Source organism: Primulina tabacum, chromosome 11, assembly GCF_025594145.1.
Source record: "Primulina tabacum isolate GXHZ01 chromosome 11, ASM2559414v2, whole genome shotgun sequence".
NCBI lineage: Eukaryota > Viridiplantae > Streptophyta > Magnoliopsida > Lamiales > Gesneriaceae > Primulina > Primulina tabacum.
The window spans coordinates 29,252,867-29,324,955 of record NC_134560.1 but is presented as its reverse complement, the minus strand read 5'-3'; the positions used below and the strand labels follow the sequence as shown (position 1 = coordinate 29,324,955).

General features: G+C 37.6%; 1 protein-coding gene across 1 annotated transcript; it reads left to right on the top strand.

The window, feature by feature from the left end:
- Positions 1 to 41,703: 41,703 nt before the first annotated feature.
- On the top strand, positions 41,704 to 44,325 carry LOC142518259 (putative polyol transporter 4). Its single transcript, XM_075621006.1, has 2 exons — positions 41,704 to 42,088; positions 42,796 to 44,325. The coding sequence occupies exons 1-2, from the start codon at positions 41,884 to 41,886 to the stop codon at positions 44,157 to 44,159; spliced, it is 1,569 nt and encodes a 522-aa protein (XP_075477121.1). The 5' UTR covers positions 41,704 to 41,883; the 3' UTR covers positions 44,160 to 44,325.
- The last annotated feature ends 27,764 nt before the right edge of the window (positions 44,326 to 72,089 follow it).

Sequence of the window (72,089 nt, the reverse complement as noted above, 5' to 3'; positions counted from 1 at the left end):
GGCTCGAGCAAGAGTCCACACGAAGCAACACACTCACGCACGCAGGAAGCTAGGGAACGTGCAGGCTGTGTTCCTCTAGTTCAGGAGCTTCGCTGGTGGGTTCCAGGGTAAGGGCTGGTGTGGGTCGAGTCTGGGTGTGGTCCAGAGGTGGTCAGTGTCGGCTAGGCTCGGGGGTGGCTCGGCTGGAGGTGACCTAAGCTAACTAGGAGTCTTGGGCGTGAGTGACAATTCCATGCGTGGCTACTGGTTTCTCAAACAGGTGGGTTGCTGCGTGGCTTAGAGGCTGGGGCTAGGGCGACTCGGGTCTGGGACTGGTCTAGGGTTAGTAAGGGTCAAGGTGGTCAAGTGGTTAGGGGCTGGAAGTGTCCTAGTTGGGCTAGGAGTCCTAAATATCCTAGGAGACTCACACACAAAACAAGTAGAATTTGGGTCAAGTTAAAGGTGAGTTTGAGCAAGCTAGGGGCTGGTTCTTTGGATTGGGCTTGGTCAGTAGGCTCCCTAAGTGGGTTGGCTAGCATTTGGCTCAAGGTGGCTCGAGTAAATCGGAAGATGGTTCGGGTGGTTCATTAATGTGTCAATTTCGAAAATATAAGGGGGAAATTTCTATCCATGGGTCCACGGGGGTGACTCATGACTTGGAAGGGCAGAATAAATAATAAAAATTTTATATTTAAAATTTGGGATCAAAATAACGAGTTTTGGATTTATTCGGGATTTAATTGCCGCACGAAATGCTAATTTAACGAATTAACTGAAAAGCCTAGTTTTAGGCATTATAAAATTATGAAAAATTATATTTAAGCTTAAATAATTATTAAAAGTCTAAGTTTTTAATTTGGGAATTTTATATTAAGGTTTGGTTTAAATTCGATATTAAAACCCATTAATATGTTTTATTTAAAGATTTGTTTAAAACTCATCGAATTAAGCTAAATAAAAATATAAAAAAATTCAGGTAAGCTTAAATAATTATTTGGGACATGTTAGAGTAATTGAAATTAAGAAAAAGCCAAAAACGTGGAATTTTACGTCTAGAGGTAAAACGATCATTTTACACCTAGAAATTAGTAAACGTCATGGCAGTGCCCTGAATGCTGTTTTATATGCTAATATGATTATTTCAAATGTTTATGAATTTTTATGAAATTGATTTTAAATTTTTATGATTTATTATGTCAAATAGTTATTTTAAATGTTTACGATTTATTATGTCAAAATGTTATTTTAAAAAGTTATGATTTAATATGTTAAAACGTTTATTTTAAATATTTATGATTTAAATGTATATTTTAAAAGTTTATGATGTTAAAATATTTATTCTAAATGTTTGAGGAATTTTTATATGTTAAAATGTTTCTTTTAAAATGTTTATGGGTTTTATGATTAAACGAAAACATTAAAATATATGTTGCATGCTTGGTTTAAAAGAAAAACGTTATATGCATGTCTAATTTTATAAAGTGATGAGAATATGAAACATTGAAGGAAGTGAAGTGATTGTGACTCATACGATGATATGTTAGAGATATCGTGAGGGTTATGATCCCAGTGGGAGCCCGACGATCGTATTTTTATTGATACGAATATGATGATATGATAATATGAATGAGGATGTCGTGAGAGGAGAAGGCCCCAGAGAGAGCTCATTTACGGGAGAAGGCCCAGAGAGAACCCATTTATGGGAAAAGGCCCCCGAGGCAGCCCGCATGTAGGAAAAGGCTCTCGAGGGAGCCCCGACGATCGCATTTCCATATGAGGATATGTTAAAACGTAAGGCCAGGGCCCAGTTGACCGGTAAGAGTGTTACTGGTGTCCCCCGCCTCCCAGTACTGTGGCTACATGTAGATGGATTCATCGCCCAGCACATAGACGTAGACGTAGATGAACACGAAAGTCACAATTAACGATCTGAATTCAACGAAAGGAAAAAAGAATATGTATATGTTGATGATGATATAAATATGTTGAGGATGATATGAATATGAATATGATGATATGAATACGTGGATATGAATATGTTTATATTTATGTGAAAATGTTGATGTTTAAAGTTGATGCATCATTATGAAAATGTTTTATTTAAAGTTTAGTCATCATGAAAATGTTTACGAAAAAGTTATGTTTAAAGTTTATGCATATTCATTAAATCAATATTTTAAGTACAAGTATTTTTACGGTGCATGTGATATGTATATGTATTATTTGTTATCCATGTTTAGAACGTGTCGAGTCTTTAGACTCACTAGGTTTGTATGATGCAGAATTTGATAATTTATGGGAGGCGGTGACGATTGAGGGGATCGAGTGCAGCAGTACACACCCGAGGGCCTGTATGTTTCCGCACTAGCTTATTAGATTAATGATTTAAAGATTTATGTTAATGCTTTTTATTAGGGATATTTTTATGCACTTGAGATTTCATATGTTAAATTATTATGATGGTTGATTATGTTAAATTGTTTTATTTAGTAATTTAGAATTTATGGTTTAAGATTAGAAAAAAAAAATCGAGGTCGTTTCACTTGTATAGGGTTGTACCGTCGCTAGCTTCTACAGCTCAGTCTTCAAAACCTCAAGTCTGTAAGCTTTTATGATTTAAATGTTTTAAATGATTTACTGTTATCATCTGCATGTTTACATGATTTACGCTTTATGATGATCTACTGTATATGTTTAACTGCTTTTATGATTTAAAGGTTTACTGTTTAAAAAAAAAAACTAGATTAATTGCATAATGGGTTACATTTATAAATTGGACTGTATTCAGATATGCCTCCCAGACGTGTTCTCAGGGCAAATAGGCGGGATGAGATTCCTGGAGGAGGCAGAGGACCTCCACCACCACTGCCAGGGGACCCAGCTACCCGAGTTTTGGAGGGTATGGCTAGGCTATTGGAGTAGGTTCAGCAGGCTCCTAGGCCTCATGTGTATGTTTTTGAGCAGTTCCGTCGGCTCAACCCCAAAGAGTTGGGGGCCACTACTGATCCGTTCTTAGCAGAGGGGTGGATTCGATCGCTAGAGCTGCACTTTCAGTATCTGCAGATGAGGGATGGCGACCGGGCCAGGTGCGCCATCTATATGTTGAGAGACGATGCGTCCCTGTGGTGAGAGGGCGCCGCTCATGCTGTGAACTTGGCTACCCTTACCTGGGCCATGTTCAAGGAGTTGTTCTATGGGAAATACTTTCCAGCTTACATCAGGGGCCGCCTGACGAGGGAGTTCATGAGTCTCTGGCAGGGGGACGTATCTGTGGCGGAGTTTATCCGCAAGTTTGATAGTGGCTTCCATTTCGTGCCCATGATAGCGGGAGATGCCGGTCAGAAGCTGCGACACTTCATGGATGGATTGAGACCCACTCTTCGCCGGGACGTCATCCTGATGAGGCCGGCAGGTTATGATGAGGCCACCGCCTGTGCTTTTCAGGCGGAGCAGGCACCGTGGGACATAAACTTTGAGATGCAGCGGAAGCGGCAGCAAACACAGTCTAGCTTTCAGCCGCAGAAGAAACAGTTCTCAGGACCGCCGAGACAGCAGGGGCAGCAGAAGCCCCAGGGACAGTTCAAGAGGCCCCAACAGCATAGACCTCCTTAGACGCCAGGGGCGCCTAAGCAAGAGGACGGGAAGCCATGCCCACAATGCAGCAAGATCCATGTCGGCATGTGCTTATGGGGGACTTTCAGATTTTTCGTTTGTGGACAGGAGGGCCACAAAGCAGCGAACTGCACAAAGAAAACAGGCCCCACTATTGGCCGGGCCTATGTGATGCATGCCGAGGAGGCTAAAGCAGAACCAGACTCGAAACTGATTATCGATAACCCTTTGTTTAAGATTTTAATAAATTGTACAATTGTATGGATTTGATACTTGCTTGAGAATTTATTTTTTGAGACATCGGTAGTACGATAAGATCTGCATGAACAACATTCTATTGCAAAAGAAGCTCCAAATTCTTCAATATCCTCGAAGTACACATCTGATCACCGAAAGGAATCGAAACTCTAAAACCCAAATCCATGGCCTTGGGTAAAATTCCCAGTCGCTTGACAAAAGTCTCGGATATAAATGAATGTGTAGCTTCTGAATCTAGCAATGCATAGGTGGCTACACCTGAAATAAATATCCTTCCTGCGACAATCAAAACTGTTCAAGGATAATAAATTCAAGGAATTCCATCAATAAAATCCATAATTCTCGAAAATTCTCCAATTAACCCTTAAAATTTCTCGAAATTGCACATTTTACCCAACCAAAATTTCGAAAATTAGCACTTCAGTCTCCAAAAATTTTGGTTTTCTCACCAAAAAGGCCCTAAAATTTTTGAAAATTTCAGGTTTTGCCTTTTAATTAGCGAAATCATACAATGGTCCCTGAAATTCCAGAATTTACAAAATAGTCCCTGAAGTTTTCGGCTATTTTCATTTAAGTCCTTAACTTTCGGTTATTGCAATTTAACCCTCGCAATTCTTAAATTAAATCAATTCAACCTTTAAATCCATCTAATTAGAGAATACAACCTATTTATTCTAAGTTCTTGGCTCCAAAAGTAGTTCTACTAACCAACTTAACATTTCATGCAATCAAGACAATTAAACAAATGTTAAGAAATTATGTTACCAGTGATCAATCCCGAGCCTGGCTCTGCTTCCGCCTCCTCTGCATGCATAACATAGGCCCTACCAGTAGTAGCCCCCTTGTTCCTTGGGCAATCGACGGTCTTGTGGCCTTCATCTTTGCAGATAAAGCATTTGAATGTCCCCCACATACACTTGCCGTAATGAAAACGGTTGCATTGGTTGCAGGGATGCCTCTCCTCCTGTCTCGGGGCACCTGAATTCTAAGGGGCTTTTGCTGCCTTGGTTTTTTGAACTGACCTTGGGGCCTCTACTACCCCTGATTCCTGGGAGGTCCTTAAAAGTGATTATTACTGGGCTAAGAACTCGTGTAAGGTCCAGGAAATTACATTTACGTAACCTGAATGCATGCAATCTAGGGTTTTATTTAAATCATGTGTTTATTTATTTTTATGCATTTAGTGCATAACTATTTCATGGTTAGGATTTATTTCACGATATTTTAAAAGCTCACACATTAGGGTTTCTAGTCGCATTTCGCGCTCGAACGAGGAACGGAGACCGGGGATATTCAGGAAAAATATTTTTTATTGAATAATTATTTTTAATTATTTAATATGTGGTGTTTTTAAGGATGATATTTGAAAAGGGGCCTTGGTTGGGTATTTTTACCCGTCGGGTTATATTTTTAGCAGGTACTCAAATTTTAGCGAGTCGGGGGACTTTTTGAGGGCTCGAGCAATATTTTCAAAAACGTACCTAAACGAAATATTTTTCGAGAATGTTTTTGGGTTTGGTGGGTTTTTTTTTATGCTAAATGGGTTCGAAACCCTTTTAAATTTTTCTATGGCACATTAGTGCATAATTAATTAATTTAAAACCCACTAAACTAACCCTATACCTAATCCTCATTAGCAGCCGCCCACCCTCTCTCATTAGCAGCATTTCCCACGTAAATTTCAGCAGAAAACTTCGGCCATTGAGATTTTCTTCAAGAAAAACTTCTCCCCGGCTCCCCGTTTCACATCCCATGCGCGTATCTTCAAGCTTTTGGTCTTGCGCTAAGGCACGCTTTGTATCACTCCTTTACTCATCATTCACGATATATGTTGATGAATATGTATGTGCATGTATAATCCATAGATTTATTGTATATCATTGTTTTTGCAACGGTTTGGCACGTAATATGCACTCTCATGTTTCCCACTCACGTTTTTGTGATCCTTGTGCAAGGGGACTGCCGAATTTGTTGTTAAGGGGCTTCATATGTCCATATTTTTTGTGTCAAAGGGCTGGAGGTTGGTGAAGATCGAGATCTAGAATAGGCCGATGGAAACTCTTGGTCGCGAGTCAAGTACGGCTAGATCGATAGGTTTTGGGGTGTGCCGACAGTGCAAGGGTTGTTCCTAGCTCTAGGATCAGATCCTATTGGCTCTGAACCGTGGCCTAGGGTGGCTCGAACATGGCTAGAATCAGAGAAGAGGCCGCTTGAAAGATTGGGTCTAGTGTTGGTCTCGATTATACATTGGGAGTGGCTAGCGGTCCTGTGCATTGTGTGGTGTGCATGGGGCTGAAATTCATGGTTAGTTGAGTCCAGTAGGGTCCTAAGGTGGGCTAGGAGGGGCCGGTCCAAGGCTGGTTTGAGTCGGTAGGGCCTAGGGTCGATAATTTGCGAGATTGGTCCATTGGGGTTCAAAAATGTAGGGTGCAGAAAAATTCCAGCAACCATCGGGCGTGTTTTGGGGGTCATAAAAGGGCTGAAATAGGTGGTTTAGAGGCTGGTCACGTAGATTTAAGTCATGGTTAGAGTTGGGAAAATTTTGATTGAGTTTCAGGTTGATTCAGGTTAAAACCGGGATCCCGGTCCAAGTTTTAAAACGAATCACTTAAGTTTCGAAACAGACTCGAGTTTACGTCTAAGGAATGCTTATAAATATGTTTTGAGATGTTGTAAGGAATCTGGTAAGCTTGGGGTTGAAATTTAGAGGTCAGGGTAAAACGGTCATTTTGCGTTTCCAGGTGAAAATGATCATTTTGCGCCCAGTGTGAGTTTTTAGTCCTGGCAGTACCCTGAGCACAATATTTATCATGTTCTTAAATGTTTATGCATCATGTATATGATTTTTATGTAATTATGAAAAATACGGTGGATGCTTGGTTTTAAGAAAAATTTATGTATATGCATGTTTTTATTAAGTAATAAATATGATGACATGTTTTGAAGGATGAGAGTTGGTTGTGAGTAACACGATTATATGAGATATTATGAGCTAAGGCCAAGGCTCAGTGGACGGGTAATACTGTCGCTGATGTCCCCGCTGCCGGGTACTGCGTTTACATTAGATGGATCCATCGAATAGAGTTGATACGAAAGTCACAACTAATGAATTGAATTCAATAAAAGAAAATGTATATGTATATGATGATATGTTGAGACATGTTTTGACACGTTATGATTTTATACGACACGTTTACGTTTATACTTTTAAGTTCATGAAATGTATGTTGATTACAGTATTTTTCACTGTTGCCTGCTATGTATATGTATTTGATATCACGTTACAGATGTGTTGAGTCTTTAGAGTCACTAGGTGTGTGTAATGCAGGTGATCATTTAGATGAGGAGGCTGGATGTGCCGAACTCTGAGTAGGCAGAACTAGATGTGCGCGCACGACCCGAGGACCACACTTTTCCGCACATCACGATCTTATGAGTTTCGAGTAGACAAGCTCAGTTTTATACGTTTTTATGATATGCTGTTGATTTTCAAAATTTTACTTGTTTTATTTTAGTTATGCATGGTTGTGGGCCGAGTTTGCAATATTTTTAAACTGAAATATTTTACCTGTCGAGTGCTTATGAATATTTTTAAATGGTATATTTTTCAGTAGGGTTGCACGCATGCAAAATATTTAAATGTTTATTCTCGAAAAATGAGCTTGTAAAAAAAATTAGCAACATTTTAAATTAATAGACATAACAACTCGGCTGAGTCCGCTGCCTCTTCCTATGCATCTCTAAATCAATGTCCCTCAAGGCCTGCTCTACTTGGAAGGCACAAGCAATGGTTGTATCATAACTAGCCGGCCTCATCAACATAACATCCCGGCAAATGGTAGGTCTGAGGCCATCAATGAAGTGCCTCAACTTCTTTGCTGAATCTCTCACAATAAGGGACACAAAGTGACAGCCCCGATCAAACTTCCTGATAAATTCAACAACAGTCAAGTCCCCCTATCGAAGACTCATGAACTCTCGAGTTAGACGCCCCTTGACGTCTGCAGGAAAGTACTCATTGTAGAACATATCCTTGAACTGGTTCCAGGTGAGAGGAGCCAGATTCACCCCATGTGCTGCTCTCTCCCATCATAGAGATGAATCATCTATTAGCATATATGTGGCACATCTTACCCTGTCCACATCTCTCATGTCCAGGTATTGGAAGTGCATCTCCGGCGATCGGATCCAACCCTCTGCCACAAACTGGTCGATGGTGCCACTAATTTATTTGGAATTGAGTCCTCTTGAATTTCTCTTACACATCTACCTGAGGTCTAGGACCTTGCTGATCCTGCTCCATCAGTCGTGCTATTTCCTCCAGAACTCGGGTAGCAGGATCTCCTGGCGGCGGTGGCGGAAAAGCTCAGTCACCCCAGGGGTTCCATCCTTCCTGTCTGTAATGGGAGCTCTTCTGGGAGGTATAATATCTGAATACAGTCTAAATTCTAAACGTAACCAACATGCAATTCAATCTAGCTTTTAAATCATTTAACGTCAACACATAAAATCATAACAATATGTACTGAAAAAAGCAAATCATGTAAACATGCAGGTGATAACATTAAATCTTTCAAAACATTTAATGCATGTAATCTTACAGACTTGAGGCTTGATGGCTGAGCTCCTGAAGCTGGCGGTGGCACAACCCTATACAAGAAACATTGCTCTGATACCAACTGAAACGTCTAATGTTTAAATGCTACTGAATTTTTTTTATTTTTTAAAGCAATGACCGAAAATACATATACATAAAATAAGTTCGCCTTTTTCTTTCCCTCTGGGTTGTGGTGAAAACCTGGCCGATAATATTCCATATCCATTTGCATTTTAAAAGGTCATCCAACCACTGAATAAAAATAACTGTAGTTATTTAGATCTTAAAATGTAATCAATCTCCTAGTATACTGTTTTAAAAAAGAAACTCGAACATAATACAAAAGGTCTGACAAACCAACTGAAAAGGGATCGATTAAGGTGCTCGAATGCGCAACTGAGGTTTCAAAATTTGTTTTTCAAGGGCAAAACCGAGCACCCTAATCCTATAATGTGTAGCAAACACGAAAATACCAAAATGTCATACATAGGGTGTTTAGAATTTTTACCTATCAATCACAAGGATTGATGTTATGGCTCCAACCAAGTTGTAAACAACTTGGCTCTTGAAAGGATGACAAATCTACAAGCACTCCTTGCTCTTGGACTCCTTTCTTCAAATATTAAGCCCCCCACTTGCAAGCTAGAATCCTTCTTATTTTGCACTAGAAAAATAAGAAGATTTTTCAATGAGAAGTGTAGGATCTCCTCAACAATTGAAGAACAAAAATTGAAGGAGAAGAACACCCTAAATTTCGGCCATGAGGTGCAAGAGGAGAGAAGGAGAGAGTTTTTCTTGGTGCTTGAAAAGTGATTCAATGCATGAGCATGCCATGCATTGTTTTATGAAAAAGTTGTCTCCAACCTTTCACCTCACTTGCATGCCTTTTGACTTGGGCTTGTCACAATTACAAGGCACATGGACTTTTATTTAAATGTCTCAAACATATTTGAGTCCATTTAAACTTTACTTGATTTTACTAAAGCCCACTAGTTTAATAATTATTTCTAATTGGGCTCTACAAGGCCCAATGTTATTTAATTAATTCAACACTTGAATTAATTTAATTATTTGGACTCTACTAGGTCCACTAGTGTTTAATTAATTCAACACTTGAATTAATTTAATTTAGTCCATAATAATGTTTATGAAAATCACAATTTTCAAATACATTATTTGTTTGGCCAACTTTTAATTTAGGAACACTTCCTCAAATTAAAAGTTACATTCTCCTTATAAAAGTCATACTTCTATTTTATTTACGCTTATAAACTCCTTTACAAGTCGTTCAACACATTGAACTATTTTACTTCTCAACGGGATCTAGAAAGCTAGCACTTGTGTGGCCCTCAATGGTTCATTGATACAACTAGCCGTGGGTTCACATCTCCATGTGATTTGGACTAAACATGTCCTTATACGAGCATACCCCAATTGCTGTATTCTTAATTATCAACTCCTTGATAACAAGAATGTCAGAACTCAAGTCTGATAGTACCCAACCAATCATGTTAAACGCCTAGCAGCATCGCTTACATGTTTCCCTAGGTATTAGATGATAGTGCCTGTAAGAACCATTCAATTATGGTTAGCGTACAGTACGGCCCCTTCAACTCATATATCTCGACCGATTCGACAATCATTGGTATATCGAGAGTTGTCAATGAATCGATACTATGTGTCATTTCGTAGTTGCATCGATGGTGTAATCTATGAAACCCCTTTCATAATTACCACCATACTGTGATCAGAGATTTCGTACTACATATACATGAGATCACATAGGATATCCATACCCTAAGGTAAGCGGTGAATCCTCGACTACAATGCATCGACTCCTATATGTTTCGACAAAACACCCAACCTTGCCACCTGATGACCCCATGAGAGTCGGTAAACAAGTCAAAGTGCAATGCTAGCATATAGAGTCTCAATATTGTCCCGAGTCATAAGGACTAATGGTGTACAACCATAAACTAGGACGTTTCTACTCGATAAGTGAGAACCACTTGGAAAGTCCTTTATGGAGGGTTGTTCAGTGCACTCTACCAGGAGCACCTATCTGCATGCTCGGACATCACAATGTCCCCTACCAATGAAACATGGTACTCACATCGCAGATACTAGTCTCAAACTCGAGCGGCCTATATCCTTCTTAGCGGCGGCTGAATCGACTAGGAACTGTTTAGAATATACAGTATTACAAATATGAGTTTCATGATACTCATCATATGAGCATCTCATATTCTTTCTACTATTTGTATATTCAAAGAATTTATCTATGCAACTAGCATGGGTATAGAGATAAAGATATACCAAAACAATAATTTCAAATATTATTAAAAAAAAGACTGTTTATACATAGAGTTTCATTGTGAACACTCGACCAACACTTGACTTGACGTGCACCTACTCTAACAATCTCCCACTTGCACTAGAGCCAACTACCCATATGCTTCAAACCCATAGATTCGCGATGCTTCTCGAATAATAGTCCAGGTAAAGGCTTAGTTAGTGGATCATCAATATTATCTGCGGAGCCGACTTTTTCAATCGACACTTCTCCTCTTTCCACAATCTCTTGGAGGATGTGGTACTTTCTCAATACATGTTTGGACTTCTGATGAGAACTTGGCTCCTTTGCTTGAGCAATGGCTCCCATGTTATCACAAAACACCGGGACAGGAGCAACTCCATAAGGAATGACGCCCAACTCTTGGACGAAATTCCTTATCCAAACAGCCTCCTTTGCTGCAGCTGATGCAGCAATGTATTCTGCCTCAGTTGTGGAATCTGCTGTACTGTCTTGCTTGGAACTCTTCCGAGAGACAACAGCACCATTGAGCATGAATATGAACCCAAAGGTTGAATTCAAGTCATCGATATCGCTTTGGAAGCTAGAGTCGATATAGCCTTCCAATTTCAGTTCTCCACCCCCATAGACCAAGAACAACTTATTGGTCCTTCTCAAATACTTGAAGATGTCTTTCATTGCTTTCCAATGTGGAAGACCAGGGTTCGATTGATATCTACTCACTACACTTAGTTTGAAAGCCACGTCACGACGTGTAGATATCATCTCATACATGATGCTACCAATTGCAGATGCATACGGAATGCGTGTCATCGTCGCTATCTCTGCACCAGTCTTGGGAGACATATACTTGGATAGGGACACGCCATGACACAATGGTAGATGTCCTCTCTTGGACTCATCCATCGAGAACCTCTTAACGATGATATCAATGTATGTGGACTGGGTGAGACCAATCAATCTTCTTGATCTATCTCTATAGATCTGTATTCCAATACAAAAGATGTTTCACCCAAATCCTGCATCGAGAACTTACTCGCTAACCATATTTTAGTTGATTGCAACATTCCTACATCATTCCCAATGAGTAGAATGTCATCAACATAAAGCACCAGGAGTGTCACAACACTCCCACTGACCTTCTTATACACACAGGGTTCCTCATGATTCTTAGTAAAACCAAACTCTTAGATTGTACTATTGAATCTAAGGTTCCAACTCCTAGATGCCTGCTTTAGACTATAAATAGATCTTTGAAGTTTGCATACCATATGCTCACTTCCGACAGATGTAAACCCTTCAGGTTGAGACATGTAAATCTCTTCCTTAATATCCCCATTAAGAAAGGCTGTCTTGACATCCATCTGCCATATGTCATAGCCATACCATGCAGCTATGGCTAGCAATATTCTTATGGACTTGAACATTGCAACTGGAGAAAAGGTTTCCTCAAAGTCAACTTCTTGTCTTTGAGTATATCCTTTTGCTATCAATCGCGCCTTGAAGGTCAATACCTTCCCATCCGTCCCAAGTTTCCTCTTGTAAATCCATTTACACCCTATGGGAACAATTCCCTCTGGTGGATCCACGAGATTCCACACTTGGTTCGAATGCATGGAATTCATCTCAGATTCCATTGCTTCAAGCCACTTGGATGAATCGGCATCAGATAATGCTTCCTTGAAGGTCCTTGGATCACATCCATGGTTAGGCTCATCATGGCCCTCTTCAAGAAGCAGACCATACCTCATAGGTGGTCTCGAGACTCTCTCGGATCTTCTAGGAGCTTGTATCTCCTCTCTTGGCTCTTCGGGTGTGGGTTCTTCAATTGTGGGTGTCTCTCGAACCTCTTTCGAGTTCTATCATCTCCCCTTTTCTATCCAATAGAAATTCCTTTTCTAAAAAGGTTGCATTCCTAGAAACAAAAACTTTTGTTTCTTGGGGATGATATCCAACTGAATTCCTTGGATATCCCACGAAGTAGCATAAAATGGATCGACTATCCAATTTATCTCCCACTGCCTGCTTCATATAAGTAGGGCACCCCCATATTCTAAGATAAGAAGTTTTGGGAGGCTTACCCATCCATATCTCATATGGTGTCTTATCAACTGCCTTTGAATGGACATTGTTCAACAACAGTGCCACTGTCTCAAGCGCATATCCCCAAAAGGATGGCGGCAACTCCGTGAACCCCATCATAGACCGAACCATGTCCATCAAAGTCCGGTTACGACGCTCCGAAACACCATTCAACTGTGGTGTAGCGGGTGGAGTCCACTGTGAGAGAATCCCATTCTCCCTAAGATACTCTTGGAACTCGGCACTCAAGTACTCACCACCTCGATCCGATCGAAGTGACTTGATGCTTCGTCCCAACTGTTTCTCTACCTCACTTCTGAATTCTTTGAACCTTTCAAAGGCTTCAGACTTGTATTTCATCAAATACACATACACATACCTCGAAAAGTCATCGGTAAAGGTGATGAAGTAGGCATGTCCATGCTTAGTGGTGATGCTAAGCGGACCGCACACATCGGTATGGATCAAATCCAATAACCCTTTGGCTCGCTCCACATGGCCCTTAAAGAGAATTTTGGTCATCTTTCCTTTTAGACAGGATTCACAAGTCGTGAGAGCATTAATATCAGACATATCAAACATGCCTACTCCCACTAGCTTGTTCATCTTTCTTAGGGAAATATGTCCTAATCGAGCATGCCACAATTGTGCCGAATTTAGAGTATCTTGTTTTTGCTTGTTTGTTGTTGTTATAGCTTGGACGTTGTTTAGTAGAATATTTTTCAATTTTAAGGAGTAGAGATCGTTTTCAAGTTCTCCAGTACCAATTAAACATTCATTCTTGTAAATGTTCCAAACACATTTGCTAAACAAACAAGAATATCCATCTTTATCTAGCATAGAAATGGAAACAATGTTTTTCACCGATTCAGGTACAAACAAAACATCTCTTAAAATTAACTTAAAATCATTGTTCAAAAGCAAGTAAACATCTCATATGGCCTTGGCAGCAACTCTTGCTCCATTGCCCATCCTCAAGAGGTCTCACCTTCCCTAAGCCTCCTACTTCTTCCCATGACCTGCAAATCATTACAGAGATGTGAGCCATAGCCGGTATCTAATACCCAAGAAGTAGAGTTAATTGAAATGCTTGCTTCAATATAGAACATACCATTTCCAGAACTCTTCTGGGCAAGATATTCCCTGCAGTTACGCCTCCAATGTCCAGGCTTCTTGCAGTGATGACATACATCAGCATTCTTGTCAGCCTTAACTTGTGTGGCTGCCACAGCGGGACTCGGAGTCTGCCTTTCCAAGGGCACGTTCTTCTTGGGACGTTGGAAAGAACGCTTCTTTTCCTTCCCATGTGGACCAGTCTTCGCACCAGATGAAGAACCCACATAAAGAACCGGCTTCTCTTTCTTGATGGTGGACTCAAAGGTCACAAGCATTTTCACCAGCTCCTCAAGGGTCGGCTCCATTTTGTTCATATTGAAATTCACCACAAAAGGATCAAACGAGCTAGGCAGTGACAAGAGCAATATGTCGGTGGTCAACTCCGAAGGCAAAATCAGATCCATGCCAACGAGCTTGTCCACGAGCCCAATCAACTTCAGGCCATGCTCATGGACCGAGGCCCCATCTCGCATGCGCAAAGTGATCAGCTCTTTGAAGGTAGCATGCCTAACAGGTCGAGTCTGCTCACCAAAGAGCTCCTTGAGATGCAAATGAATGTCAGCAGAATTCTTTGCATCCTCAAAACGCCTCTGCAGCTCATCATTCATAGAAGCCTGCATATAACACCTGGCTTTCAAGTCATGGTCACACGATTCCTTGTAAGTCTGCAATTCCTCAGGAGTGCAGTTAGTCGGAGTCTCAACAGGGGGCGACTCAGTCAGTGTATATGCTATCCTTTCCGAATTCAAGACGATTTTCAGGTTTCTTAGCCAGTTGAGGTAATTAGGTCCAGTTAATACGTGTTTGTCGAGTAATGCAGATAGCGGATTGCGAATCGAAGACATTAAAAATTGTACTGAAAAGTAAAACAGATAAATGTTAATGAATATTTTAAAATATTTAGTAAGATATAAAGTATGGACTTTTACTTTATAAATGTTTACTCCCACTGTTTTGACATCTTTCACTACCCTCTAGTGAAAACGGGAAACTCCTTTCCTCAGTAGGTACGTAAGGTCCAATTAGCAAATTATGATCCCGAATAATATCAGCCAATCATAATTCCTAAAAGGTAGTTTCCAATTGCATCACCATGCAACCCTTTACGTAAACTTTTGTCTCACGTTTGATTAGGACCCAATAATATGACGTCGTTCATCTTTACGTGTCAGACCTTACCCATCGATGTTGAACCTTAATGGACGGTCGCCATGAGTTCCCTCAATAATATGAGCCGAAATCATGGGAGTTCCACGTACTTCACATCACCATGTCAATGGATGTCACAGCTTTCCGGTGTCCAGGGCCCCCCCAATAATATGAGCCGAGCCCCGAACACGGGTAGCGTTCATCATGCACCCATTGTCGATGGAAGACATGTAAATTATAAACAACTTTACAATTCCCCTTTTCGGGCTTGATATAAATTTTGAATCTTATTCAAAATGAGGCTTTTTAATTTTGAAAGGTCTCATCATTAATTTTATTTAAAATCTCGCCATGTTTGATCGTATGTTTGCCGAATTCATGCAAATTTGTTATTATCATAATAATAACGCACATACTCATTATTTCTAACATATCATGCATATATTATAAACCGTAAACAAAACAATGATGATCAATCGCCCCAAAACTAATGGCCCGTGTGAGCTAAACACGGGCCTAGGTCCAATCCTAGGGAAATGCATGGGATGCAAATGCAACTATTACATAAGCTTCCAATATTTACATGTCTTCGATTTTCATAATCATCAAGGCCACCCTCTTCCAATCTTGATCTTCCAATATACTAATATTTACAAATAAATATCCATGGCAAATAGGAATACATCTCATGGGGTGGGAACGGGCCATAAACCAAGCCCACTTTAAATTTGATAATTATTACAATCATTCAACACAAAATATCCTAGCATACACCTAGCAAATTGGGCTTTGGCTTTTGACCATCCTTCATGCATAATATCACATAGCATACACCATCAATTAATTATCACAATAATTAATTGATCCAATATTATATGTCTTGATCCAATCATTAACCGCCACGATTATAAACTAAATTAACAATGTATACAAACTCCTTTGTCTACTGATAAGTGCAAGAATTGCACTTAATTTTACTGTTAATCCATTTGATCTATGCTGGTTTCGAGCATATTTTTTGCTTGGTTTTTGTTGTTTCTGTGTAGTGCAGGGAATATACGATTTTGGGATGTTGGAGAGCAATCAGGGATGTTTTTGAGCGTAAAACAGCGAAAGAATCAGAGCCGCAGCGCCACAACAAGCGCTGCAGCGCCACAATTTGCGAAAGACTAGCACTGCAGCGCTACAAAAGCAGAGCCGCGGCGCCTCAATTGCCGAAGAACAAGCGCCTAGGCGCTAAGGAATAAGCGTCGCGGCGCTAACGCTCACGAACGTCGGGCGCCTAGGCGCCACTTACTCAGCGCCGCGGCGCTAATGGCGGCAAAACAAGACTAAATGGGCTTCGACTTACGGCCCGGAAGAGGGATATAAAAAGAGAAACGAGGGTTCAGAGAAGGGGGACGCCGTTTTTGGACAAAAATACAGGGAGAAACTCGAAGCGAAGGCGAGACGAAGGCAAGACACGCGAAGATCAACTACAAAGACGAAGAGCGACGAATATGGGGACAGAGACGACACTTCGGATTTGTTATCTGTCTTTCCTGTTTATCATTTCTCGTATTTCAATGTCTAAAACTTTGAACATGCGTTGTTTTTATTTTAATTTCGTCATGAACTAACTTTCTAGTCTAGAGAATGACGTAGTGGAAACGATAATTTGACTCGGTTATTTATATGATTGAATTCTTTTCTATTTAATTGTGTTTCTTTGTATTGAGTTGACTGCAATTTACTGGCCATAAATTGTATGTTGTCTGATTAGTTCTACAACTTGGGAGAGGGACTAGGATTATAGATCATTAGAGACACATCGTTGAATGTTTATATCGTTCGGAAGACGTATAACTTTAGCGAGGCTTAGGTAAGAACATTGTTTGCATTTACCAATTAAACGTAGATTTTATTAGGAATAATTGAATCGAAGTTTAATTGGTACAATTTATTCGGCACTTGGGAAAGGGTGAATAGAATACGTAAGTGTTTTTGGCCATTAAATAATAAGAATTCAGGAATTTAAATACAACCAGGAAGAACTATTGTAGAAAATTAGTGAAATCATTTCTCTAGATACTTTTTCTCCTTGATATTTTCTTCTATCTGGTATTAGATTAATTATTTGTTTTCAATCTATTTGTTTAAGTAAATCAACCATTCTATCGAATTGTCTAGATAAAGTTTGGACTATTTTAATTACAAGCACTGATATACATTTATATATACACTCCCCGTGGGATCGATATCTGTACTCTAACCAGTACTAAAACTTGACACCGTACACTTGCGGTAGTGAAAACACGCAACAAGTTTTTGGCGCCGTTGCCGGGGAGTGTAAAATTTGAATTTATATCAGTATTGTTACCAATTAGTCTAGATTTTAATTTAGAGCTTTTATTTTTATTTGAGTTTATATTGATTGAGTTTTTCATTTTTTTATGTTTGACAGTGCATGCTAAGATCGCAAAGCCCTGACTTGCTTATTTTTGATCCGGAGATCGAAAGAACTGCGAGAAGATTAAGAAAAGCAAGAAGAGAAGAGATCCAAGCAATGGCTGAACACAGAGAAAATGACAGCCACATCCCTCCAGAGGCTATACCCATCAGAGATCACTTTAGACCAGTGATCAACAATCATTACTCTGGTATTGCTTGGGGGACCATAAATGCCAACAATTTTGAGCTGAAGCCTGCCCTGATCAATATGTTAAACAAAACCAGTTCGCTGGAACTGCTACTTCAGATCCTCACGTTCACCTGAGAACTTTCTTGGAAATCATAGATACGGTAAAAATTAATAATGTTCCTGACGACATTATTAGATTGCGTTTGTTTCCTTTTTCTCTCAGGGATCAAGCAAGAGTATGGCTCCAATCACTACCGTTAGGAAGCATCACGACATGGCAGGAGCTGGCGACGAAGTTCCTTTCTAAATATTTTCCACCTGCGAAGTCTGCACATTAAAGATTGAGATCAGCACTTTTAGACAGACAGACTTCGAGCAGTTGTATGAAGCTTGGGAAAGGTATAAAGAGTTGTTGCGAAGGTGCCCAAATCATGGTTTCGAAGACTGGGTGCAGATTGAGTTGTTTTATAATGGATTGAATGGTCAGACACGGACAACAGTAGATGCAGCGGCAGGTGGCACGATCTTTGCCAAGTCCCCTGCTCAAGCCTATGACTTGCTTGAGCAGATGACTATTAATAGCTACCAATGGCCGTCTGAGAGGTCAGGAGTAAAAAGGACTGCTGGAGTTTATGCTGTGGATCCTATCACATCACTCACTGCGCAAGTATCAGCATTAACTACACAGTTAGCAACCATGAATAAGGTGAGTACATCAAACACTGAGGGACAATCGTTTGTTGTTGAAGAATTGCAAGTTCCTGAAGAGGTGCAGTACGTCACCAACAAGAACTTTGGAGGCTATGGAGGATATAGAGGTAACCCTCCCCCTAATACATATCATCCTGGGTTAAGAAATCATGAAAATTTTTCTTATGCAAACAATAAGAATGTGTTGAATCCTCCACCGGGGTTCAACACATCAAATGGGGAAGGAAAGCCATCATTTGAGGATTTAGTGGGGACATTTGTTGTTGAATCTGGTAAGAGGATGTCTAGAACTGAGTCTAGACTTGACAACCTTGAGACACATATGGCGAGTATTGGTGCTACTTTGAAAATCATTGAGTCGCAAGTGGGCCAGATAACGAAGCAACTCACGTCTCAACCTTCAGGCGCAGTCCAAAAGACTGCAGACCCAAATCTGAGAGAAGTGAATGCCATTTTTATACAGCACAAAGAGTTTAATGTGGTAGGCAGAGAAGAGAAGGAGGTTGAACCCACACCTGTTCGGGATGAAAAGCTAATTCCAACCAAAAGAGCCCGAGGTAAGAAATCTGAGAGGTATGATTTAAATCAATTCATTGATCTTTCTTTACTTCCCTACCCCTAGAGATTTTTACAATTACAAGTTGAATTTCAAAAGAAAAAAGGTCTTGAAGATCTCAAGAACCCACACATTAATAATGAGTTTGCAGATCAGGTGGAAGGTGAATCTACTGAAAGAACACGGAGAAATCTTTCTCAGAAGTTACTAGATCCCTGTGAATTTATTATGCCATGTGAAATATGGAGTCAATTGGTGGAAAAAGCTATCTGTGACTCAGGAGCAAGCATAAATATAATGCCAAGTTCTCTCTACGAGAAACTTGGGTTGAGCAGAATGAGATCCATAGGCATGAGCTTACAGATGGCAGATAAATCTATCAGGACACCGTTGGGTATTGTAGAAGATGTTGAACTTCGGATCGACAAATTGAAGGTTCTAGCGGAGTTCGTGGTACTCGACATGGGGAATAATCAGAACGTTCACGTTATTCTAGGACGACCATTATTGGCTGCTGTTGAAGCTATCATTGACGTGAAACGAGGAAAGATGACCATGGAAGTTGAAGGTCAGCTGGTGGAAATAAAAGGCATCCAAGAAATCATACGACCCACCATGAACAGACTAGTGACAGTCGGGCTGACGACGTTAAACCAAGCGCTAGTTGGAAGGCAACCCAACCAGTATCACTTATTGCTTTCGTTTTCTCTATTTTATTTTATTTAATTTCAGTAGTATTATTGTTTTTACGCTTTCTTATTTTATTTTATTTAATTTGACATGTGAAGATTAGACATTGATATTTGTTCTCTTTTGCAAGTAAAAAGTTTAGCTGGGCATGAAAAGGAGATTAATTGGACAAAAATCCGAAAAAGTCAGCGCCGCAGCGGTAAGGCATCCAAAGAGCAAGCGCCTAGGCGCTAGGATAACAGCGTCGCGGCACCAGACTTTCGAATTTATTAGCGCCTAGGCGCTATACAGACAGCGCTGCAGCGCTAAAGGGCCGTGGGTCTAGCGCTGCGGCGCCACTTATTCAGCGCCGCGGCGCTAGTTCGCGAATTATAAAAAAAAAAAAATGGCGAGATTTCATTCTTCAGAAACCTAAGAATTTAGCGCCGCGGCCCTTATTCCTCTCCACCACCGAAGAATCGACTTCCACCTTAAACCTCCCACAAATTCAACCTTTTAACACTACAATACACCACCCATATCATCCTCACTCCAAATCCACCTAAAGTTGCTCACTCCTAACACCAGTTGGCTCAAGATTTCAACGAAAGTTCTTGGACAAAAAAATCAACCCAAGACGAAGTAGAACAAAATTTCAGCCCTTTACAACAAGGTACTTGCTATTGGTATCATAATGCTCGATTTTCATGTTTGGGATTAGTGGAATTGAGTTCTTGGGTTGGTACACGTAAGGTGTTCGATCAATTGTCTCAGTGAGTTTGTTGTTAGGAATTGTTTGATTCGGAGAATTGCTTGTTGGACGGAATCGTTAATTGATTGTTTGTGTTGATATTGGGGGTATTGAATTGTTGACTACTGTTGTAAAGTGAGTTGATATTGAATTGAAATATGGCACCAAAGAAAAAGAGCAAGCGTGGTGAATCTGGCGAGGGCGAGTCGTCGTCCACTGTCACTTTTGATAGACGACGATTTTGGGATGCAAAGGCCGCCGAGAATTATATGAAGTTGTTAGAGAAAAGCATGCAGAGAGAGAGGGGTATGGAGCAGTGCCACCAAGATATTATTACGTTGGTTCGAGCTAGAGAATTGAATTGGGGTGAATTTGTTAAGCCCCCGGCTGATGCTGTGATGTCCCTTGTGAGGGAGTTTTATGCAAATCTGAAGGTAAAGCATGAGCAGTTTCACGTGAGGATTCGAGGGCGGATGGTTGCCTTCGACAGCACGACTATCAATTCACTGTATGGGAAGCCAGATTATGGGACAGACGGGTACACATTGTTTATGAGAGACCCGTATCCCTATGACACTGTCATCAACACACTTTGTGTACCGGGTACAGTTTGGAAACTCAACAATCAACGAGCCCCGGTCACATTCCCAGTGACGTCACTGAGAAGGGAGGCCTACAACTGGTATCATTTCGTGGCCTCGAGGTTGATGCCATCTGGGCACGTGTCAGATGTGATGAAGAAGAAGGCGGCATTGGTCTTTTGCATCCTCACCGGCAGGACTGTGGACGCAGGCCGAGTTATTATGACATCTATTCTACAGGCTGCTAGGGGTACATCCACTGTCAGCATGCCCCACTCATCGACTATCACCGTTCTCTGCCGTGTAGCGGGTGTTACTTGGGATGACAGTGAGACGTTACTACATACAAAAGGCGATATATCACTATCTGGAGCCCTCCCGAGGGATAGGAGAAGCCAAAGGGTTATTCATGATTCAGCAGAGGCCTCAGGCATTGGTGCACCGACACAACCCGCCCCACAGCCGTCACATGCACAGACCAGTGACCCCCGTATGGATGAAGTTGACCGAAAGCTAGATACATTGTTGAGGATGACGCGCGAGCACCAGGCGTACGTTTATGATTATCATCGCGTGTTTTCGCAGCATTACCCTCCTACCAATCCATCTGGTGAGCCATACCCACCACATCCTACATTCGGACATGAACCTGATGATGAGGAGGAGGAGCCTGAGCAATCAGGCGAGGACAGCGAGTCCTGACGCTCATTGTGTGAGGTATGTGGTCTCCTGTTTTTCATGCTTTATTACTGTACATTGGGGACAATGCACGTATTTAAGTTTGGGGGGGTCGTCTGTCATTACTTGTCATTGTCATTACTTGTCATTCTCTGCCCGGTCACTCTATTTTACTCTGACTTGTCATTTACTGCCGTTACTCTGCACCCTTACTCTGCTTTACTCTGTGTTATTTGTGGATTTCAGTTCTCAGTTCTTATTTTTAGATCTTGATCAGTTATTCCCTGCATTTTTTTTAAAAAAAAAAAATCGTTTATTTATTTTCATTGCATGTTAGAATTGTTAGGACTAGTCATGGATAAGCTATTGTGAGGTCGATGAGGAAAAGAAAATCGTGAGTTTGAAGCATGAATGTATTCGTGATTACTTGGGAGTCACATTTTATTGCACTGTCATGTTTGTTGATATTGTTGGTGCTCAGAGACTATTTGCGTGCCTGTGATGCCAATTAAACAAGAGAAGTCTGATGTTTCGTAACCCTTGCATGACATTAACTGACACTTTTGCGAACACAGAAATGATCTAGGCATTCTTTTGCAATATCTTTGCGCCTATCTTCTTTGCTCATTATCAATTGTTAGCCCATTGAGCCTCGAGTAGATTGAGATGCTTGACTGTTCTTTGTGTGCCTATCCCATATATCATTTTTATTGAAAATTGCATGTGACTGGTTTGTATGAGTTGACTAATGGATTGACGTAATCTAGAACTTGTTTGGACATTTTTCGAGGCGAAATACGGATAATATGTGACATAGGAATGATTTAGGCGATCTTTGGAATCGTTCAAGCCTTCGAGCCTACCTAACGAACATGAAATATCCCTAGTGTCCCATTTTGAGCTTACTAAAAATCAAGTGGTGTGTGTCAATGACACACAATTAGCCCCCACTTGTATTTATTCTACATCACAAAACAACTCCCTAATGAAGCTTATACACTTATTGTCCTACCTAAATTTTGAGAGAAATAAGTTCATTGGGGTTGGAATGATTCAAACACTCCTTGAAAAGAAAAAGAAAAAAATGAATGTACAGAAAGGAGTTCAAAAAGAAGAAAAACAATGAAAAGAATGAACCAAAAGTGGTGAGAAAGAAAGCATTTGGGAAATGAAGGATATGAATGAAAAAGAAAACAATAAGTGGGTGGTGTGAGTGAAAAGAAAATGAAAATGAGTGAAATTGATGAAGTTCAAATATTTCTCTCAAATTTTGATTTCCATGCCTTTATTGTAGCCATGAGCCGTAGCCTAACGTTACAAGCCTACAAGACCTATTAACCTTGTCACATGTATCCAATATACTAGTGGAGAAAAGTTGTTCAAGTGAAGCTTATGGATACCTGATAAATATGGTTAACGAGTATAAACTTTAATCATTTGCATGCAAGCATCTCATTGTGTGACTTCAGCTTTGGTATACTTGTGATGAATATCTTTTGAGCCAAAAAATCACCAATAAAGCCCTTTGTGATCTGTGTAAGCAAATGTGTATTTTAATGAAGTGTAAGTTGCACCGAACTGAGGATTTTTTTTAGTTTATGAGGCGATTTGGCATTGTGAATCTATTTGCGCATTCGATGAGGTAAATAAACATTGACATACCACACACGCACGTGACTCTCGAGTAAATACGAATCACATGAAAATAAATGAATCTGAGACCACTGTCACTTTTTGCATATCTATGACTATAGTTGTTAGCGTTTATTTCTTGCTTGAGTCTGCATTCCTATTTTTACTTTTATTTTGCTCGGGACTAGCAAAAGTTCAAGTTTGGGAGGTTTGATAAGTGCAAGAATTTCACTTAATTTTACTGTTAATCCATTTGATCTATGCTGGTTTCGAGCATATTTTTTGCTTGGTTTTTGTTGTTTTTGTGTAGTGCAGGGAATATACAATTTTGGGATGTTGGAGAGCAATCAGGGATGTTTTTGAGCGTAAAACAGCGAAAGAATCAGAGCCGCAGCGCCACAACAAGCGCTGCAGCGCCACAATTTGCGAAAGACTAGCGCTGCAGCGCTACAAAAGCAGAGCCGCGGCGCCTCAATTGCCGAAGAACAAGCGCCTAGGTGCTAAGGAATAAGCGCCGCGGCGCTAACGCTCACGAACGTTGGGCGCCTAGGCGCCACTTACTCAGCGCCGCGGCGCTAATGGCGGCAAAACAAGACTAAATGGGCTTCGAATTACGGCCCGGAAGAGGGATATAAAAAGAGAAACGAGGGTTCAGAGAAGGGGGACGCCGTTTTTGGACAAAAATACAGGGAGAAACTCGAAGCGAAGGCGAGACGAAGGCAAGACACGCGAAGATCAACTACAAAGACGAAGAGCGACGAATCTGGGGACAGAGACGACACTTCGGATTTGTTATCTATCTTTCCTGTTTATCATTTCTCGTATTTCAATGTCTAAAACTTTGAACATGCGTTGTTTTTATTTTAATTTCGTCATGAACTAACTTTCTAGTCTAGAGAATGACGTAGCTTTGTGGAAACGATAATTTGACTCGGTTATTTATATGATTGAATTCCTTTCTATTTAATTGTGTTTCTTTGTATTGAGTTGACTGCAATTTACTGGCCATAAATTGTATGCTGTCTGATTAGTTCTACAACTCGGGAGAGGGACTAGGATTATAGATCATTAGAGACACATCGTTGAATGTTTATATCGTTCGGACGGCGTATAACTTTAGCGAGGCTTAGGTAAGAACATTATTTGCATTTACCAATTAAACGTAGATTTTATTAGGAATAATTGAATCGAAGTTTAATTGGTACAATTTATTCGGCACTTGGGAAAGGGTGAATAGAATACGTAAGTGTTTTTGGCCATTAAATAATAAGAATTCAGGAATTTAAATACAACCAGGAAGAATTATTGTAGAAACTTAGTGAAATCATTTCTCTAGATACTTTTTCTCCTTGATTTTTTCTTCTATCTGGTATTAGATTAATTATTTGTTTTCAATCTATTTGTTTAAGTAAATCAACCATTCTATCGAATTGTCTAGATAAAGTTTGGACTATTTTAATTACAAGCACTGATATACATTTATATATACACTCCTCGTGGGATCGATATCTGTACTCTAACCAGAACTAAAACTTGACACCGTACACTTGCGGTAGTGAAAACACGCAACATCTACTTTCTAATTAATTTATTTATAACCGAATTTCTTGTAAATCACAATTTACTATAAATAATTAAAGTCCAACTTCAATTATTTATTTCATGAGAAAATATGTACAACTTTCGTAAATTTAAACTTAAGGGCCCAAAAAATCATTTTTCACCAAAAAACATTTTGGCCCATTTAAATTCACAAATTGTATTAGTCATCTAATGGCCCAACAACTTCAAGGCTCATGACACTTTGATATCCAAAACACTTTTGGAAACCCTAGTCGTCATCGCCGTCGCCAAAGTTCCGCGCCGGATTCCGGCCAACTTAATTTTTTTTTTTTATTAAAAACAAGGGGCTGTTCGAGGGGCTGCCCTTGCTGCCCAAAATGGGCAGTCCCACGGGCAGCCCGAAATTGCTGCCAAAAACGCCCCACGACGGCCTCGATTTTTGTTGCAAAAAATCATCTCATGCGGTTAGAAAATATAATATCATGTATATGCTACACAAAATAGTATCCATAGCTCTTAATACCACTTGAAAGGGGATCGATTAAGGTGCTCGAATGCGCAACAGAAGTTTCAAAATTTGTTTTTCAAGGCCAAAAACCTAGCACCCTAATCCTATAATGTGTAGCAAATACGAAAACACCAAAATGTCATACATAGGGTGTTTAGAATTTTTACCTATCAATCACAAGGATTGATGTTATGGCTCCAACCAAATTGTAAACAACTTGGCTCTTAAAAGGTTGACAAATCTACAAGCACTCCTTGCTCTTGGACTCCTTTCTTCAAATACTAAGCCCACCACTTGCTAGCTAGAACCCCTCTTATTTTGCACTAGAAAAATAAGAGGATTTTTCAATGAGAAGTGTAGGATCTCCTCAACAATTGAAGAACAAAAATTGAAGGAGAAGAACACCCTAAATTTCGGCCATGAGGTGCAAGAGGAGAGAAGGAGAGAGTTTTTCTTGGTGCTTGAAAAGTGATTCAATGCATGAGCATGCCATGCATTGTTTTATGAAAAAGTTGTCTCCAACCTTTCACCTCTCTTGCATGCCTCTTGACTTGGGCTTGTAACAATTACAAGGCCCATGGACTTTTATTTAAATGTCTCAAACACATTTGAGTCCATTTAAATTTTACTTGATTTTACTCAAGCCCACTAATTTAATAATTATTTCTAATTGGGCTCTACAAGGCCTAATGTTATTTAATTAATTCAACACTTGAATTAATTTAATTATTTGGACTCTACTAAACCCACTAGTGTTTAATTAATTCAACACTTGAATTAATTTAATCTAGTCCATAATAATGTTTATGAAAATTAAAATTTTCAAATATATTATTTGTTTGGCCAACTTTTAATTTAGAAACACTTCCTCAAATTAAAAGTTACATTCTCCTTATAGAATTCATACTTCTATTTTATTCACGCTTATAAACTCTTTTACAAGCCGTTCAACACATTGAACTATTTTACTTCTCAACGGGATCTAGAAAGCTAGCACTTGTGTGGCCCTCAATGGTTCATTGATACAACTAGCCGTGGGTTCACATCTCCATGTGATTTGGACTAAACATGTCCTTATACGAGCATACCCTGATTGCTTCATTCTTAATTATCAACTCCTTGATAACAAAAACGTCAGAACTCAAGTCTGATAGTACCCAACAAATCATGTTAAACGCCTAGCAGCATCGCATACATGATTCCCTAGGTATTAGATGACAGTGCCTGCAAGAACCATTCAATTATGGTTAGCGTACAGTACGGTCCCTTCAACTCATATATCCCGACCGATTCGACAACCATTGGTATATCGAGATTTGTCAATGAATCGATACTATGTGTCATGTCGTAGTTGCATCGATGGTGTAATCTATGAAACCCCTTTCATAATTACCATCATACTCTGATCAGAGATTTCATACTACATATACATGAGATCACATAGGATATCCATACCCGAAGGTAAGCGGTGAATCTACGACTACAATGCATCGACTCCTATATGTTTCGACAAAACACCCAACCTTGCCACCTGATGACCCCATGAGAGTCGGTAAACAAGTCAAAGTGAAATGCTAGCATATAGATTCTCAATGTTGTCCCGGGTCATAAGGACTAATGGTGTACAACCATAAACTAGGACGTTTCTACTCGATAAGTGAGAACCACTTGGAAAGTCCTTTATGGAGGGTTGTTCAGTGTACTCTACAAGGTGCACCTATCTGCATGTTCGGACATCACAATGTCCCCTACCAATGAAACATGGTACTCACATCGCAGATACTAGTCTCAAACTCGAGCGGCCTATATCCTTCTTAGCGGTGGCTGAATCGACTAGGAACTTTTTAGAATATACAGTATTACAAATATGAGTTTCATGATACTCATCATATGAACATCTCATATTCTTTCTACTATTTGTATATTCAAGGACTTTCTATGCAACTAGCATGGGTATACAGATAAAAATGTGCCAAAACAATAATTTCAAATATTATTAAAATAAAAATTGTTTATACATAAAGTTTCATTGTGAACACTCGGTCAACACTTGGCTTGACGTGCACCTACTCTAACACCAACAAAGTATAAAAAGATTCAAAAACATTTAAAATATTGTTTAAACTCAAGTCTCATAATCATATTATACAGAAGAAACACAAGGTCCTCGGGCTTCCAGTGCACCACCAGCCCTAGTCACTCAGTCCGCAGCACCTCCAGTCTCCTCATCGAAAAACTGCTCACCTGTATCAATCACACCTAGTGAGTCTAAAGATTCAACACATCTGAACCATTATAACAAATACATAAACATATCATGCAACAATGGAAAGTACTGTAAACAAAGTAACTTTCACGATCTTCAAAAACATGAACATAAACCTAACCATAAACATAAACATGTCGTTCCATAACAAATCATGTCATCATAACATATCATCATATACGTATTCATTTTTCTCTAGTGAATTCAGACCATTAGTTGTGACTTTTGTTTCAGTTCTAAGTCGATTGATCCATCTACGTATAACCGTGGTACCCGGCGGCGGGGACATCAGCGACAATTTTACCCATCTACTGAGCCTTGGCTTTACATGTTCATGTTCGTATTAGTCACAACCAACTCATCTCCTTCAAATACTTGTCATCGTATTCACCACTTGTAAAAATTCATGCATATACATACATTTCCTTAAAACCAAGCATGCAACGTGTTTTCCAGCATTAACATAAAAATTCATGTTCATAATCAACATAGATATTTTAAATATGTATTATCAGTTGTTAGGGCACTGCATGATTGATAACCTAACTCGGGTAAAAATGGCCATTTCCCATTCAAACTTATTAAACGCCTTAACAACATATTTTTATTGACTTCTTAAATGTAACTCGAGCCCAGGCTTTAACTTTAATATTTCGTTTAAAACTTATACAAAAGTCCCGATTTTAAACCGAATCAACCCGAAACTTAACCATAGTTCAGAGTCTCCTAACAAAACTCCGTATGACCCAACTAACCATCAATAACCTCGGACACATTAACATATCAACACCTAAAACGAGACATTCTCATTAAAATCGTTATCCCTCATGTACTGGACTAGCGCCTAGGCACGGGCTGTGTAGCGCTGCGGCGCTTGGTAAGCGCCTAGGCACCATGTACCAGCATTGCGGTGCTACAAGGGCCTTGAAAGTGACTAGCTATATTATGTCGTCGACTAATCAGTTTTAGCTCACCATTGCACATGGGGACGTGCACTAGGCACCGTCGTAAGATGAAAATACGATCGTTGGGCTCTCTCTGAGGCCTTCTCTCGTAAATGGGCTCTCTCTTGGGTCTTTTCCCTCATGATATTATCAATCATCAATATATCATATCATATTTGTCACAGTCAATTCACATCCTTCAAAATATTTTTCTTTCCTTTTTATTCATAAAACATCATGCCCTTTCCAAATTTGTAAAATAGCATTTTAACAGCAAAATTGCACAGATTTATCATAAATCATAAAATCTCATATTTTCATCATAAACGTTTTAAAATATCATTAGCATGTATTATGATTTTTCGGGACACTGTCAAGCCTTTCGTACTACCCGGGACCTAAAATGACATTTTGCCCTTGGGCTCTAAAATTCACGAATTCGACTTTTTATTACTTTTATTGACTCGAGCCTATTCTAAACCACCATATAAGTTTAATTTCTTATATTTTTCTTAGACGTAAACCCGAGCTTTTTGATCTAATTCCTTAATTACTAAACCGTGAAGCGTTTAAATCACGAATTAATTCCAAACATAATATTTTCTTCCCAAACTTTAAATATAAACTTTTCATACCTAAACTACCCTCAGTGAACCATGAATCGACCCACGTGGACCAGGGTTCGAGCCCTTCCCACCAAGCCATGTTCGAACCCTAACTCTCCCTAGTCCACGTTCTACCCAAACACCCGAGCCACCCTCGAGCCGCCATGGACCAGACCCTCACCCGTGCCTCCTAGATCATTACTGATCTAGCCTAGACCAGCGCACCAACCCCTACGAGACCAAGCCGTGCGCTCCCTTCCTTTGTTCCCTCGGCCACGACCCTCTCTTATAAAGCCACCATGAGCCACGGCTGCACGAACCCCAGCCTCAACCCCAAACCATCGTCCCTAGACCCTACTGGACCAGCCTATACCCCTAGATCAGCCGCTAGCCTCCCCTCTCCTGGACCTAGCCGCGCGCGTGCATGGAGAGAGTCCTAGTGTTTGTGGACTCTCACATCTCTTGCGGCAGCCTGGTCCAGCTCTCCATGGTCCCTTCCACGACTGCACCGGACCCTGATTAGCCAGCCCCGACCAGCCCTAGCCCTTATGCACAGCCCCTCGTTTGAACCCCCCAATGGCTGAGCCTTGTTTCCCAAGGAAACCCTAGGTTCGTCCCTCCTTTGCCAAGCTCGATTACAGCCTATGTTCCACCTTCAAATGACTATATTTCCATCCCTTAGACACCTTGTATTGGCAACATGTCCCTTAGAATTCATAGCGTTCACAAAAAAATCATAAAATCATCAAACTTTAAAAATAATCATCAAAATGCTAAGAGATTCGTATTCAAATATTTTTCATGCTAAAATACGTAAAAACATGCATATTATGATTTGAATGGCGCATCAAAAGATTTTTGAAGCATTCCTTTGCGTTTAAAATGCTCGAATACGCGATCGTTGGCGTGGTTTGCGAGGGGAGACGAACGGGCGACAAACACCATGAATTTTTGCTCTCAAAATTCTTGAATTTTGTGTGTGTTGTGTGTGAATTTTTTTAGCTAAATGGACTCAAGAAAACCTAGGTTTCTATTTTATAATTTAAAAAATTAGCATGTTAATGGGTTGGGGTTTTGGGCTTTTTAGTTTAAGAATCATTGGGCCTTCTAATCTTAGGTAAATTAGGCCCAATAATACCTATTTAATTATATAAAAAAATTGTAAATTTTGTTTTGAAAAATAATAATTTTTGGGCTTTTAAAAAGTCCTTTGTTCTCTCAAAATCGGCTTCTCGGATAAAATCGAGCTCATCTCGTAAAGTAATTTGTACTCTATCATTTTTTAAAAAAATTAATCACCTTAATAAGCCTCAAAAATATTTATCGAAAAATATTTTATCTTGATCGTCTCTGATCTCCTTTCCCCAACCTATTATCAAATATTCGGGTAAAAATCTTCAGTTTTCATGGAATTATGCAATTAGACCTTCAATCATATTTTACGCATCATGTAAGCATTTAAAATCAATTATATAAAGCAATTTAGCAATTTAAATTATTTGCATGCATATGGTTTACGTGGTTAACATTTGGACGTTACAAGGCCTCCCCCCTTAAATAAAATTTCTTCCTCGAAATTAAGACTTACCGAATAATTTGGGATAACGATTCCTCATCTCTGACTCAGTCTCCCAAGTGGCTTCTTCCTCCGAGTGATTCAGCCACTTGACTTTGACCATCTTGATCACCTTATTCCGCAGCCTTCTCTCTTGTCTACCAAAGATTTGAGTAGGCCTCTTCTCATATGACATGTTTGGTGTAAGTTGCAGTGGCTCAAAGTTTAGTACATGTGAAGGGTTTGACATGTACTTGCGGAGCATCGATACGTGGAAGACATTGTGAACTCCTGCTAGATTTGGTGGCAACGCCACTCGATATGATAATGCTATCACCCTTTCGAGTATCTCGAATGGTCTGATGAATCTTGGACTAAGTTTTACTTTCTTCCGAAATCTCATAACACCTTTTACAGGTGCTATTTTTATAAATACATTACCATCGGTTGCAAACTCGAGATCTCATCTTCTTTTGTCTGCATAGCTCTTCTGTCGACTCTGAGCAGTTTTCATTCTGTCTCGGGTCTTGGCGACCATTTATGAGGTGTGCATAACTATCTCGGGTCCCATCGTAGCTCTTTCTCCTACCTCGTCCCAACGATAGGCGATCTACATCTCGTTGTCTTCATTTCTGCAGTTGCTCGTCGCTATACTGTCAGGCTCGAATTCTATCTCGTAGAGTAGGCTGTACTGTCAAAGTAGCGAGATTAGGGGTCTTTCCCCTAGAATAAACTTCAAGCTCAAACTTCTGAATTTCCATTCGTAGAGGTTTATACTGTGGGCCCCTTAGCTTCTAATCGTTATTACAACATAATCTGATTAGGGTTAATTAATTACAGTTGAAAACGAATTTAAAATTTCTTTACAATGAGCCCAAAATAATTCATTTGAATACTAAATATAGTATTTCATTCACATCATAAACATGCCCACACGAAATCAAAACCAATCATATACAAACAATTTATATCCTCGGGACATGCCCCGGTATATAGATACATATACATATATACTGGGAACAAAATATAAACCTCAACTCAAACTGTGACTCCCTCCAGAAGTAACATCTCCGTTCTCCTGATATCCTGGAGTACCTGCCATTGTCCACACACAAAGACAACAACAGCCCCCTTGGGGGTGAGCAAAGCTCCGTATGGAACAACCATCATATATACCACAAGTATCTAAACAATGATATATGGTATGCAATGCATGTATGTCGTGGAGGTATCAGGTCAAATGCCCATCCACTGAGCACATGTCAGAATCAAACGAATCGCTATCAAATCAATGCTCGAGCTGGCACACCGGCCTCAATAGGGGATACTCGTATGATAGCGTCGACAAAGCGCCATCAAATCCCAAATCTCATATCCAATCATCGGGGCCACAAACGTCTCTGTCTTTAAGGGTCATGTAATACCAAACATAGCATTGTGTTCACAAACCCCAGAATCCAATCAAATCATATCAGGGTATCCAAGGATCATAGCTCAACGTGCATGTCATGTATCGATGTATGCATCAAACGATGTGTGTTAACAAAACATTTATTTTATACATCGATATTCAAATCACAATGTCATGTTTGCCACATAAACTCAACAATTAAGGCATATAGACACATATTCTCAATCCAATCAGTCAAATCAATCCAACATATATCATATAATACAGATACCTGTTGTATGTTATCCGGTCGCAACATACCTCAATTCTTCGTTTCCCGTTGATGTAGCCTGAAGATATCAGTATAATAAGCTATCTACATCAATAACATCATTCAAATTCATCAATATAAGTTTCAAATATCTTTTGAAACTTCAAAAATTCATATCAAATTCAAATCATAGCATAATTCAATTCCGACTTCAAAACTTGGTTTCTTGTCGGTTATTCTACCACATATATTTATCAGAATTAATAATAACTGACAAATAATTCTTCGATCTCAATCAAATGATTAAAATTCTCTAATTATAATAAATTGAGAATAATTCAAAATAACATCACTATAATCATCTCTTCTTCGTTAAAATCATACACTATTCAACAATCTTCAATTCCAGTATGATTTAACAATTTATCAGATTTATTCCAAAAATCGACGAATTTCAAACATCACCAAAAATATAAAATTTATACCTCAAATCGAAGACCTCGTGTCAACGATCCCAGATCCGAAGTCGGTTCGTCGATTGGATAAACCAATAAGTCGCAAAATCGAAAAGAAAAATCGAAAACCCGATTCTCTCACCTCTCACTTTTCTTCTGCTGTCTGGAGATACGTAAGTTTCATATATATCAAAATTTTATTTTATTTTTTTTAATTTTAATATTATATTATATTATATTAATAAAATAATATAATATAATATAATATATACTATTTATCATTTTAACATCGATATATCCCTTTTGACCAGTCAAACGATCCAATTACCCAAAACTCAAAACATGAAACTTCTACATCTTTGAGTTTTCTACGATATATCCAAATTTCAAATCATTTGAGAATCATATGACCAAGATATGTCATATTTTATTCTTAAAAATTAATTCATTATTTTTCAACTTATTTACGAAAATGCCATCAAAATAAATTGAATATTTTTCAACTTATTTACAAAAATGTCATCAATACTATTTTATTTTCAGGGTCTCACATTTCTCCCCAACTTAAAAGATTTCGTCCTCGAAATCTCAAACATCTCTATATACATAACATTAGCAAACATATAATATGTAACCAGTTATAGTACATATCAAAACTAAAATCAGTAAAAGGATCAGAATACATCGAATACAATGGAACAGATGGACTAGCATCAAATAAATGCGGATACGAATCTCGCATTTTGCTTTCCAATTCCCACGTTGATTCTTCAACACCATGTCGTGTCCATTGCACTCGAACTAGAGGAATCGACTTATTTCGCAATATCTTTTCTTTTCGATCCATAATACGAACAGGTTGTTCGATACAGGAAAGAGAAGGATCAAGTTCAACCTCATCAGGTGCAAGTACATGTGAGGGATCTGGTTCATATTTCCTCAGCATAGAAACATGAAACACATCATGAATAGCAGATAGAGCTGGTGGCAATGCCAATCGATACGCAGGATCACCAACTCGATCCAGAATCTCGTATGGACCAACATAACGAGGAGATAATTTCCCTCGCATGCCAAATCGAACTAGTGCCTCTAAAGGGAGATATTTTCAAAAACACTCTGTCACCTTTCTGGAATTCCAAGGGTAGTCTTCGTTTGTTCGCATAACTCGTTTGACGATCCTTAGCAGCTTTCATCCGCTGCCGAATCAACTGAACCTTATCGTTCATTTCCTGTATCATTTCAGGTACAGTCAATTGTCTCTCACCAATTTCATCCCAGAATAACGGTGATTTACATCGTCTCCCATATAGAGCTTCAAATGGTGCCATACCGATAGTCGTCTTAAAGCTATTATTATAAGAAAATTCAACCAATGGTAAGGCATCTTGCCATCCCATTCTGAAGTCCATCACAACATCACGTAACATATCCTCTAACGTTTGAATCGTACGCTCAGTCTGGCCATCAGTTTGAGGATGATAAGCAGTACTCATAGCCAAACGCGTACTATCGCTTCCTGAAAACTACCCCAGAATTTAGAAGCAAATCTGGGATCACGATCAGATACAATTGAGACTGGCACACCATGCAGTCTCATTACATTCTCGATGTATAAACGGGCCATTTTTTTATAAGGATAAGTCCGTTCATACGGAATAAAATGTGCAGATTTCGAAAGCCGGTCAATAATCACCCAAATAGCATCACAGCCCTTGGGCGAACGAGGTAAATGAGTCACAAAATCCATAGCAATATGTTCCCAATTCCATTTCGGGATTTCAAGACTATGGAGTAATCCTCCAGGTTTCATTCTCTCGGCTTTTACTTGCTGGCAGACAAGACATTTAGAAATAAACTCAGCAATGTCCTTCTTCATACGTTTCTACCGGAATTGAGGTCTCAATGTCAAATACATCTTCCGACCTCCAGGGTGAATACTGTATTTGCTACAATGTGCTTCACGAAGAAGGGCAGATTTCAAATCTGAATCATCAGGAACTATCAGCCGACCATTAAGTCGTAAAGAACCATCAGAAGAAATCTGGAATCCAGACTGATGTCCAGCAGATACAAGCTCTTTCGACTTTTGGATCTGAGCATCGCTTCGTTGGGCCTTTCGTATTTTCGATATCAAGTTCGGCTCAATTTGCAATGCTGAGACAGTGACAGAATTCCAATTCGAGTGAAAAGTCCAACCAGAAGTACATATATCTTCATGTACCTTGGCGACACAAACAGATGCTAAAACAGAATCATGAACTTTCCGACTAAGGGCATGCCGCAGTAACATTCACCGATCCAGGGTGATATTGAATCTCACAATCAAAATCCTTCAGGAGATCCATCCACCTGCATTGCCTCATATTCAAATCAGTTTGAGAAAAGAGATATTTCAGACTTTTATGGTCCGAATATATAACAAACTTTTCTCCGTACAAATAATGGTGCCAAATCTTCAATGCAAACACAATGGAGGCCAATTCAAGATCATGAACAGGATAACGTGTTTCATGAGATTTCAATTGACGAGACGCGTAAGCAACCACTTTGCCATGTTGCATCAGAACACAGCCCAAACCTTTACCAGACGCATCTGTACATACCACAAATCCTCCGGTACCTGAGGGAATAGTAAGCACAGGTGCTGTGGTCAATCTCGTCTTCAATTCAAGAAAACTAGCTTCACATTCATTTGACCAAATGAATCGCTGATTCTTCTGTGTCAGTTGAGTAATAGGTTTAGCTATTTTTGAAAATCCCTCAATAAAGCGACGATAATATCCCGCTAAACCCATGAAGCTACGGATATCAGGAACATTCGTAGGTCTCGGCCAATTCAATACAGCTTCGACCTTCGCAGGATCAACAGATATGCCATGTCTCGAAATGACGTGGCCCAAAAATACTACCTTGTCCATCCAGAATTCACATTTGGACAATTTAGCATACAAATGACTAGTACGAAGAGTTTGAAGTACCAGTCTCAAATGTTCAGTATGCTCCTTTTTCAATTTCGAATATACCATAATATCATCAATAAAGACGATAACGAATCGGTCAAGATAATCTCGAAAGACACGATTCATTAAGTCCATAAAAACAGCAGGAGCATTCGTGAGACCAAAAGGCATAACCAAGAGTTCATATTGGCCATACCTCGTACGAAAAGCAGTTTTGGGACACATCTTCGTCTCGAACTCGTACTTGATGATACCCAGAACGAAGATCAATCTTCGAGTATACAGAAGTACCCTGAAGCTGATCAAATAAATCATCAATACGAGGAAGTGGGTACTTGTTTTTCACTGTAGCCCGATTCAATTGTCTATAATCGATACACATTCGCATAGTACCATCTTTCTTTCGAACAAATAAAACATGTGCAGGATAATCCCAAAGCGTGCAAATACCTGCAATCACGCCGCCAGGAGCTTCTCTCGCTTGATCCTCGGTCATAGCGTACACTCACTTGAGGAGGAACTTGGGCACTCTGACCACCCGGTCCTCGATATCGTGGGACAATCGACTGTTGAAAAGATGGAACAGGAACAGCAGGTCTCATCATAGTACTAGGGCCACCTCTAAATCTTGGCTGGGGTTGAGCAGAAGTTTTACCCCTGTTCGGACATACTCGAGAGAAATGGCCTTCCTGCCCACACTGATAACAAGTACCAAACATACCTCGACACTGCTCGATAGTATGTTTACCTCCACAATGACTACAGTAGGGAGAAATCAGAGGACTCCCTCGCTGTGATCCACTCGAACTCGAAGAAGATGAAGAAACAGAGCCAGTCTTCTTGAACTTCTTACCCCTCGGCCGCAAAGTAGGCTGCTGAGCTGACACCGGAGGTGGAGGAGTATACTGTGGACCTCATCTCCTAAGTCCAGCCTCGGCTGCCTTGGCTCGTTCCACTGCCTCTGCGTAGCTGGTAGGCAATCCAGAAACAACATAAGTATATAAAGCAGGATGTAATCCATTTATAAACCTGTTATATTTTGCCCTCGCATTCCCAGCTATGCGAGGTGCATACTTCAACAGAGTAGAAAATTTTGAAGCATACTCCACAACAGACATCGTTCCCTGCTGCAGATTATTAAATTTATTCTCCTGAGCAGTATAATAAGAAGGAGAAGAGTACTGCTCCAAAAACTGGGCCTTGAAGACATCCCAAGTGACTTCAATCCCGGCCTCTTTCAGTCCAATCTCAGCGGCTTCCCACCAAGATTTAGCTCGGTCCTTCAACTGATAAAGAGCAAGTTTCAGTCTCCGAACCTTGGAATACTCAACAATATTAAACAGATGCTCAATATCCTTCAACCAGGCTTCAGCTCTTTCAGCACTCTCAGTGCCAAAGAACCTCGATGGTTTTAGATCCTGGAATCGAGCCATCACTACATCCATGGACAATCCTTCAAATTGTCCAACAATCCTCTCAGTACTGCTACTCGCAGTTTCATTTGTGTGATCCATCTACAATCAAAGGATGAATATCACAAATCAATAACAATTTCATAATCTCATCATCTCATATCATCAATCTCATCAGATACTTACTCGAATCAAATCAAATAGGAGCAAGTAATACAAATAAATCAAACACATACGCACAATTAATTTTGCCTATTCAAGTGTACACAAGACTCAATCGAGCATTCCCAGCTATGCTCTGATACCACTCTGTGTGGGGCCCTTAGCTCCTAATCGTTATTACAACACAATCTGATTAGGATTAATTAATTACAGCAGAAAACGAATTTAAAATTTCTTTACAATGAGCCCAAAATATTTCATTTGAATACTAAATATAATATTTCATCTCACATCATAAACATGCCCACACGAAATCAAAATCAATCATATACAAACAATTTATATCCTCGAGACATGCCCCGGTATATAGATACATATACATATATACTGGGAACAAAATATAAACCTCAACTCAAACTGTGACTCCCTCCAGAAGTATCATCTCCTGTCTCCTGATATCCTGGAGTACCTGCCATTGTCCACACACAAAGACAACAACAGCTCCCCTTGGGGGTGAGCAAAGCTCCGTATGGAACAACCATCATATATACCACAAGTATCTAAACAATGATATATGGTATGCAATGCATGTATGTCGTGGAGGTATCAGGTCAAATGCCCATCCACTGAGCACATGTCAGAATCAAACGAATCGCTATCAAATCAATGCTCGAGCTGGCACACCGGCCTCAATAAGGGATACTCGTATGATAGCGTCGACAAAGCGCCATCAAATCCCAAATCTCATATCCAATCATCGGGGCCACAAATGTCTATGTCTTCAAGGGTCATGTAATACCAAACATAGCATTGTGTTCACAAACCCCAGAATCCAATCAAATCATATCAGGGTATCCAAGGATCATAGCTCAACGTGCATGTCATGTATCGATGTATGCATCAAACGATGTGTGTTAACAAAACATTTATTTTATACATCGATATTCAAATCACAATGTCATGTTTGCCACATAAACTCAACAATTAAGGCATATAGACACATATTCTCAATCCAATCAGTCAAATCAATCCAACATAGATCATATAATACAGATACCTATCGTATGTTATCCGGTCGCAACATACCTCAATTCTTCGTTTCCCGTTGATGTAGCCTGAAGATATCAGTATAATAAGCTATCTACATCAATAACATCATTCAAATTCATCAATATAAGTTTCAAATATCTTTTGAAACATCAAAAATTCATATCAAATTCAAATCATAACATAATTCAATTCCGACTTCAAAATTTGGTTTCTTGTCGGTTATTCTACCACATATATTTATCAGAATTAATAATAACTGACAAATAATTCTTCAATCTCAATCAAATGATTAAAATTCTCTAATTATAATAAATTAAGAATAATACAAAATAACATCACTATAATCATCCCTTCTTCGTTAAAATCATACACTATTCAACAATCTTCAATTCTAGTATGATTTAATAATTTATCGGATTTATTCCAAAAATCGACGAATTTCAAACATCACCAAAAATATAAAATTTATACCTCAAATCGAAGACCTCGTGTCAACGATCCCAGATCCGAAGTCGGTTCGTCGATTGGATAAACCAATAAGTCGCAAAATCGAAAAGAAAAATCGAAAACCCTATTCTCTCACCTCTCACTTTTCTTCTGCTGTCTGGAGAATGACATAAGTTTCATATATATCAAAATTTTATTTTATTTTTTAATTTTAATATTAATATAATATATACTATTTATCATTTTAACATCGATATATCCCTTTTGACCAGTCAAACGATCCAATTACCCAAAACTCAAAACATGAAACTTCTACATCTTTGAGTTTTCTACGATATATCCAAATTTCAAATCATTTGAATCATATGACCAAGATATGTCATATTTTATTCTTAAAAATTAATTCATTATTTTTCAACTTATTTACGAAAATGCCATCAAAATAAATTGAATATTTTTCAACTTATTTACAAAAATGTCATCAATACTATTTTATTTTCGGGGTCTCACATATATACTAATAATTGGGCCAAGACTATCCATTTTCTACTCAAAGCGTCCGCAACTACATTAGCTTTACCGGGATGATAGCTAATGTCACAGTCGTAATCATTTACAAGTTCTAGCCATCTCCATTGTCTCACGTTCAAATCTTTTTGGGTGAAGAAATATTTGAGGCTTTTGTGGTCAGTAAAGATCTTGCATTTCTCAACATATAAGTAGTGCCTCCAAATCTTAAGCGCAAATAAAACTGCTGCAAGTTCAAGGTCATGCGTCGGATAATTTTTCTCGTGGGTCTTCAGCTGTCTAGATGCATACGCTATAACTTGATCGTGTTGCATGACCACTGCGCCAAGTCCAAGTTTCGAAGCGTCGTTAAATAACACATAATCCCCTTGTTCTATCGGCATAGCTAGAACTAGGGCGTTAGTGAGTGCTTGCTTAAACTGATCAAAGCTATTTTGACATTCCGGTCCCCATACAAATTTCGCATTCTTCTTCGTCAAAGATGTCAAGGGTACTGCAATGGTCGAAAAGCCCTTGATGAACTTACGATAGTAGCCTTCTAAACCCAAGAAACTGCGGATTTCCGTCACACTTCCAGGCACTGGCCACTCTTTCACTGACTCGACCTTAGTCGGGTCGACTTCTATTCTTTATATCGAAACGATGTGGTCTAAGAATGCCACCATCTCTAGAAAAAACTCGCACTTGCTGAAATTGCATATAATTTTCAATCTCCTAAAACTTGCAAGGTCGTCTTCAAGTGCTGATCATGTTCCTCTCGGCTCTTGGAGTAGATCAAAATTTCATCGATGAAGACAATAATAAACTGATTGAGGTACTGATGAAATACGTGATTCACGAGATATCTGAAGATCGCCGGAGCATTAGTCAGTCCAAACGGCATCACCAGAAACTCATATCGCCCATAACGCATCCTGATACCCGTCTTACGCACATCCGCCTTTTTCACTATCAATTTGTAATATCTAGATTGAAGATCTATATTTGAAAATATCGAAACTCCTTGTAGTTGATCAAACAAATCTCCGATTCGGGGTAATGGATGTTTGTTCTTCAATGTCACCCTATTCAGCTCCCTATAATCAATACACAGTCTCATAGTCCTATCTTTTTTCTTCACAAATAGCACTGGCGCGCCCCATGGATAGAAACTAGGGCGAATAATTTTATGAATCAATTTCACAAATGAGTTAAAAATATAAAAATAATGTAATATGATAAGAATAAAAATAATATTGACATATAAATACATAGACACACTATTTTTCTAAACAGTATAAAGATAATTGTCAAGAGTTCAAAAAATCCCTCTTTAAAAAATAAATGACTATCTTTATATTATTTTTTTAATGTGATGTAATTAATTTTTCTTTGCATATTATTATTATTATTATGATTGTTATTTTTTATCAACATTATTTTCTGCATCAATTAAATACAAATATCTAGTGATAGACTGACACATCGTGAGCTTACATCTATGTTAGTGTGACTACTCAACTAGTTATATATAGGGATGACAATGGGATGAGACGAAACATGTTTGTCATCTTTATCCCGTTTTTGAATTTCATATCCACCCTCATACTGGTTCCAAACCCGAAAACGAAACCACAGAGATCAAATTATCATCCCCGTCTCCATCTTCATTTCAAAATATTAATGGGACACTACGAGGGCAAGTTCGAGAATTTTCTCAAACCAAACTTATTATTATCTATTATTATTGATAATATTAATATTAATATTAAATTTTAAAAAATAATAATTTTATTATACTATTAATACTAACAATAAAATTATTTTATTATTAATATTAATTTTGGGACGGATTCGGGGATGATGATAGTACTCCTATATCCGTCCCGAACTGCTTTGAGGATTTTGTAATATTCCCAAACCCGAGCATAAATCCGAACAAATTGAAGATTCTCGTCCCTGTGACGGGGTTTCCCGCGAGCCCTAAACCCGTGGATCACAAGAACATGGTGATTTCCTAGAGTTTTAAAAAATGCAAAATATTAGAAGATAGAGAAATGTAAATTATTGTCAAACAAACACATGCATCATGATAGAGGCGAATTTTTTCCCCCAAAACAAAGTCCAAAATGTGGCCAATTTTTTAAATATGATCTACGTTAATTAAACTTTTTAAATTTCCCCCAAAATAGCTTGGAAAAAAAATATATAATATTTTCCCTGAAGTTACTGCGCTCTGTACGAAATAATATATAAACATAAAATCTGCGCTGTTACTTGGGAAACACCATTGTATATATTATTAAATATACTTCTAGCTAAAATGTCCGAAAAGAGTTACCCCTTCACATTTCTCGGGGTCTTCCCATTTAGATCTGAAGCCAACTTCTGCAATCCAACGCCTACCCATTTCAAGTTGGCTCAAGATTTCAGTTTTTACACTTGAAACGGAGGAGACATAAGGGTGATTGGTACTTGAGATGGGTATGGCGGGTGTCCGAGACAATGGGAACAGAGAGATGGGTGTAGGGATCGCTCTGGGAGCCCAGAATAAGTACAGGAGAATGGATTTTCATTATGAAGACGAAGATGATTTGCAGATGGAGAAGAGGAGGAATGATAGAAGAAAATACGTGTTTGCTTGTTCTGTTTTTGCATCTCTTAACAGTGTCCTCCTTGGCTATGGTAAAAGAGAAGATTGCTTCCTTGATCTCCAGTTTTGTTTTCTGTTCCCATTACTTTTCTTTTTTTTTCCTGGATGGTTGGTATTATGTTTGCTTTGGTTTATTTGTTCTGGCTAAGAGAGGAACCAGAAAATTGGAGAAGTAAAAAGTCAAACATGGAAGATGATTTATCTCTTTAAAGATTCAAAGAATCTTGTTGAAATTGGATCGGATCACCAATCCTTTTGCAAGTACACACTGATGATGTATTATAATGATAAAAAAAAGTGCATTTAGTTTGATCTTTGAATGGGGGTGTACTTGGATAAACAATCTCTACATTATATCTAGTTGGATTAAATTTTTGTTGAACCCACACATCCACTGGTATATGTAGTTAGGAGAATAATTTGAAGTCATTATTGCTGATAAAATATGGATCTGATCAGTTACATCTAACGAGTGATATTCAATTTGACTGCAGTTTGAATGCCTGCAAACTACTTTTACAACTGTTAAGGGAGTTAATTTGCTGGCTCTTTGTGTTGATAAATTCATCTACCATGTGTAAACATTTTTTTTTTGTAAGCCAGCTATCTGGCTGCTGTATCGAGTTGCTTTTGTTTTACATTTTATTTTAAGAAATTGGGACTGCAACTATCTGTCTGTTAGTTGATCTCATCCATGGAAATGGTTGTGGTTCATTTACATGCTACTTTCTGTTTATAGATGTGGGTGTCATGAGTGGAGCAATCCTATTTATTCAAGAAGATCTGAAAATAACAGAGGTGCAAGAAGAAATTCTGGTTGGCGTTTTGAGTATTATGTCCCTTCTGGGCAGTTTAGGTGGTGGTAGAACATCAGATGCTATTGGTAGAAAATGGACAATGGGGTTAGCCGCCATAGTGTTTCAATCAGGGGCGGTGGTAATGACGTTTGCGCCATCTTTCCAAGTACTAATGATAGGAAGAATCTTGGCTGGGATAGGGATAGGATTTGGGGTAATGATTGCACCGGTATACATAGCTGAGATATCACCAACCGCTGCACGTGGTTCTCTTACTTCATTCCCTGAAATCTTCATCAATCTCGGGATACTTCTTGGTTATGTCTCCAACTATGCCTTTTCTGGTCTTCCACCACACACAAACTGGAGAATCATGCTTGCGGTGGGAATATTACCGTCAGTATTCATTGCATTTGCCTTATGCATAATTCCTGAATCACCACGTTGGCTAGTGATGCAAAATCGAGTAGAAGAAGCAAGGTCGGTGCTGTTGAAGACAAACGAAAATGAAACAGAGGTTGACGAGAGACTTGCAGAGATACAGTTAGCTGCTGGACATCCCAGCACTGATAAAAATGAAGAAAAATCTGTGTGGTATGAAATTTTACATCCTTCTCCTGCACTTCAAAGGATGCTTATTACTGGAATTGGGATTCAAAGCTTCCAACAGATTACAGGTATAGACGCAACTGTGTACTACAGTCCAGAAATCTTTGCAACAGCTGGTATTGATGGTAACTCTAATCGTCTTGCTGCAACCGTTGCAGTGGGAGTAACAAAGACTGCCTTTATAATGTTTGCAATTCTTCTGATTGACAAAGTTGGTAGAAAACCCCTCCTCTACGTAAGCACAATCGGTATGACAATATGTTTGTTCAGCTTAGGTGCAACTCTCTCGTTTATGGGAGAAGGGTCATTTGGGATTGCATTGGCAGTTTTATCAGTCTGCGGAAACGTAGCTTTCTTTTCTGTAGGAATCGGTCCTGTCTGCTGGGTTTTGACATCGGAGATTTTCCCTTTAAGGTTCCGTGCTCAGGCGTCTGCACTTGGTGCCGTAGGAAACCGTGTCTGCAGTGGTGTTGTGGCCATGTCCTTCCTGTCGGTCTCACGAGCAATCTCTGTCGGGTGGACGTTCTTCATCTTCTCCGCCATTTCTGCGCTTTCCGTGGTGTTTGTGTACAAATGTGTGCCAGAAACAAAAGGGAAATCACTGGAGCAGATCGGAGCGTTGTTTCAAGACGAATACGTGCTGCAAGGAAGTGAAGTTGAAATGGGAGATGTCCAACATTTGGTACAGAAAGAATGAATTTTTATTTCTACCTTTTTGGCCAATATAGTTCGATTTTCAATTCCTTGAAAGATCACTCATGGTAGAATTGTCTTGTATTCTTTCTAACAAGTTATCTATCGATAGGTGGAATGTTAATACTTTTGTTCCTCAAATGAAAAGGCACTGGTTTATTCTGCTACCATACATGAACTGTTCCAACTATTTTTTTCCCATGAATTTGGGTTGAAATTGCTGCGAAAATGAATGAAAACGAATGCCTCCGTTTTGTTGATATTATCATTTTGTTGTTTTAGTTACCAAAATAATATTATATTATGAAAGAATTCAATTATTAGTTTTGAGTATCTTATGTATGGACATAGTTTTTTTAATGTGAACATATATTTTAAAACTAGTTGAGAGTTGAAGAAAGTATAATTAATAATTTGTGTCGCATAAGTAAGAAAAAATTATTAGTGTTCGAGAAAAAATTAATTAATGATAGTTATAACGAAAAACTAATAAAATAAGTTGGGTTTTTTTTATAATTAATTTAATTTGTAAAAATTAATTCAAAAATAATTATTTTTAAAAAAAATTTCAAAAATATTTCAATTCGTGCTTACGAAGTACGGACCATGACTACGTGGAGCATCGTCCGTGCTTCGCGTTGTAGCATCCGCGCTTACTTCAACGTGGAGCCATGAATCTGTATATTTTAATAAATTTTTTTCTTTCTCATTTTTCGATTATTATTGTCCATTCATTTCCTGAACCTTTCACTTCCTCATCCTTTCACGTCAAATTTCCTGAAGCTTTCACGTGAATTTTGAAGTTTTGAATTTTCACTTGAAGTTCAATAATTCAAATTTAAATAGTCTTCAATATTGTTCGTATATATATAATTCATCATAAATTCGACGAATGAGTTATCAATTTCATCTGAATTTTTCTCACAAATTTCATTGGCAAAATGTATAACATCGATGTACTCTTGTATTTTGGTGGTCATGTAGTTATCGATAATAGATCGGTTGAATGTAGCATTCAATTTGTTAGACCGATACGAGTATTACGATTTATTAATTTATTGGAATTGGTTGAAGTTGTGCATAAAATGTTAGGAATCGATCCAACGAATTTTTCTATGAAGTTGTCAACAAAATATTCATTAATGGAGAGATCATCTTGGCATGAAATTCAAGTCAATCTCGTTGATGATGATGCTTTACAGTTTATAATGCAATGTGACAATATGCGTATGTTGCATTTATACGTGGAAGCAAATTCAATTGACCATCATGTTGGATTTGATGATCCTGAATCCTACGTTCCACATGCATCCGATTCAGGTTTCAATAACCAACCAGGTACTTCTACATATGGTGGTTTCCAGGATCAAGAATCTTATGTTCCACAGGTTACTGAAGGACTCGGTACTATAAATTTCGATGACGTAAGTAGGTCTTGGGATCAATATATCAATATCTCGTCGAAACAAGATCATGCTCCATATTGGCCGAATCCAACATTAGATACCAGTGTTCGTTGTCCGGATCTGGCCACTGATGATGATATTTGGAGGACTGATTCTGAATCTGATATGTCATATAGCGAGTCTGAAAAAGAAGAAGTGAATGATGATGATGAAGTGAATACTTTTACAAATCATGATAAGGGGACATCATCTCGACAACAACCTCGTGCCACATTACAAAGGCAGACCATACCATTTCTTTCAAACAATTCTGAAATGCCATCATTTTTCGCTAAATTTTTTGGTGAAGAGCCTCCTGATTCTGTCGATGTACCTTCTGGAGTGCAAACAAGCTATTACAATCTGGATAGAGATGAATTATGCGTTAATATGTTATTTAAAGATAATAATGATCTTATTGCATCTCTGAAGGGTTATTCAGTCAGAGTGGTTAGGCGTGAGTATCATGTCGTGGATAACACACGCATTTTGTGGAAGTTACGTTTCAAAAATAATTCTTCTACGGTCGTTTGTCGATGGGGACTTCACGCTTCTTTGAAGGCCAAGACTGGTTATTGGAAAATAACAAAATATGGCGGGCCTCACACATGTATATCTACCTCTGTTGGTATAGACCATAAGAATTTGAACAGTGATATGGTGGCACATACTCTATTGGGAGTTGTTCGCTGTGATCCTTCGTACGAGATTAAGTATATCATCGAAAATGTGAAAGATAAGTATGGATATCAAATCTCGTACACGAAGCATGGCGAAGTTTGAAACGTGCTATGAAAATTGCTTATGGTATATGGGAGAGCTCTGTTCAATTACTTCCAAAATATATGTGTGCTCTGTCCAAATATAATCCGAGAACAGTTGTGGAGTGGAAGCATCTCAGAGCCAACACTGAAATGAGCAAGACACTGAACTATGTTTTTTGGGCATTCAAGTCGTGTGTTGATGGGTTTCGGCATTGTCGGAAAATAATTATTGTCGATGGTACACACTTGTATACCAAATACAAGCATAAAATGTTGATCGGTGTCACACTAGATGGGAACAATTAGGTTCTACCGCTAGCATTTGCTATTGTGGATGAAGAAACAACAGATTCTTGGAAATTGTTCTTGGAGAACCTAGGCAGACATGTTGTTTATGGTGAAAATGGTGTGTGTCTTATTTCTGATAGGCATAAGGGAATCGTGCGCGCAACTGAAGATCTACCATAATTTCAATCCTCCTTACGGTGTGCATCGTTTTTGTTTCAGACATGTTTGTTCAAACTTCAACGCTAAATTCAAAGACGTGCATTTGAAAGATTTATGCTGGGCGACAGGCACACAAAATCAAAATTTTAAGTTTGAAGCAATAATGGAGGCAATCAAACAAAAAAACATTTTGGCGCACCGATATTTGGCTGGAATTGCGAAAGAAAAAGGGAGTTTGGCTCATGACGGTGGTTGGCGTCGTGGGGTGATGACAATGAATATGTCGGAGTGTTTAAATAATGTGTTGAAGGTTGCTCGTACACTTCCTATATCTGCCATAGTACACTTGACACTTCTGAGGTGCGTGCAATATTTCATTGAACGTGTGACAAGAGGTGGTCGTATGGTTCAGAAAAATCAGTTGTGGTCAGATTATGCATGTCGGAGGTATGAGAAATGGGCGAGAAAATCTAGTGAACATCGTGTTGCCAAATATGATGTACGTGAGCAAATTGCTTCGGTTGCAACTGTTGGAAGACCAAGTTGTGGCCAACATATGCAGGTGGTGAAGTTATCAACGAGTGATTGTTCATGTGGTAAATGGACGATTTTTGGCATTCCATGTTCCCATGCTATTTGCACCGCTAAGTGGCACTCCTTAGATCCGACGACACTTGTGCAGCCATGGTATTGTTAGAGTAGGTGACCGTCGAGCCAAGTGTTGGCCGAGTGTTCACAATGAAACTCTATGTATAAACGATTTTTATTTTAATAATATTTGAAATTATTATTTTGGCACATTTTTATCTGTATACCCATGCTAGTTGCATAGATAAAGCCCTTTAATATACAAATAGTAGAAAGAATATGAGATGCTCATATGATGAGTATCATGAAACTCATATTTGGAATACTGTATATTCTAAACAGTTTCTAGTCGATTCAGCCGCCGCTAAGAAGGATATAGGCCGCTCGAGTTCGAGACTAGTATCTGCGATGTGAGTACCATGTTTCATTGGTAGGGGACATTGTGATGTCCGAGCATGCAGATAGGTGCTCCTGGTAGAGTGCACTGAACAACCCTCCATAAAGGACTTTCCAAGTGGTTCTCACTTATCGAGTGAAAACGTCCTAGTTTATGGTTGTACACCATTAGTCCTTATGACCCGAGACAACATTGAGACTCTATGTGCTAGAATTACACTTTGACTTGTTTACCGACTCTTATGGGGTCATCAGGTGGCAAGGTTGGGTGTTGTGTTGAAACATATAGGAGTCGATGCATTGTAGTCAGGGATTCACCGCTTACCTTCGGGTATGGATATCCTATGTGTTCTCATGTGTATGTAGGTTGAAATCTCTGATCAGAGTATGGTGGTAATTATGAAAGGGGTTTCATAGATTACACCATCGAGGCAACTACGACATGACACATAGTTTCGATTCATTGACAACTCTCGATAAACCAATGGTTGTCGAATCGGTCGGGATATATGAGTTGAAGGGACCGTACTGTACGCTAACCATAATTGAATGGTTTTTGCAGGCACTATCATTTGATACCTAGGGAATCATGTAAGCGATGCTGCTAGGCGTTTAACATGATTCGATGGGTACTATCAGACTTGAGTTCCGACGTTCTTATTATCAAAGAGTTGATAATTAAGAATGGAGCAATTTGGGTATACTCATATAAGGACATGTTTAGTCTGAATCACATGGAGATGTGAACCCACGGCTAGTTGTATCAATGAACCATTGAGGGCCACACAAGTACTAGCTTTCTAGATCCCGTTGAGAAGTAAAATTGTTCAATGTGTTGAACGCCTTGTAAATGAGTTTATAAGCATAAATAAAATAGAAGTATGACTTCTATGAGAGAAATGTGACTTTTAATTTGTGGAAGTGTTCCTAGATTAAAAGTTGACCAAATAAATAATGTATTTGAAAATTGTGATTTTCATAAACATTATTATGGACTAAATTAAATTAATTCAAGTGTTGAATTAATTAAACACTAGTGGATCTAGTAGAGTCCAAATAATTAAATTAATTCAAGTGTTGGATTAGTTAAACAATATTGGGCCTTGTAGAGGCCAATTAGAAATAATTATTCAACTAGTGACTTGAGTGAATTCAAGTAATGTTTAATTAGTCTCAAATATGTTTGAGATAATTAAAATAAGTCCATGGATTTTTAATTGTTAAAAATCAAATAAGACTTGCATGCATGGGAGGTGAAAAGTTGGGAGACAACTTTTGCAATATCCAAGGCATGGCATGCCTTTGGAATTCACACCTTTTCCCACAACCAAGACTAGTCTTCTCTCCTCCTATTTTTAAAGGGATGGCCGAAACTTGCATGAAGACTCTCCAAGTTTTTCTCTCATTTTTCTTCTTCAATAGTTGAGGAAAGAAAACACTTCTCAAAGAAAAATGCTCTAATTTTTATAGTGCAAAATTAGAGTGGTTCTAGCTTGTTGGTGGTGGGCTTAATATTTGAGCAAGGTGGGCTCAAAGGGAAGCTTGAAGATTGTCTTGCCATTCAAGAGCTAAGGTGTTTACACTTTAGTTGGAGCCACCATCAATCTTTTAAGATTGATAGGTAAAGATTTCTAAACACCCTATGTATGACATTTTTGGTGTTTTGTATTTGCTACACATCTAGTATGAGGTGTTCGAATTTTTCATCTTGAAAAACAAATTTTGAAACTTCCGTTGCGCATTTGAACACCATAAAATCGATTCCTTTTAGGTATAACATAGCTGAGTACATAGCAACGTATGAGGGCAGATTTCAACCTCTTGCAGATGAGCGATACTGGGATCCTCCAACTTTCGAGTTGCACCACAACCCGGTTAGACGTGAAAGAAGAAGAGTTGGTAGGGACAAAATGACTCGATTGAGAAATGAGATGGACAGACCGGTAATTAGAGAGAGACAACATCGATGATGTATTGTGTTAAATTGTAATAACGCTTTGACATGTTAAAAATAAATTGATTTTTATTTTTTAAAAAGAAAAAAACAGAAATAGGAGGATAATATTGGCGATCGAGCGGTAAAATAATACTGCTCGAACACGAACGTTTCTGCACTGGAAAAATATTTCAAGCGCAAGGTTAGTGCAATATATCGTTCGAGCGCGAGGTGCGCTGGAAAACCGCTCGCACCCGAGCCGTATCTTTATACCGCTTGAGCGCGAGGTGCAGTGGAAAAATTTTCCAGCGCGAGGTGCGCTGGAAAATTTCCAGGGCACCTCGTGATCGAGCAGTATCTTTTTACCGCTGGGGCGCGAGCGGTGCGCCAGCGCACCTCGCGCTCGAGCGATATATAGTTACCACTCGGGCGCGAGCACCCCACCCCACCTCCCCTCCCCTTTCCTTTCTTTTCCCCTTTCCCCTTATCCTTATCTCATTCCCCACACAAAATTTCAATTCCCCAACTCTCCAAATCTCTCTCATAAATTTTCTTCTACAATACTCCCTTCCAAATCACGCTTCAATACTCCGGTCATCTTCTCCTACAAGTGACTACCTCAAATTTCCTATCACCATGGCTCCCAAGAAGGTGAAAGGTAATCCCAGCTCTTCTTCTTCTTCTTTTGATAGAACTCGATTTGTTGGTGAGGCAACTCGATATGAGCATGCCAAAATTCATAGAAACCCGATTACCGAACGGGGATTTCGTGGACAAAGGGAGGATTGATACGTAGGGTCTCTTGTGTGTTTGGAGAGGCGGGGATGAGAAAAATTTGGTGCTCAACCTAAAGCGGCGGTGGTATCGGTGGTGCGAGATTTTATGCAAATGCGGGTGAGAGGACAGATGACAAGGCATTTGTTCGGGGTAGAATTGTGTCGTTTGATTCGGGTACAATCAACGTATTTTTAGAAATGCCCGAGGTCGATGATTTCGCCTTCCAGGCTTTGGTTGCTGCCCCTGATTACACTGTGATAATCGACAACATGTGTCATCCAGGGGAGATCTGGAAACCAGTAGGGTGGTCACCAAGTTGTTTTGATGAGAAATATCTGAAGGCCAATATTGCCCTTTGGTATTTGTTTTTGGCAAGGAGAATGATGCCGGCCTCACACAAGAGCGAAGTGCAAAAGGAGCGGGCCGTGGTGCTATATGAGTTATGTCAGGGTTACAACATCAATGCGGGAAATTTCATCAATTCTCAAATCACGATGAGCATTCATAATAGACACATCAGACTTTTCTTTCCCAATATCATATCAGAGTTGTGTACGATGGCAGGGGTTGTGTTCCGTGATGATGAGGAGTGGCTACAACCAATGAAGACCATTTGTGGACAGGACTTGCAACGGAAATACGTGAAACGACAGTTATACATCAGGACATATGAGGGAGATACAGGTGGATCGAGCACCGCCACCCCGCGTCGCCCACAACCCCGCAGGCGGTCCCAAAACGACAAACTAGATGAGGCTCTTGCCTTCATGGCTCATCAGGAACAAGTCAACTTGAAATACAATGAACATTTAGCCTATGTTGAGTCCATGATGCACACAATGCTATTCCACAGGGGTGTTGACCTAGGGACCATCCCTCCACCTCCGCCGTTCATTCCTCCGTTCCATTTTCAGTATGACTATCAGCAGCAAGGGGATGCATCGGGAGTGCCACCACCAGAAAATGACGAGGATGAGTCGTGATCAACGATTCATGATGCTAGCTGAATGAGGTATGTGATCTCATGCTTTTATTTATTTATTGATGTACGTTGGAGACATTGCATGTACTATAGTTTGGGATTATTTAATTTTAATTTACTTTTTGCAGATGAGCAAGAAACAAAGAAGAACAACAAATTTGATGACATGGACGTCACTTATGTTTTTTTTATCTTATCTTTTGCTTGTGTATTTTCTTGTGTTGAGATTTGTAAATGTTAAAAAAAAAAAATTGGTCGTGTTTGTTTATATGTTATATTTCATCATTGTTTAATTGTGTATCTTTGTTTTTATTCGGCATTTCTGATTTTGTTCATCTTAGTTACATAATATTCGGCACTATACTGTATAAATAATAAAAATTAGACGATACAACAATGAAAACGGTAAAACAATAGAAATGATATAGTTACAATTAAATAGAAGAATCATCGTCATATTTAAAATGATACAAATGGATCCCTATTCCACAATCAGGTGGATTGCGTCTTCTCATCCCTCTACGCAATCTTATATTTTCAGGATTTTTCTCTTTTCGAGTAACCTAGAAAAGTGATAGGTGAAATAACATCCCTCTGTGGTCGAATGTCATGCAAAAGATGCTGAGGACCAACATTAAGCAAATTTGTAAAACTTCGTATGTTCGACCAAGACGGAGTTTGAAAATCATGCTGACCAAATGAACGAAAGTCAGCAATCCCTGAATCACTGAACAAACCAGGTTGAGTAGTAGAGTTTCCCGCAATATTTAACTCAATAGACGGATTAGTATTAGAGGTTCTTGCAAATCCACTTGGTTGGCTAACCATATTACTTACCCACACCAATGATGACTGATGCGAAAAAGGAGAAGGCGTACTGAAATTTTGTTGGACATTAACTTGTCCGGCAAAAGTACTGTACGAATATGGTTGAAAACCAACGACATTAACTGTAGGTGATATGGTGCGTACAATTATTCAATTATACCGTTGGAAGTAGTCTTTGTCAGTTTGCATCGATCGCCCGTGACGTACCCCTTTAGCAACATACCTCAACCTATTATTCCACAACTCAATTGAATTTTGATGATAATCTCTCCAATTGGTATTTCGATGACCTATTCTCGTAATTTTATGCATATCATCATTGTCCACGACAACCACTGGAATTGATTGTCATCTTCGGAATTGTCTCATCACTCGATTAGGACGATGCATCTCCACGATGTCAAAGAAAATAAGAGGACAAACACTTCGCCAAATTTTGTTGTCGTATGAATCAATAATCGTCTTTACATCTATGTCATTCTTCTGGTAAACGATCCAATTAAACTGTAAAAAAAAATGTTCAGATTAAAAATTCATTTAATCAAAACAAAAATAATCTTTATTTAATCACTATTAAATATTAAAATTGTATAATGCCTAATTATGATTCATACGATCTAGAGAATCGCTTATAATTCTTACAGGATGTGTTGGCGAATGTGTGTAACTAAATCCAATTTTCTACCTACAATTTAACAAAAACAATTACATATCAAAAAATTATAAGAGATATATTTGATATTACCACAATAATTTTTATATATTACCGTGCACCATATGGAAAAACTGGAATAATAGCATCTGGATCAATGGGAGGTACAACTAATGTTAACCCATCTCGGTCGGGGTTAACACATTTAATCCTGCTCCATGCCCATATCTGCTTATAATAATAAAAATAGATCAACAAAAAAAAAAAAACCAAAACATTGTGTTAAATAATCACATTACATTAATTATACCTGCAGGATATATAAAGGTCAAGCCATTGTAGTCTTCTCTATACGTGATGCGTTACACAACTTACGATATAGAAATGCTAGAACTGCAATACCCCAACTATAAGACTTCATGTTATCAATATCCCATATCAGTTGCAAAAATATTAGTCTAGCAGACCCTCCTTGATAGTCAGGGAACATTATTCCTCCAATAATTATTAACTCTACACAACGGGTATATTTGACAACATCTACTTCTGAAGTATCATCATTAACAAGGTTAGACATGCAATGATCGTATAGTACAGTCATAGACAAATGACCACCTTTCAAATGTTTTGATGCTGGCACAAATCCAAACAGATGTGTTGCCACTCTTCAACTTTATGTCACACATCTATTCCAGTTACTGTTTCACCATCAATTGTCAGACCCCAAATTATTGAAACATCTTGTAACGTGAGTGTTGCTTCACCACATGTAAAATGAAACGTGTGTGTCTCGCGTCGTCAACGTTCAACAAGAGAAGTAATCAAATGATTATCAAAAACTTGTGAGCCACATTCTAAAACTCCATAAAAACCTATATGATTTAAATATGCAAGTACACGATCGTGTATATAATTATCAGTGGATAGCTTCCAAATCAAATTGTCTGACCTCTTCACTTTGACAATATCATCAACGGTTAACGAACAAACTGTTGATGACATATGTGTCGCTTGTAAAAGAGGACACTGAGATCTTCTGGACCTCGATTATCTATCATTCTGAAATAAATTTTCGATCTTCTAAACTTCGTTCAACGGTAAGCAACGATCTCAAAAGTTGTTCGGTGACGCTGGAAGAAATTGTAACGAACGAAGAAATTGCGAACGAAGAAATTTCAATTTACAGAAGGAGAAATGAAAATGGAAGGGTGAGAAAGGAGGGGAGAATGGAAGATAGGAGAGTGACTCGCGGAGGGATAAGATAAGGGGGTGAGGGGAGGGATAAGACACGTTGGAGCGTCTGCGCGCTTCGGAGCATGACTGTGCTCCACGTTGGAGCGTCCGCGCTTACAGCGTGAAGCACCGTCCGTGCTTACGAAACACGGACCATGCTCCACGTAGTCATGGTCCGTGCTTACGAAGCATGGATTGAAGTATTTTTGAAAAAAAAAAATTTTAAAAAATTATTTTTGAATTATTTTTTACAAATTAAATTAATTATAAAAAAAACCCACATTGGTGTGGTGGTTCAAATTCAAATGTCGTAGAAATCAAGGCAAGATATAAAAAGTTCTCCAATATCTGGTATTTGTTTTTCACGTCAACATCTTCTAAAATACATACTCACCTGGTATTGGTATGACATTCTTTTGATTTGTCTTGGGAAATTTTGGGAAAAAATGGGTGATCCAAATGGCTAGGAGAAAGTAGTCGAGGTAAGAGTTTGACTCTTCTTCCTTAAAACAATATTGCCACGTCCTGGTGCTCACGGTTGTTGGCAATTTGTTTCCCAAGATACAACGACAACGACTTTAAAATAGTAGCACTACAAATTTTAAAGCCACGCAAACTTGAAATGTTTAGAACGCTATCAAGATGGTATGCAAACTTTCTAATTTCGAGTGTAAGCTTTCATGAAGTGATGCACCACTTCATAACACCACTTCATAATTGAATCAAAATTAACTTGGCCATTCGGCCATGTCCAAAGAGGCCCCACATTCATGAAATCACATGGCCAAATGGCCATGTGATTTCAATAATTTTTTTAATTATATATATTATATAATATGACAGTTTATAAGCTGGAAACTTGCGTAGCTGTATGTCTTGAGACTATATATCTTTAAGAACAGGCTCGAGCAAGGCATAACAATGCCACGTATCAGATTCAGTTTTATTCCAAGCCTCAGATGGTATCAGAGCCATGGAATAGTTTGATTTATGATTTAGCACTTTTATTTAATGAATATATTCAGCATAAAAGAAACTGTTCAAAACAGTTTAAATGAAGAATATGATTTACCTGAAAATTTAGATTTATTGAATAAATGGACTATTCCTAAGATAGAATCTAAGATGATTTATAAATTTGGAACCTTTGAAAGAATTGATTTCAAACAAGTAGTTAAAACTACAGAATCTTCGGCACCTCTTCATAATGAAGAAATGATTATTAGATTACTAAATAATAAAAATATTTTACCTTATAGGAAAAATTATAAATTTATTCATATATGATTAATTCAATTTGCATTTAGACCTTTAACTTTAGAAGGTTTACTAGAAAGCTTTATAGCAGCTTTAAGATATGGTAGAAATTTAAATTGGAAACAATCTCTTATGGAATAATTCAATCTAGTCTGCCTCATGGTCCATTATATTTTGATGTTTATCCTAATTTATCATTATCTTTGTCTGATATAAATATATTAGATTCTTTAATTGTAGAACCCGAAAAATCAGATTACGTATAAGCCATGTATAATTGCTATTATTTAAATTAAAAATGAATTTTTATAAATATATGAAGTGTTTAATTTATTTTTATAAATGTTAAGTCATGATTATTTATTTTAAAGGTAGATGTTTAGTTTTATCTTTTCAGGATAAATACGCGAGGCCGGACCGGAGTTTGGAGATTAGAGTTAAGATTAATAATAAGAAAAGTATTCCTAAATTTAATTTAAATCAAGGAATAATTTAATTTAAAGAAATAGAATGTTTTAGGATTTATTAAATTAATTAGAGTTAAGTTACTAAATAAGTTCTTTAGGTTAATATTTAATCAAAGCTTAAATTAAAAGGTGTAAACAATTGATGATGAATTAATCTAGGTATAATATATATTCAAGAAAATAAACATAGTATTTAAATACTTAAATTTGAATCCATGCAAGACCATGCAAGAGTTTATTATAAATTAATGTGTTAATTCACTAAAATGTATAGTGGGTATTTAAAAACCTTAAACAATTAAAATGCAAGGTTTAAACCATAACATACCATGCAAAATTAAGATGAAATCGGTCAACACTTTAAACAAATTCAAATGTGTAGAAAACCCCATTCAAATCAGTGTATTCATTTCCCACTTTTAAATTTCATAATAATGGGTAATACATGTACCATAATTCTCTTCAAAGCTCCTCAACCCCTTTATGCTAGCAAATAAACGTGAATAACAACAAGAATAAGAGCAAGGGATCGGCAGAAAAGGGAATCAAAATGTATTTCAAATTCCATCCAACTTCATCACTTGTAACTCTCAACTAAATGCACTTCAATAACCATTTAACACCCCTTGTAACCTTCCCTTTCAATACCTAGCATTCTTTCCTCTCCACCTTTGAAATTAGCAGAGCTATCAGAAGCTTAAAAACGTGAAAACAGCAGCAGAAACAAGAAGGAAAAAATTCAACTCCGTTCCGCCGCTCGTATTCGTCGTATTGATTTGTTTTTGTCAAAACAAATTCCAGGCATGTATATGTTGTTTCTTTGCTCTTCAATCAAGTCATATTAGATACTTTAAATCAGTATATGATCAAGAATCACGAGACATCAAGAAATTTACAGCAAGTTTTTACAAAAATCTGAACATGCTTCTCGGCCAATGGCTTGCTCTTCACGGTTATTGAGTTTTGTTGATTTCAGGATATTGTTCGGCTCCAGGCACTCAAGGCTGCATCTAGAAATAATTTGGAGTGTGTTAGGGTGTTGTTGGTTCATTGGTTTGAGTCCAAAAATTTCAAATAAAAGCATGACAACAACTATTTCCACAAGCTACAGATTTGGTTCACGTTTTTTTTTGTCATTGGGTATTTAAGGTGCGTGTTTGAATCTTGGCTGTTCTAGGGACTGTAGCCATGGTTATAACCCTCCCTTAACATGTCTAGGACGTGACCAAGGTGTCCTTTTGAAGCTTGGTTCACGGATCCATCATAATTTCACAACAACAACTCAAGTGCATTTCGGTTCTTCATTTTTCTGTGTAAGTGAGTTTCGGGTTGTTAGTGTTTGTATGGATGATGGTTGGCTCCTAGCTCATAGACATGGTTCATACAACACTTCATCATGTCAAGATCGAGCCATGGTTGATCATGTAGCCACTGGAACGATCTAAGATGACAAAACAATGCAATATATCCCACTGCACAGAATGGGTGTTCTCGGTAAAAGCTTGGTACTGTCCAATGTGGTTGCTTAGGTTGTGGCTGGCTTTTAGCCCTTAACCATGGTCCAAGCCATGCCTTTGGATGTTGGTAAGAGTCTTTTGTCGGTGGTTTAAGCCAATGGTCATTAATTTCAGAGTTTACACCACATACACACAAGTTGCTACGGTTGTATTTTTGACAGCAAGTTGAGTTTTGGTTCAGAGGTCTTGTTTGAGTTCTTGGTTGGCTTTTAGCCTATGGCCTTGTACTGGACAATACCTTAATGAGTTAGGAAAGTCATGTTTTTGGCCGTTTGTAATTCGGTTGAGTTTAGAGATCGTACGAGAATTTACGGTGCAATGTGCGAAAATGACTCTCGAAAGAGTGTTTTATGTTTTTGGATTCCATTCACTAATTTTCGTGTACAGCTGTCATCATGAATATTTTTCAGTATGTTTGGGTATTTTTAATCATGGTTAAACATCGGTTTAATGTTGGTTCGGGTTGGTACGAAGCCAGGATTGAAAAAAATTAAGTTGTTGGTCACAATCGTCTCGTTTTTTTTTTGGTTTGATTGTCAAGTTTTGGTCAAGATAAGATTATTTGCATATGTCACATATTAGAATTAGGTTGCAGCAAGCCTGGGAGCGATCCAACTCATTCGGTAAAAACAAGATTATAATTATATTACGTGCATAAAAATATAAAATGTTTATTTTTGAGATATATGCGATATGTCTTGTGGCCAACTTATGTTATGGGTTTGGAAGCCGGTATGCGCAACCGAGGACCTCTCCACCCGGTGACTTACGACCGGTTTACGATTATGTATGGGTACGGATATCCAGTCCAAGGGCTGTGGTGATCTCTACCGCCCAGTATAATGTGGTTTAGTCTGATCAGGTGCTCACGTTATGTTATGGGCCACTTGCTTAGAAACATTATCTCTACCAGAAAATTATAATATGATATGACAGAGCTCTATTGAGCAATGTTTTTACGTATGATTTTCATATATGCACGTAGTTATAATTATTCATGATACGACTTTCACTGTACGCTTTACGAAATCATATTTTTACGTTGCATGCGATTTTATGATATATTTTCTTGTTATTCACGATATATACATGTTGAGTATTTAGACTCACTAGACTTGATTGTTTTAGGTACTGATGAGGTCGAGGCCGAGGGCGGAGACTAGTGAGTTGGCTTGTGTCAGCGGTAGTAGGAACCCGAGGACCTCAAGTTTTAGTTTATGCATTTTCTTATGTTCAAACTCAGTTTTAATACGTTGGATATATTTTGAAGTTGTTGTTTGAAAACAATATTTGCTTCCGCTGTTTTTTTAAAGTTAAAATTATTTACATGTTTATTTTATAAATGATGCAAGATAATTATTTATTTAGAAAATTTTTAATAATTCCGCTAAAATATGAATACGAAATACGGGACTTTACATTAACATTAAATGTTAAAACACATTGTTATAATTATACTCCTGGAACAAAAGTTATATGTATCTGTTATCGTATTTATTATAAACCATTATTCACACTAAATCCTATGTGTAAAAGAATATATAAAAAATTAAATGAAACTATTATTATAGAAACTAATTTTAATAGATCTAATATTACAACTCATAGATCTATAAAATAGAAAGAAATTAAATTTTCAGAAAATTGGATAATTGAACAAGTTGTTCCTAGAAATCCTATAATAAATAGATATTTACAACAAGTTATACAAACTAATGAAGGATTTGTTCAAATACAGTTTAATAATGAACAAAGAAGATTATTACCCTCTTCTGTTTATGCTAGATCAAGATCTAGTCTGTAACATACCGTACTTCTGAACTACTTTAAAATTTGCGAAAAAATAAAAATTTTCTTACATAAGAAATAAACTCTCAAATTTCGATTTAAAATAAACTGTCCATCCAAAAGTATTTGCAATAAAAGAGATTATCAATAAAGTTTGCTAAAAAAAGTAATTGTCTAAACATCGTAAACAAAACGTGAAATCAGAGTATTTGAACATTTCATAAAAACTTCAAAACATGGGCGGTCCTCGGGTTTAGCCTCCCGCTCAGTCCAAGCCAGCTCACTGGTCCTCACCTCTCGTCTCCTCAAACTCATCCTCACCTGCATCGATCAAGTCTAGTGAGTTTAAAGACTCAACATGTATAAACTGGAGATAACAAGTAATACGTAATAAAATCAGATGCATCTTTAAAATAGAGCGTACATAATTGAAGCTTGAACTTGCAATCAAAACATGAACATACATACATAAAATAGACGTGCCATCAACGTAAAGCTTTTCTTAAACATGCTTGCATACTTGTACATACATAAACTTTGTCATTTTTGCGTAGAGGCATGTTTCAAAGCAAGGGACACATACATAAATACGCCTGATCAGACTAAACCACAGTACTGGGCTGACAGGAAAGATCCACTGCCACATACATGAGATCCCCGTTCATGCTTTAACGGGTGGATTGGTCCCTGGTCATGATTTACCGCTTTCCAATCCTGATATAAACTCGTTCATGCTTTAACGGGGTGGATTGGTCCCTGGTCATGCTTTACCGCTTTCCAATCCCATACATAATTTGGTCACAAGACATTTAGCATACCTCAAAGACTTGAAATATTTTCTTTTGCACGTCGAACATACTTACTTGGTGTTGAGGGATTCGTTGGATCTCGCTTGGGGCCACTGCTGCACATACTATCATGAGATCAACCACTTATTTTTCAAAGCTTAGACGTAGGCATTCGTGCTCACCACCGAATTAAATAAATAGCTTATGACATTCTAGACCACTCGGGACTTGACCTTGTATAATGATCGTACTAAACCATGACATCGAACTCCAAAACCATCAAAATGTTTTTCCCAAAAGAAGGAGGACACGGACCCCGTGGCCAGGTCCGGCTATGGGTCCGTGTAGGCTCTGTAATGTTATACCCGAAAAGAAGGAAGGACACGGACCCTGTGTCAAGATCCGTCTAAGGGTCCGTGTAGGCTCTGTGTGTTGACACTTTGAAGGAAAACAAGGACACATACCCCGTGTAAGGGTCCGTCCCCGGGTCCGTGTACCTACGGGAGGAGCAAACCAACGAAAATTCATGTGCTTGTGACTTAATCTCCCTAACTCGGTCATCCTGACCATGAATCGACACTTCGAGACCCATCCTAGGATACTATAACACTGACTAAAGCCTATACAATTGCCCCAAAACAACCACGCATAACAAGTAACACAATAAACCCGTGAACACGACTTTTGACAACAAAACAATTTTTACGACTACTCATTCTCCCAAGTGCCTAACGACGCAAAACGAAACGTCAATAACCATCCCAACATCATTAATGATATACCTAACATAGCAGCGATCACCCGTCGATCCCCAACGAAGCCTGCAACATTAAAACTTCAAGAACATGTCAAGAACACATTTTCATAAAAGTCGCAGTTTGAGCAGTCCCACGAAAACAAACATAACTCACTCATTTCTTATCAAAATATTTCGAATTTACTGTCAAATCGAAGGTATTGAAAAGGTCTATGTTTCATATGTTAAAGTTTTTTTAGAAACTCGATCGAAAAATCGCAGTAATTCAAACGACAAGCAAATTACGAGTTTTAGATCTAAAAACGTTTCAAAAAAATCGATCCAACAATTTTCTGCTCAAACTTTGCACATCATACATGGATTTTTACACATAATATACAACACAACGCATAATATGACGAGATCGACACAGGCAAAAACAGAATATACATGTCTTTTGATATTTAAAACTCACGATACGGCGATACCGAAGCGGAAACGGTGCGAGACTTGATCCGAGACGAACGTGGCAATATTTTTCTTGAAGAAAAATCAACGAAAAACTCGTTGGAAATATTCAAGGAGGGCTGCTGCACTCTTGCTCTAAAAACCCTAATATTTTTCTCTAAAAATCTGAAATAGAGTGTAAGGAATTGTGTGTGTGTGTGTGTTTTGTGTTATTAACGTGTAAGTGTGTGTAGGTGTGTGTGCGTGAGTTATAGGTTTAATTAGGGAATTAAATGGCTTAATTACACCATTAACAATATTAATTAAAATGATAATTAAAAGGATAATTAAATGTTAATTCTCACTACAAGCCAAGTCCACTAATTTAAAATAGAATGCACACTTGCTAAATTTTAAAAGTTTTCAAATCCTAAAATCATTAAATAAATAAATTAGGCTTTTAAAATGCTAAAACTAAGTAAATTATTTAAAATGCCTCATTCTTAACTTAAAATAAAACACTGCATTTTAAAATTGTCCAAAATCGTCGTCGGTCTATTTTCCTCGATCTCGCATCGGCTAATCGCCTGAAATATTAAACCCGAGAAAACATTATAACGTGCATCACATAAACATAATAATGTAAAATAATTAAATTAAATAGATCATGCATCGCTATAAAAATTTTAAACTTAAATAAACAATTTGACAATTTAATAAATGCATGGATTTTACGTGTACTGAATTTGAGTTCTACATAGTCATTCTTTTATTTCACCTTTAGATTATATTGTGGATATTCCTCAAACTTCTAGAGCTTCTACTTCTCAAATACGAGAAGACAGAATCTTCTATACAAGATATAGTAGAAGAGTTCATCATAAATCAAAATAATATAGTTCATCAAAGTAACTTTCAAAAAGTTAGAGAAACTGATACAGTTTAAGAAATGAATTTTAGTATTTAATGGACAGTAAACCAAAAATTGATTTTAGTAAAGGATCTCATGCTAGAGCGAGAATTAATTCAGAATTTTACAACTCAAATGGGAATCTTTCGGAGAATGGTATTTTAAAAGTTTCTCTGAACAATAATTTGATTATATTCCTACATAATTTTATAAATATTGTGAATACCAAATAGATTAATACATTTTGTTCCTTGGTAACATTTTATTATAGATTATATTTCTATTCTTGAAAGAAATTATAAACTTTCTTCTGGACAGATTCAAAAATCTGTTTATCCTCCTCAACAATCTTTTATCATAGAAAAATATAATAAAGTTTTAAATTTTACTGTTTTTTCCAAATTATTTGATAATGATATGTTACAAATAACTGTTAAACATATTAATCAGATAAATGAAAATCAGAATTATACAAATTTATATCTTACCATAATAGGAGAGGAAATTGTTTCTCTTAAAGACCGAATTGATAAAATTATATTAGTTATCAGTCAAATTAAACAAGATGTTCATATACAAACAAAAGAAGAAAATAATATTGCATCTTCTTCTGTCTAATCTCCTCCATAAATAAAATATTTTAAATTTAAGTCTTCTGTTTCTGATATAGAAAAATCATTAGAAGAAAAATTTAAAAATTTTAATTTAAATACTCTTAATGAAGAGTTTGACAATATTAATAATCTTTCTGATGATGAAATAAATAAAATAAAATGGGCAGATAAACCTACCCAAACAAAATATTAATATGATAGACCCACTCTCATGGATGTTCTTTTTGAAGAACAAAAATACATCTTTTCTAATAATTATAATGAAAAAAGTATATATGAGTGGAATATAGATTGTTTTAATGACAAACATATTTATAATACTGCTCACAGAATGCTTATGTATAGCACTGTGTGTAAAACTACTGGTAATAATGATAAAAGTATTGCTAAAATGATTATAGCAGGTTTTACAGGACAACTTAAATGTTGGTGAGATAATTATTTAAATCAATCTCATAAAGATGAAATTCTTAACTTAATAAAGATTGAAAATCAAATTCAATTAGAGAATTCAGTTTATTCTCTTATAATGATAATGATTGAACATTTTACTGGAAGATTCACAGATAATGGTGAACAAATACGTACTTTATTAAGTAATCTAAAATGTAAAATTCTTACTGATTTTAGATGATATAAAGATATCTTTTTATCTCGTATTTATGAGATATCAGACTGTAATAATAGCATATGGAAAGCTAAATTTATTGATGGTTTACTTTTTCTTTTTGCTGAAAGAATTAGAAAAGTATTAAGAAAAGATGATATATATATTCCTTATGAAAATTATACTTATGGAAAATTAATTAGTACTTGTATTCAAGAGGGTTTAGCTCTTTGTAATGAATTAAAATTGAACAATCAAACTAAAAGACATAATTTACTTGAGAAAAATAATTAGGTAAATTTTGTGATCAAATTGGTATAAATTTACCTAATAAGGGTAAGAAGAAAATTAAAGATAAACAAGAAAATTTTTATAAGAAAAGACATTTTTCTGATAGACAAAAAGACAGAAAAAAGAAAATAAAAGAAAGCCGTGAATTGCAGAAAGCAAATAACAAGAATAGGAAATATTCCTCTATTATTTGTAAAAGATGCAAAAAGCTAGTACATTATGCTAATCAATGTTGGGCTAAAAATAATAATAATTTAGATATTGATGAAAATCTTAAAGAAACATTATCCAAAATAATAATGGATTCTGTAATATGTCTGATAGTGAGTGATAATTCAGATATATTTGATTCAGAAGATATTATAGATAACGAATCTAGTTGATCAGAACAGGAAGAATGTAATAATTGAATACAAGGAAAATCTTGCATAAATCATATAGAGAATAATAATGATGATGAATTTTATAAATTAATATCTTAATTTCAAGATTTAAATATTAATATTTTAACTAATAATAATATTCTAGAATTCCTTAAAATGATTAAGAATCCAATATTAAAATCCACAATTATTGATCAGATGGAAAATACTGTTTCCACTAGTAACAATAATATTTTTGTTAAACAAGAACAAGCTTATTCTATGAAAGAAGTAAAAAATCTTTTACAACAAAAATATAGTAACCAAAATCCAGTTACTATTCAAGATCTATTTAAAGAAAGGGTAAATTGCCCATAATTCCTCAAACCCAAACTCAACTTTACCCAAACTCCCTATACACCAAAACCTTTCTTTAAACTCCATAATACCATAAAATTGACAAAATTACCCTTATTTCCTATTTGATTTAATTGATCCCCACGCTTTCACAAATGGTATCAGAGCTTTAGGTTGATTTATTTCAAACACAAGATTTATTATTATAAAGAAACGAAATGTTTGAGGAGGAGAATTTCGAAAAAATTATGAATCCGAACTTAGGTTCGAGAAAAATAATTTACAAGATTTATTCCAATATTTTGGAATATACACAAGTTTATCTAACTATTGTTAGATATCAGAAACAGAAAGGGAAGCATCAGCATCCTCAGGTAAACTCTCAGGTAAACTTATGATTCAAGCAAATAAATTTCTGGAGATAGTACCAGATTCGTCTAAGCTCTCTTTAGATCTTCGAGAAAACCAGAAAACCGTACAAAATTATGGCAATATGCTATACTTTGTACCTCAACGAGTTGAAGAAATCCTTAAAACCCGGGAAGAAATTCTTGGAATATTAAAGGATATTCAAACAAGAATTCAGAAACTAGAACAACAACCAAGTTCTAGTAAAAGAACTTCAGGAGGATGGTTACCACCATCATTTGGCACCGAACCTTTGTTACATCAACAAGGGAAGGCCGGAGTGGTGTCAAAACCTTTGACTGAAGAAGAAAAAATGATCAATCTAATTAAATCTGTCTCAGAAAAGAAATTTATCTGATGACAACTTTAGAGAGGATTGGTCTGGAGGATCTACAAGAGCTTGCGGAATCTTTCGCAAATCTCAAGGTTGTAGATCTAAAGATGAACACGGCAGGAGGTGAAATACCTGGTATAACCTGGTCATCGACTCAGGAACCACCAAGAGAAAGTGTGGGATCTCAGAATGTTAACATGAGAGAATCCCAATCAGATTTTCATACTGGTGGAGGATCACACCCAGCAGGTACAAGGACAAGGAGAAGTCAAATTCCCTTGCACCAAACACCATATGGGAAGACTGTTTTAGATCTGATACATCCTTACGGGGTTATGCTTAACCTTGATGTATTAGATTTTAAAAACAGAGAAGATCTCATAGATGATTGGACATCTGCTATGAGAATCGCAGCAGGAACACTTGATCTCAATAAGAAGGATTCATTAAACTACTAGAAATGAGTCTTAAGGGATCAGTGAAAATTTCGTGGGACATGACTTCATTAGAAATGAAAGAGTCAGTCCTGGCTGGAGAATCTCTGAGTGAGATAGCCGGAAAAATGGCTACCCTATTTAAAGCACAATTTATAGGGGTAGACTATTTTAACAGTCAAGATACATAGAAGAGGAAGAAATACACTCAAGCTCTGTATAGTTTTGAATTACATGATATATGTTTAGTAGATGAATACATTATGTTATTCACTAAATATAGATGGAATTCGAGAGTTGAAGAAGATATAGCTATGCAACTTTTCTTCCCAAAGATGTCAAGTCCCTGGAGAGAAATGCTCATAAGGGAATACGTACCTGGAAACCCAGATACGTTGGCACGAAGAGCCTCTTTCCTTAAAGAAAAATTGGCAGAATGGTGTCATATGGCAGCATTACAAAAGAATTACAAACGTTTAAGGGGTATCAACAAAATAACTCATTTGTGTTGTAAGGAAAATGATCTTCCAACAATTATTGGAAGTAAACCACAGAAGCATAAGAGGAAAAGTTTTAGGACTCATCCTTATGCTAGAAATAGAAGAAGTTCTTGGAAGCAAAGAACTGTTTGGTCTAGACAAAAAGCCAGATCTTATAAATTGGGCAAAGAAGTGGACCATCAAGAAGTAGGATATCATCCCAAGCATCGAGTACACCTCGAAGCACAGGAAGAACACCTACGAAGAAAACTTTCAGAAGAGCTCATACTCGAGCAAATGAAAGTTTCAAGGATTGTAATTGCTGGACATGTGGAGCAAGAGGTCATATCTCGACCAACTGTCCAGAAAATGAAAATAGAGGTATTAAACACTTCGATCCAACCCTGGATATTGAAGAAGCAGTTTATTACCAAGATCTTATTCAGGTATACCGATTTGAGGACATTGCTTCAGATGAAAGTATATATGAAGAAGAAGAAGTCTTAAGTCAGGAAGAATCTGATGGAACAGAATCGGAATCTGACTGAGGAGGAGGTGTTTCGACACGAAACACATGAATATTTGTCTAGGTTTTTCAGCCAGACAACAATATCTCATAATATGGTCCAAAGGATCATGAGAGAAAATCCTAGTCTACAGAAATATCAAGGATTCTTTGCAGGACATGTAGAAAAGTTCTCAGGAAGTCTTGGCCTAAGAAACAGAAAGCATCATGTAATTTATAAAGTTTCTAAAAGGGAAATGGCAATCCCGATGGAACTTACAAGCAATAGAATGGAGATGCAGTTAATTCCTTCCGAAGAAATTAAGGAGGATTTACAAAAACTCAAGATAGAAGTAGCAATGACTATGTCCTGGATTCATATTGGAGCAATCCAGATTATGATAAAGGATACTTTCAAAGAAGGGATAGATTCGCCCATTGATATTGCCATATGCGATAAAAGAATGGGGAATTTACAAGATTCAGTACTGGGAACAATCTCAGGAAATCTCTGTGCAGGAAAGATTGTAGGAGTAATATATCCAAGGATAGCCTACAACTTGGCAGATCGAGATTTTAAGCCGAGCCTTGACATTACATCAGAATTTCAAGGAAAAAAGGCTGATGAAAGAAGGTAATAGACCATATTCTATTACCTATCAGATTTCATATGCTCTATCTAATACACATCATTCAGAATTTTTTATTAGAAACGAGTTCATTGAAATACCTTAGATATTCGGAAAAGTTGCCCAGGCAATTTATCTAGAACGAGTTGAGTTTCCTTTAATAGGAAACAAATATCCAAATACAAGACAAACTAATTCTACAAAGGAATCAAAGTCTCAGATTGGAATCAAGAGGACTATCTTTTCAGGGAGATAGAATTACAAGTTACAGGTGGGGAAAAACGCCTGTCATAGAAACCCAACAGGAGCCGAAAAGTTTTTCTACAATGGGAAAACTTAGATGCCCAGAAGGATGGAAGGAAGTAGAAATAGTATTTGATATTACAAAGCAAAGGAATCAATTTCCTTGTAATATAATATACTATTTGGAACAACCTATGATAGGAACTTACCAAGGTCTAATTAATATCGGAGAATTGGAAGTTCATATTCAAGGTATTCCAGGGAAAAAATCAGATTGACTGATTCTTGGACTAGAGTTTCTCGAGGAACACAAACCTTGGAAACGACTAGAGTATGGAATGGAGTTTATTGCAGATGATAAGATGTGGAAAATCCAATGACCACAAGTCCATTCTCCATATACATTCCAGTAGAAATGTTATATGAACAATATAACGCAGAATATTTTGCTGCTTATATTGATTCAGGTGCTGGAATATGTACAGTAAAACGAGAAGTTTTTCCAAATAATTTGGAAGAAGAATTACCAAAGATTGTTGGAAGAGATTTTTCCAGAAGAATCTTAATCTTATGTAAAGGGATTAAGATGACTGAAATAATGATTGGCAGTGCTGTACAAACACCTTGGTACAAGGTAAAGACACCACCAATTTATTTTCATGATACAGGAGCTGACATATTGCTAGAAAATAATTTCCTACAAATGTTCAAATCCTATACTCAAGAAAATGAGACTAGACGATTAGTGTTCATAACACCATGTGATCACAAAATCATAGTCCAGAGACTACGAGAGGTATTTTACAGAAAATTGTCAATCCAGTTTCGCAGCAAGCGTGGTGATGAAAGAAAACTTCTGAACCCAAAAATGAAGGATTCTAGACGGTTTGGAGAAACAATGCTCCAGTTAAGAGCAGACAAAGCACTCCAACCAGAAGATATAGAATGCCTTAAGATAACTCTACAAACGAATGAAGTAGAGTTTGAATCTAAGATATCATTGGAAGATGTCAAGAAAAGGATCAAAGAAAATTACAATGAAGATCCCTTGGCATGGTGGGACAATAATCAACTCAAAGCTTGCCTTAAGATTAAGGAAGGCAAAGTGTATAAATTTGTCCGTTGCAAGCCTATCCCAATGAATATCATTGATCAAAAGGATATGTAGATTATAATCAAGGAATATTTGGACTTTGGTTTAATCAAAGCGGGTATGTCACCATATAGCAGTCCAGGTTTCCTGATAAGAAATCATGGTGAGATAAAACGAGGAAAACCCAGATTAGTTATTAATTATCAAGAAATTAATAAGATTCTGGAGTTTGATGTGTATTTTATACCTAGTAGAGAACACTTGATTAGTTGCATACGCAACACCAAGATATTTTCTAAGTTCGACTGTAAGTCTGGATTTTATCAAATTCGGATGCAGGAAGAAAGCAAGAAATTCATAGCTTTCTCCACACCTCAATGACATTATATTTGGGAAGTATTACCAATGAGATTGGCTAATTCACCCCAGGTATTTCAAAGAAAAATGGATAATTTTTTTAAAAATTATTTTAAATTTATGTTTGTTTATATTGACGATGTTTTAATAGCATCAAAAAATATGGATGAACATGTTAAACACTTGGAGATTTTCTTTAAGGTTTATAAAAAAGAAGGACTGGTTTTATCTGAAAAGAAAGCAGTCATTGCAACAATAAATATTGAATTCCTCGGAATTGAAATCGATGAGTCATGAATAATTCTGCAAAACCACATAGTCGAAAAAGTGTAGAATTTTCCAGAAAGTCTCAAAGACAAGAAACAACTTCAAAGTTTTCTGGGAGTTGTTAATTTTGCTGGGATGTTTATAAAAAACCTAGCAAAACACATGAAAGTGTTTAGTCCATTATTGAAAAAAGATGCAAGATTTATATGGACAAAAAAAATACACATAAGGACTTGTCTATTTAAAGGAGATTTGTAAAAATCTTCCAAAAATGGCTATTCCTCAAGACGAAGATGATCTGGTATTATATACCGATGCTAGTGAATCATTGGTGGGCAGAAGCTCTTATTAAGCTCACACCAGATGGAGAACAACCATGCAGATATTGTAGTGGGTTATTCTCAGATGTAGAAGCCATCAGATGGCATGTCAACGAGAAGGAATTTTATGCAGTAAAAAGAGCTTTTGAAAAAATGGCCATTATTTTTACTTGCAAAGAAATTTACTTTGAAAGTTGATAACACACAGGTAAAAGCTTTTTTAAGGAATAGAATTGAGTCTAAACCTGAGAAGGCCATATTATAAAGGTGGCAGGCACTATGTCAGAATTATATTTTTGATATTGTGATAATAAAATCTCATGAAAATATTCTTGCAGATTTTTTAACAAGAGATGGACAGCGGTGATATCGATGTCATCATCAAGATGCAGAGGCATTTGAGGGAACACCTTGAAATGCTTCAAAATGAGTTTAACAAGCTGGTCTTAAACGCAGAAGTTGTGGGAAGACTACAACAAGCCGATAAGTGAGTTGTCTCTGATCGAATTACAGGATGCTTACAGGCTTATACTCTGTTATGGTCTGTAACACAAAGGCCTATCCTCCAAGGCATTGAGAAGCCATTGGTTTCCCAAATGGAGAGTTTTCGAGTACAAGAGTCTATACCTTGGAGCAGGGGATTCAAATAACCCTAACACAAGTTTTAAGTCGGGATCATCTCCAGATGAGTCGGCTGAAACAAAAATTGAGACTCCTGATCCTTATCTTGAGTCCTCAAGTCAACCCTTCACCTCGGGGATTGAAGAGGGAGAGATCAACCTTAGGCCTCGTACTGACAAAGGCAAATCTAAGGTTGGTACTAATGAAGTTGCAATTTCTCCATTTCAGGTTTACCAACAGAACTGGGAGAAATTAAAAACAAGAGCTGGCATTAACCCAGCTACCAACAAGGTTGATGTTTCAGGGATATATCCTAGGGTATGGATGAAACCTAATTCATATCCCAAGGAAGTCAAAGCCTGGTATGAATTCGGGGCTCTTGCCTCAGTTTATACAACATCACCCAGCTTTCTGAAAATTTCAGGACTACCAAAATGAATCCAGGAAGCTGTTCACGAAACTTGGGCAAATAACGATTATTTGTCTAGAGGAGATGTCTTGGAGCTATACTTTTTCAGTGCAGCACCAGAACCAGCAGGGAAAGGTTCACACGAAGCCTTTCGTTTCATCAAGTTAAGGAGGCTAGATACAAATATTCAGAAATTTATCAAGGACCCTCCGACAAAAGAAACACCCGTGGTTGCTTCAATTACTGAAGACGATATTTCAACCAGAAGAGCATGGGGTTTATGGGTATGTCTCACTGAGATGGACAAAGTCAAGTTTCCATTTAAGTTTTATCAAAATTCTTTAAATGGATCGTTCATGTTAAATACAATGACAGGAAAAACTACAAGTTTTGCAGAAGAGATATTTGAAAAGAAAAGAAATCTTCTGTAGAACAGCAAGCTGCCGGCAAATAAAGAGACTCGTCGGAAATTCTGCAATATGGCACATGCAGGAAGATTGTTGGAAACATCTGTCCTGAATGCCAGAATCAGAAAGAACCGGAGTTCGGTAAAGGTTTCAAACCGAGATCTGATCGGAAACATTTTACCGAAACAAAGACAAGTGGGGAAGGACCACCATCACATTTTCCTCGAGGATACAAAAAGCCAAAGATTCCTCGACAAAGTTGAAAGAAGACGTGTGATAATCCCACCGAAAAAGAAGGACCACCATGTGAAAAAACATGTGAGTGGAATTCAAGGACCACCAATAATCGGTGGAAAAAGAACAAGGACCACCAATAATAAGTGGGAAAGGACTAAAGGACATTGGATTCCTTATCTTTAAAGATAATGAAAATCTGATAAAAAGACAAGAAAAATGGACCCAAGTATCATACTATAAATAAGGGTAAATGGGAACCAGTAAACCACACCAGAAAGAAACCTAAAGAAAATGTATTACACATATCTAAAAGTTTTAAAAAGAAGAATCAAGTATAAGAGAAAAGAGGCGGATTCTCTTAAATGGCTAGTCCAATGTTTCCAGGAAAAAAGAGATGAGATTATCGCAGATCTTTTACAAACTCATCGTTACTGGTATCTCGGAGAGGTAAAAGAAGATGAGAAGTTAATTTCTAGATTAATAATCTAGAAAAAGACATGAACATCTCAAGGGACCACTCAACCACTACATGGTCCATGAGCAAGCTGTAAAGGTTTATGAAGATTTGAAATCCGAAGTTCAAATCCGAAGAAGCCTTCTATAAATAAGTCAGGAAGGAAGAAGTGAAGATCATCGAACATTTTTCTCATTCCTTTCAACAACAAATTGTAATATTTTCTCTTTCTAGTTTATGAGTTTTTAAAGTTCGGCTACTATTAGTAGCTAAACAAGTTCCTCCTCCTCTACAAGAGGTTTCAATGTATTAATAAATGTTTGTGTTTGAATAAAGAGATCTTTGCTCTTAGTCCCTCTCATGTATTATTTTCAAAATTTTATTTTTTATTGTACACCCTAAGGTAGGAAACGAATTAGGGTTGTGCCAAGTACTGCTGAAGGAATCTGCGTCGGTAACCATCGGTTGCGATCGCGTGGTTGGACTGTGAGGAGCAGTTCGTAAAATACGGTGGATATAACTCGGTGGTACTCCGGTTAAAAGAGGTA

Bases quoted from the DNA above. Each gene is read 5' to 3' on its own strand.
- LOC142518259 (XM_075621006.1), top strand. From the start codon at position 41,884: ATGGGTATGGCGGGTGTCCGAGACAATGGGAACAGAGAGATGGGTGTA. The intron at 42,089-42,795 runs GTAAAAGAGAAG...TTCTGTTTATAG, and splicing joins CAGTGTCCTCCTTGGCTATG to ATGTGGGTGTCATGAGTGGA.